The sequence below is a fragment of the Mytilus galloprovincialis genome, chromosome 5, assembly GCF_965363235.1.
Source record: "Mytilus galloprovincialis chromosome 5, xbMytGall1.hap1.1, whole genome shotgun sequence".
Classification (NCBI taxonomy): Eukaryota; Metazoa; Mollusca; class Bivalvia; order Mytilida; family Mytilidae; genus Mytilus; species Mytilus galloprovincialis.
In genome coordinates, this window is record NC_134842.1 from 36598695 (window position 1) to 36660166 (window position 61472).

General features: G+C 32.7%; 2 protein-coding genes and 1 pseudogene across 2 annotated transcripts; all 3 read left to right on the forward strand.

Moving 5' to 3' along the window:
- The first annotated feature begins 16972 nt into the window (after positions 1–16972).
- Positions 16973–20259, forward strand: LOC143075725 (uncharacterized). The gene has a single exon (XM_076251281.1). The coding sequence runs from the start codon at positions 17012–17014 to the stop codon at positions 19268–19270; it is 2259 nt and encodes a 752-aa protein (XP_076107396.1). The 5' UTR covers positions 16973–17011; the 3' UTR covers positions 19271–20259.
- An 11529-nt stretch (positions 20260–31788) lies between these two features.
- LOC143074470 (uncharacterized) lies at positions 31789–33502 on the forward strand. The gene has a single exon (XM_076249915.1). The coding sequence runs from the start codon at positions 31806–31808 to the stop codon at positions 33153–33155; it is 1350 nt and encodes a 449-aa protein (XP_076106030.1). The 5' UTR covers positions 31789–31805; the 3' UTR covers positions 33156–33502.
- A 10982-nt stretch (positions 33503–44484) lies between these two features.
- On the forward strand, positions 44485–45836 carry LOC143077059 (prolactin-releasing peptide receptor-like; annotated as a pseudogene).
- The last annotated feature ends 15636 nt before the right edge of the window (positions 45837–61472 follow it).

Consider the following 61472-nt stretch of genomic DNA (forward strand, 5'->3'; position numbering starts at 1 on the left):
CAAGTGGTGGTGCCTAAAGTTTATAGGCAAGAAATTATTGGTCTTGCCCATGACACCCCCTTGGCTGGACACTTAGGTATAAGGAAGACTTGCCTTAAGATCTTGCAGCATTTCTACTGGCCCAGACTTCGAAATGATGTCGCAGAATACTGCAAATCATGCCATATATGCCAGGTTGTTGGTAAGCCTAACCAGAAAATACCACCAGCACCACTTCTGCCTATTCCAGCATTTGACGAACCTTTCAGCAGAGTTCTAATTGACTGCGTTGGACCTTTACCAAAGACCAAAACTGGAAATGCGTATTTATTGACAATCATGTGTACATCCACACGCTTTCCTGAGGCTATTCCGCTAAGAAATATCAAGACACCTACTATTGTCAAAGCTCTTATCAAATTTTTCACGTTAGTAGGACTTCCTAAGTCTATACAGTCCGACCAGGGATCAAATTTCATGTCAGGTCTATTTCAGCAAGTCGTGTACCAGTTAGGGATTGCTCAGTATAGATCAAGTGCGTACCATCCAGAATCTCAAGGTGCCTTAGAACGTTTTCATCAAACATTGAAGAACATGATTAGAACTTTTTGTCTTCAATTTGACAGAGACTGGGATGATGGAGTTCACTTTCTACTTTTTGCAGTTCGAGAGGCTGTTCAAGAATCCCTTGGATTTAGTCCCTTTGAGTTGGTATTTGGCCATACTGTAAGGGGACCGTTAAAATTGATTAAGGAAAAGTGGCTAACTGAACATACTGACCTGAATCTTTTAGACTATGTATCTAGATTTAAAGAAAAATTGTATACTGCTTGTCAAATTGCTCAGAAAAACTTAAAAAATGTACAGAACAAGATGAAAATATGGTATGATAAAGATGCCAGGAACAGAGTTTTTGAGCCTGGTGATAGGGTACTTGTATTTTTGCCAGTTCCTGGACATCCTTTACAGGCTAAATATTGTGGTCCTTATACAATACAGAGTAAAATCAATGATTTGAATTATATTGTAAAAACTCCAGGTCGGCGTAAACAAAACAGAGTGTGTCATATTAATATGTTAAAGCCATATTTTGAGCGTACTAATGAATGTGAGAGTAAACCAGTTGCCACTTTAGGCATGGTTAAATTTGAGAACAATCATGACAAACCAGATGTAATTGAACCACCTTTTAGTTCTAAAACTGTGGAAGAGACAGTTAGATTGAAAAATTCAGAAATTTTGTCAAATTTAGATTCAAAACTTGCACATCTGTCTTTTGATCGTAGAGAAGAAATAAAAGCTTTGGTATTTTCCTTTAAAAATCTTTTTCCAGATGTGCCAAACAAAACCACTGCTGTTTGTCATGATGTTGATGTAGGAGATGCTTCTCCAATTAAGCAACATCCTTACCGGCTTAATCCACTCAAACTTGATGCTATGAGAAAAGAAATTAAATATATGCTTGACAATGATATTATTGAGCCGAGTAACAGTGAATGGAGCTCTCCTTGTCTCCTTGTGCCAAAACCAGATAAAACCTTTCGTTTCGTGACTGATTTCAGAAAAGCAAATTCAGTCTCAAAATCTGATTCCTATCCGATTCCAAGGATAGACGATTGTATTGACAACATTGGTCAAGCAAAATTTGTGAGCAAATTTGATTTGTTGAAAGGTTATTAGCAAGTTCCATTGACACAAAGAGCTCGTGAAATATCAGCTTTTGTTACACCAGATGGCTTATTTCAATATACTGTAATGCCGTTTGGCATGAAAAGTGCACCAGCTACATTTCAAAGAATGATCAATAATGTTATAAAAGATTTAAACTGTTGTTATGCTTATATTGATGATCTAATTGTATGTAGTGATAGCTGGGAACAGCATTTAACACATTTGTATGATACTTTTGATAGATTGTCACAATCAAATTTGACTGTTAATCTTGGTAAAAGTGAATTTTGTCAGGCCACTGTTGATTATTTAGGGCATACAGTTGGCCAAGGTCAAGTGAAACCTATTATGGCTAAAGTGGAAGCTATTTCCAAATTTCCTCCTCCTATAAATAGAAAACAACTTATGAGATATTTAGGCATGATTGGATTTTACAGAAAATTTTGTTCAAATTTTGCTACTGTGGTTCAACCATTGACTCATCTTTTACGAAAAGATTCTAAATTTATCTGTAGTGAAAATTGTCAAAACGCTTTTGAAAATAGCAAATCACTTTTAATTAATAGTCCAGTTCTGATTACTCCAGACTTTGAAAAACAATTTAAACTTGCCGTTGATGCAAGCGATGTAGGAATTGGAGCTGTTTTATATCAAGAGACAGATGATAATGTTGAGAAACCTATATCATATTTTTCTAAGAAATTAAATAAACATCAGAAAAATTATTCAACTATTGAAAAAGAGTGTTTTGCAATGTTGTCAGCACTTCAACATTTTGATGTATATTTGAATCCCACTGTATATCCTATTCTTGTTTGTACTGATCATAATCCTCTCACCTTCATACATAAAATGAGAAACAAGAATCAGAGGTTGACTAGGTGGAGTTTATTGTTACAGGAATATAATGTAATTGTAAAACATATTAAGGGTAAAGATAATGTAATAGCAGATGCTTTATCTAGAGCTTATTAAAACACTTTGTATATACTATGTATTTTTGTTCATATTATTCATGATAAGTTTTTGTTACACTAAAACTTCTTTTAAGGGGGGAGGTGTTATGATATTGTAATTATTGTATTTATTTATGTTGGCCTAATTTGTGTTGTATGGCCTGATAGTTGTTTACAGAATAATTTTAGAATTGTGCAGTTTAGAAATCTCTGGAACAATTACAGAATGATTGGAACTTTCCAGAATGATCCTTATAAAAGATGCATTATATAAACTTCTACATTTTACTAGAAACTTCTGTTGTAACTTTCTAGGATGTTCCATTATAGACTGTTCTAGAATCTTCCATGACAAATATATATATATATATATATACAGACACTAAAGTAAAACTCTCTCTTGCTCTTACTCTTGGACTTACACTTGGACTTAGACATCGATAGACATTAATATTCATAGCATTTGGATTGACACTTTTATTCTACAAACAACATCATACTGGATTGTGACCGTAGTAGTGAACATAATATTCAGATTGGATTCCAAAAGATATCCGGATACAGATAAAGATAAAAGATTGGACTCATATTTTGACAGTTAAGTTAACAATAATATTTGTGTAATACTTCTTGTAAACTTTTGTATAATAAATATTGTTAAATTTTACTATTGATTTGTGTCTTTTGTTGGCTACAATTTAAAGGCGATTTCTGGCCGTAACACAGTGTTTGTTTGTTACCTCGAATTTTACCGAGTTATAAAATCTGGGCAGCGGAAAAGTGCTGTAGTCTTCATAAAGTATAAGCATATAATTACTAATTAAAAAGAATTTAAATGAACATCCCCTGTTCCAGGATTAAAAACGTCGTCAAGAAACGCAATTGTGCAAAAATGTACTGATACATAACTTAAGTGTTTTATTGGTTTCCAAAAACGTTTCAAAGACATTTTTACTCTATTATGTAATAATATGGGGACGAAGTCCCCAAAAACAGTAGAAAATTCAATAAATATAAAAAAAAAACGCATAACAATACGCACATCAAAATTCAGTTCAAGAGAAGTCCGAGTCTGATGTCAGAAGATGTAACCAAAAAAAAAAAAAAAAATAAACAAAAAGACAATAATATATAAATAACATAAGACTACTAGCAGTTATAACAGACATGCCAGCTCCGGACCTCAATTAAACTGATTGAAAAATTATGTCTTCATCATATGAATATCAGGCACAATCCTCCCCGTGAGGGATTTAGTATCATACCATCATTACATATATGAGAGGAACATAACCCGTGTCATGCCAGCAACTGGTTTATTAATAATAAATGTGTTTAGTTCCGATGCAAAGACCCTATAAGTGATTTAATATTATCGCCAAGATATGCAATCTTCAATTACCTGACAACAGTATCGTAACTATATCCCTTCTTAATATGTCTATTTAAAGGTTTTGTTAGATTCTGAGGTGAATACTGACATTTTTGTGCTTTATAAAGAATATTTCCATAAACTATTGGATGTGAAATACCTGAACGTATAAGAAGTCTGCATGTTGAGCTATATTTACGAATGATGTCCTTATACCGATGATAAAATTAAGTAAATTAAGTAAATGTTTTGACTAGTTTGTGATATTGAAAACCCTGGTGTAATAATTTTTCAGTAATACATAAATTTCTCTCGTTAAAATCTAAAACATTGTTACATACACGAGCGAATCGTACAAGTTGATATATATAAACACCGTAAGATGGTGACAAGGGAACGTCACCATCTTAAAATGGATAATTAACGATAGGAAATGAGAAATCATCTCTTTTATCATAAATTTTAGTATTAAGCTTTCCGTTAATGATATATATATCAAGATCAAGGAAAGGGCAGTGGTCATTGTTAGTATTAGCTTTATTTAAGCTATTTATGGTAACAAACATTGACCATGATTATTAATAGTCAAATGTTTCCATTTGTTATTTTTATATTATTGCTGACAATAACCTTACTCACCTTGACTGATGTGTATTTTAGTAATACAATTATCGGACATTTAAACAAATATATACAAAATTTCTGATATACGTTAAAATTGAAAATAATACGATACACATTTAATCTGTCCTAAGCGCTTTTCTGAATTTATTTTGCATCGATGTATCATTTTTTTTTTAATAATTTCAATATTTATAAAAGGATAATTTTAGAAATGTTTGTTATAAGTTTTTCAGTACCGAAGTACTAACTACTAAGCTGATGATATCCTCGGAGACTAATGGTTCACCAGCAGAGATATCGACCAAAAGAAAACAAAACGTTATAAATTGAATGCATCCTGGTGTACAGGCATTATTTATACTGCATCCTATATTGTCCACCACAGTACAAGTTATCGATGTTCGTGTCATTACTGCATGTTATATCAAAATCCTTATGATCAGAGTTTATTTTTAGCTCACCTTGCCCGAAGGGCCAAGTGAGATTTTCTCATCACTTGGCGTCCGTCGTCGACGTCGTCCGTCGTCCGTCGTTCTTAACTTTTACAAAAATCTTCTCCTCTAAAACTACTGGCCCAAATTTAACCAAACTTAGCCACAATCATCATTGGGGTATCTAGTTTTAAAAAAGTGTCCAATGACTCGGTCAATCAACCAAGATGGCAGCTATAGCTAAAAATAGAACATAGGGGTAAAATGTAGTTTTTGGCTTATAACTCAAAAACCAAAGCATTTAGAGCAAATCTGACAGGAAGTGAAATTGTTTATCAGGTAAAGATCTATCTGCCCTAGAATTTTCACATGAATCGGATAATCAAATGTTAGGTTGCTGCCCCTGAATTGGTAATTTTAAGGAAATTTTGCTGTTTTTGGTTATTACCTTGAATACTATGATAGATAGAGATAAACTGTAAACAGCAATAATGTACAACAAAGCAAGACCTAAAAATAAGTCAGCATAACCAAAATGGTCAATTGACCCCCTAAGGAGTTATTGCCCTTCATAGTCAATTTTTAACAATTTATATAACATTTATAGATTTTCACTAACATTTTCCACTGAAACTACTGGGCCAAGTTCATTATAGATATTTTATTATTTTATTTATTTATTACTATTGTAACCTTTTGAAAAATTGATGGAATGCACATGTAGGAAAAGTTGGTAAGCTAGAGTCACACCTTCCCTTTCATGAATGTGACCTACCGAATTAGACTATTTACCGGATTTTTTATCACATAAGCAACACGACGGGTGCCGCATGTGGAGCAGGATCTGCTTACCCTTCCGGAGCACCTGAGATCACCCCTAGTTTTTTGGTGGGTTCGTGTTGTTTATTCTTTAGTTTTCTATGTTGTGTCGTGTGTGCTGCTGTTTGTTTGTCTTTTCCATTTTTAGCCATGGCGTTGTCAGTTTGTTTTAGATTTATGAGTTTGACTGTCCCTTTGGTATCTTTCGTCCCTCTTTTATAACCACTGGGTCGATGTCTCTGCTGGTGGACATTTTGTCCCCGAGGACATCATCCGCCCAGTAGCAAAACTAAAATTGCATGAATTTACGAAGATCTAACAGGAAACTGGCTCGGACGTCGCCCAGTATAAAAAGGTCCGAAACAGACGTCACCATAGACACGGTGTCGTCTGATACGGCAGGTGTCCCCTCATCATCAGACATGACAAATATCACAAACATGACTCATTCAGATCATGGTCCTAGTGACAACAGCAATATTACACATATACAGCCATGTTCAGTTCTTAAAGACATTTTGGTTTTTGATGACACAGTACAACACTGTCGCATTTCGAAATGTGAGACCAAAGGCTGCAAAACTTGTGCAATTTTAATTACAGATGCTGAATTCACTAGCAATTTGACCAAGAAGTCATATTTTACCAGAAGTCACGATGATCTGAATTGTAAATCGATAAATGTCGTCAGCTCTACGAATTAGAGTGCAACCTTTGCGGATTGGTATACGTCGGTGAAACGAAAGGAAGGCTAAACAAACGTATGTGCGGTCATAGATCAGACATTACCCTCAATGCTAACGACATTCTATACCAGCATTTCAATCAGCCCGACCATTCCATCGTTTCCCTGACAGTTTGCATTATCGAAAAGATATACCATAGCTCTAACAATCCTAATCTTTCAACAACTCTCCGTAGACAAAAAAAAAGGACTACTGGATTAGACAATTGGGAACTGAGACACCTTATGGTTGCAATGACAAAATTGATAGTATAGCTATTCTATCTAGTCCTTCATGTAACTCGGTGAATGTGATGAATATTTTCATCTCGACTCCTCGACGTAGACGCAGTCATGGTCATCGCCATTATACATCACTTTCTCTGCATGATGTATCTATTAAGAGGCAATGCCAGAGATTAGAAATTTTGTTCAACAACCTTTTTGGGATAAATGTGTTTTTGTATTGTATGCACCTTGTTTTGTTGGGAAATGACATTTTTAAAAGTCATATTGGGTTATTATGTATAAAAAAATGAATTTGATTTTACAGTAAATTTGACTGCTTATATAGGGAAATACGGGTATTAATTTCTCAACAAAAACAGCCTAAAATATAACAATCGATATATATTCAAAAAGATGACCATGAATACAGCAGGAAATGATAATAACATTTCTGGTATCTGTTTATATGTAAATGTTCTAATGCAGTAAACTGTCCGGAAACAGCAGTTTATTTTCGACTTTTTGGTGTTTAGACATACCAAAATTGATGCTCTTCAATTTAAAAACCGATAAAGGTTGTAATCAGCTGGTAATGTTTTTGGTGGTAAAATGAACTTCTGTTGTATATTTTTATACATAATTGAACATTTTGATACGATTTAACAAAAGTATATAACTTTGTGGTGTTGGGAAACTTATTTCCCTCATCAGGAGATTGTTGTATACATGTAAGGGTGATCAATTTCTACATAGACACATTGTTAGAGGCAGTTACAAATTCTATTGTACGGGAATGAGGATTATTTATAAGACTGAAATTATTGTATTATTTGCTTGAAATGTGGAATATGAGAAAATTAAAGCCATCCGTGAGTAGTTTTTGATGATTCAGTTGAAAATCATACAGTTTGCTCCCATCTTAAAACAGTATATGGTATATCATGGACACCAAAGGCAAAGAAAGATCTAAATGCCATAATTTTTGGCATCTTGAAAACTGGAAAGACAGATCACTTCGAAGCAGATGATAGTAATAGTGTATAAAAGAATTCTTTTCGACAGTTATACCAGTTGGAACAGGTAATAGTTTAAATTATGGAAGTTTGAAATTACTTCTGGGATAAATTGATACAAAAAAGGCATCAATCAAAGTTGGGACTATTATACTAGTATAATAAGTCTCAAATCAAAGCATTCCGAAGATTAAATGAATTTTACTAAACATACTTTTCAAAATGTCTTTTAAATGGAATTAAAATCAAATTATTGTGTGAATTTTCCAGACACATTGATGTTTGATGCTGCTTTATTTTTAAAACTAGAAGTCATTTACCAATTACAATGTTTTCCCAACTGACAATCATGAGGCCTATTCAATAATTTCAATAGATCCCCCCCTTTCCCCCATTTTTGAGTTACAATGTGAAATTATTATCTGCAAATGTATGATCTGTGCTGAATGCAATTTTATTCATCATGCCCAAACATTAAATCAAATCAAACCAAATCAAATAATTTTATTGGTGTAAATTCCTATACAGAAATGATACCAGCCGACATTTACAAAAAAAAAATATTAAATTAAATGGACAAGACTATGGTCATGATGGTCATGCCAGTTGGCAGTTCAGAATATATTAGGTGAAGAAATGAGGATCTAATCAGTTTTTATACGACCCACAAACAATTTTTAGGATCATATAATGGTATGATGTCGTCATCGTTGTTGTCTGAAGACACATTGGTCTGGACAATAACTTTAGTTTAAATGAATGGATTTCTATGAAATTTAGTAAGAAGGTTCAATACCACAAAAGGAAGGTTTGGATAAATTTGGGGATGATGGTCCATGGAACACAACACATTGTCTTGAGGTGTTGCACACATGTGCCAAATATCAAAAGATTTTGTCACAGGGCAAACAAATCATGCTCCCGACACAAAAGTGTAAACAAAAATCATCTTTTTAATTTGAGGTCAAAGGTCAAAGTACAGCAAAAATTGTATTGTAGGTATATATGACATTGACTTATGATCTACATGCCAATTCAATGAGAATTTTCTTGCATCTTCCAACTAAGTACATGTACTTTCATGGTGAAAATTTGTACAAAAAAGGCCAACATGAAATGTATAGTGTACATTTTATGGTTGCTATAGCAACCAAATGAACAAAGTGGCGTAACTGCATTTTTTTTCTTTTATTTTTTTTTAACAAAAACTATCACTTAAACATGATAAATACAATAAAGATGCTAAAGTTTATGGTAGTTTGTAACTTTATCCATATACTGGTAATACCATTTTGGTTTTCCAAATCATAATTTTCTCTTTTTTTTTGCATTTTTTTACTGAATTGTTTGAAAAAGAGTAAAAAAGATACCAAAATTGTATTTTCATTATTTTTTAAACCAACATAGTACTAGACTTCCATATCAGTAGTTTAGTCATAAGAGTTGTATTCCTCTGGTGTTGGATAATTGAAAACTGTTAGAAACTGGCTTTTCTCAAATTTTACAATTTTCTTTATTTTTGCATTTTTTTACCTTATTTTGTTTTTAAATAAAAAAAGATACCAAAAGTTTTATTTCCATTATGTTTTACACCAACATAGTACTAGACTGCCATATAGTTAGTTTAGTCATAAGTGTTGTTTTCCTCTGTTGATGGATCATTGAAAACGGTTAGAAACTGGCTTTTCTCAAATTTCCTTATTTTAGCATTTTTTTACCTTATTTTTTGAAAAAAATCAAAAAGATACAAAAATTTTATTTTCCTTATTTTTTACACCAATATAGTACTAGACTTCCATATAGGTAGTTTAGTCATAAGTGCTGTTTTTCTCCGATGATGGATCATTGAAAACGGTTAGAAACTGGCTTTTCCCCCATACATTTCAAAGAAAATTCGCAGTTTGAGCGCTTAAATTGAATTTCATTAAAAAAGATGTCAAATTCACCAAAAAAAATAAAAAAATTATATATTCCCAGTCAGTATGTTATACTTAAAGGGTAAAATATATGTTTGACCAAATTAATTTTTTTTTAGTTGAACAGTCCTGCCTGGTGCTCTCTAACATTGCCTCTTAATGACTTACTGCCATTTATACAAAAGCCGTTAGGTATTCATCACATTCGCACGAAACTTTATTCATTACCCCTTTCAAAACTTCATTCTCTGTTCAATTTTTGTTTGGAATCCACTGTTACAAACCCTCATTCAAACCAATACAAAATTACAGCTATAATTTCGGATATTGCTAGTCCCAGACTTTTCAAGCCAGTCCGCATTGGCAAAGATGAAAAAGAGAAAAGATCTTTCCTTAATCTTTCCTTTGCCAACAAAGGTATCGATGGCGTCAACTTATGCAATATCCGTCATCATAAATTAGTTCAATCGAAAATACCTTCTTATTTCAAAGACCAGTCTGTACCAATCATTTCTTATACCTATACCAAATCTATTGCAACTAAAATTTTCAATTACAAACACGTTTTGCAGGATCTCGATATTGACGACTTCAAGTCTAAACCTCCTGATTGAACTTGTGCTAGTTCCCAATTCACATATAATCCTGATGGCCACGTTATTACCGGTGACCTCAGCATTGTTAATAACACTCCTCTACGAAATGTGTTATCGAAAGGTCCGAAATATCGTGTGCCTTAATCCATCAATTGGAAATACAACTTTAAAATTTTGATGGATTCAGTTGAGGATTATGCCAGGCAATGGGCTAAGCGCAAGAAGGAAGACGTAGACACTCTTTCCGAATGGATCAAGGCAGTGAGGTCGTTGATACAAATCAGAATTAAGAAACTGAATGGGTCTATCAATGCCCATGCTACGTCAATCTTTAAAGACCCAAATGTTGCAAAACACCTATCCTACCTCCAAGACAAATATGATTGTTGTCCCCGCAGATAAAGCCCAAAACAACATCGTTTTTGCATGTAAAACTCATTAACTGCTTGATAAACGAATTAGGTATTGACAATTCACTTGGAAACTCAACATATACCCTCACGACACTTACCAAAAAGAGGAAATCCTGGATAATCATAGGTCTGTTCTGTGTTCCTTTGGAATTTCAACCAAAGATGAAGAACTGGATCTGCCATCACTGTATTGGATACCTAAACTACATAAGTGTCCTTACAAAGAACGGTATATTGATGGGTCTCCCAGGTGCACCACGAAACCTCTTTCTAAATTATTAACATCTATTTTATCAGCAATCAAAGATGGGCTTCAAAGTTATTGTGAAACTGCCTATTCTAGAGGGGGCGTGAATCAGATGTGGATACTTAAAAATTCCAAAGATCTTTTAGAGTACATACAATCTAACTCTCTTTCATCTTGTAACAGTATTAAAACATTTGACTTTTCTACTCTGTACACTAGTATTCCACATTCCAAACTAAAAGACAAATTGACAGAGTTGGTATTGCTTTGCTTCGTAAAAAAGAATGGCCAACGTAGATACAAGTATCTTGTCTTGGGGAGGGATAAATCCTACTTTGTAAAGGATCACTCTGATTCGAACAAAAAATTCTCTGAAACTGATATTATCAAGATGCTTGATTTCTTGATTGACAACATATTTGTTACGTTTGGAAGACGTGTTTTTCAACAGACTGTCGGCATTCCAATGGGAACAAACTGTGCCCCTCTACTTGCCGACTTGTTTCGTTATTATTATGAGGCTGACTTCATGCAGGAACTTCTTAGGAAGAAAGAGAAGAAGTAAGCAATATCCTTTAACTCTACGTTTCGCTATATAGATGATGTTCTTTCACTAAATATTCAAAATTTGGTGACTATGTGGAACGCATCTATCCAATCGAGCTAGAGATAAAGGATACTACAGATACAGTTAAGTCGACCTTACATCTAGAAATTGACAATGAGGGTCGGTTGAAAACAAAACTTTACGACAAAAGAGATGATTTCAGCTTTCCAATTGTGAACTTTCCATTTCTAAGTAGCAACATTCAAGCAGCACCTGCATACGGGGTATATATCTCCCAATTGATACGATATTCCCGTGCTTGCATTACCTATCATGATTTTCTTGATAGAGGGTTGCTGCTCTCAAGGAAGCTATTAAACCAAGAGTTCCAAATGGTGAAGTTGAAATCATCCCTTCGTAAATTTTACGAACGCCATCACGAGTTGGTTGACCGTTATGGAATAACCGTTTCACAAATGATATCGGATATGTTCCTTAAGTCGTAACTACAATCCCCTTCCCTTTCATGAATGTGACTTACCGAATTAGACTATTTACCGGATGTTTTATCACATAAGCAACACGACGGGTGCCGCATGTGGAGCAGGATCTGCTTACCCTTCCGGAGCACCTGAGATCACCCCTAGTTTTTTGGTGGGGTTCGTGTTGTTTATTCTTTAGTTTTCTATGTTGTGTCGTGTGTGCTGTTGTTTGTTTGTCTTTTTCATTTTTAGCCATGGCGTTGTAAGTTTGTTTTAGATTTATGAGTTTGACTGTCCCTTTGGTATCTTTCGTCCCTCTTTTGTTATCTACCAAAGTCAATGTACGTGCTAAGGGTTGTCTTAAATTAGCAGTGATGTTTTCTCCATGTTTTTGGGAAGTAAAAACAAATAGGCAAACAAAAATTACTTTGAGTGTTTAATCTATTTTTGGTGGTATTAATTTGACGTGGCTCTGTACTTATACATTCCGTCATTATGTTAGTGGCTCTGTACTTATACATTCCGTCATTATGTTATTGTTCTATGATAATTTATGTATTGTTGTCTTTCGTGTTTGCTAAATATGCTTTGTCTATTTGCCTTTTTGTGTTTCTTTTTGTGTTTCCATTTTCTTTTTACATATGACTGTTTTACATAATCCTTTCGGGGCCTTTTATACCTGACTATGCGATATGGGCTTTGTTCATTATTGAAGGCCGTACGGTGACCTATAGTTATTTTGGTCTCTTGTGGAGAGTTGTCTCATTTGCAATCATATCACATCTTCTTTTTATATATGGTTTGGACTTATACATCTCGTCATTGTTTTATTGTTCTATGATAAGTTTTGTATTGTAATATTTCATTTGTTCTAATATTATGCTTTGCTTATATGCCTTTTGCGGATTCTTTAACACATATAACGTGGATCTGTACTTATACATCCCGTTATTGTGTTTATGCCAATGTTTGTTTACATATTTGTATGTAGTGATTAAGATAATAACACAATGTCGACTGCTGTGTCCCTATTTTGACATTTATACCTTCTATGTCTGTTTTGTTTTGTTCACACATCGTTGTCAATATCATATGTTATGCATGGATAAGTATATTCTCATTTCTATCCAACATTTGCCCATTTACAACAAAAGCAATTGAAACTGATAGTTTGCATGTTCTGAATCGTAGTAAATGTGTTCATAGGTGATTTGTGTTGTTGAAAAAAAAAATGATACTCTACAATGGGTTCAAAGACACATAAGAAACGTTAATGACGTTTGTCAAAGAGTACCAGAGGAAAACATATAACTTTTATTCAAATGACGCAGGACAATGGATCATAGGTGTAGAGAATTACCCACTTTCGTTCATGTCTGTTTAGATAAGTATGTTGAAATGAAAAACCGTCAGCTGCCCTTAACTTCGAATGGTAAAAAATATATGTGGCACATCGTTTACAAAGATGCATTCAAGCATTATGAATCTGAAACAATAAATTGCAATGGCAATCCGGGGTCAGAGGGTGTATTACCAACAGTTCTACAATCTAACACTCTGATATGTAGGATACATGCATTGTTTTCAAATAAATCGGTTTATTCAACAATGGTTGTGCTTTATAGTATGTATTTTAAATATTTAAAAACTATTTCTGCATACAGTACCAAACAATCTGTCTCAAAGGACATGTGGTTCCAAAAGGGATATTAAAGCTCAGAAGATTAAAACAAACTAAAATGTCCTTGACACAAAAAAGTAAAAAAAAAAACCAAACAAAAGTATACATAACATAACATAGAAACTAAGAAGTTAAAACTACTAGCCCCATTAAAAACCGGGGATAATCGTATGTGCTCCGGTCGGGTAAATAATCCTTTGCCACGTCTGGTACCCGAGGTGATGCTCTTGTAAATGCAAACCGGTGATAAGTCTAATTCGTTAAGTCGTTGTTGAAGAAAGAGACAATTGGAAAATATTTGTCGTCATGTGTGAAAAAACGTTCACCATTGTGTCCTCATATTATTGAAAGGCGATTTCAACTTCCCAAAGTGGACATCTTCGTATAATACGTTTCTCATAAGCAACAACCGTACATCAAGGTAATAGCAAAACAGCAACAATACCGAACTCCAAATAAAACTTTAAACGAAAAGTCTACGATCAATTGACGAAATCAAAAGCTAAAACACATTAAACGAAAGGGAAAAAAACTGTCATAGAAATCATGATACTAACTGCAAGCTTTGGTATATAGAAACAGCTGAAAGTATACAGGCACTGCAGAAATAATGAAACAAAGAAAAGAAAAGTCACTATTGGGAGATGAAATCATATCTTTTGCCTTGAAGTTTGTTCTGGTCAATTTCTAGATGTAAGTCAATATTTTAGCCAGACGTAACTGTAACTGCTGTATTCATTATAAAAAAATCGTGGGATAGACATGATAGAGGCAATCAATGTTATTAATTAACTAACAATTGTTCAGTGAAAGGAATCTGAAGTTAAACAATAATGATAACTTCTTTTCATTCTTCATAAGAAGCTCATTGCGAAATCAGTCAAATGAATAAATGCATAAAGTGCACATTTGGTTACCATTGAAATGCAAAACGCTTGTTGAAAATCACGACCTCTACATATTATTTGTAATTGGATGTTGATAATTTAGGTCTCCTATAAAGTAGAGGTATACCCAGTTCTTTATATCTGATTGACATTCAGTAGGAACATAGAATAGATAAATGATAATTTAAGATTTTCTCCTCGGTAGGAGTTTCCATGTTAATTTTCAATACCTGATTTCTTTATCTAACAGTGTATGTCATTTGCTTTACATATACAAACATTATGGGGATTTATCTGCAGTTAGATATTAAATGATCGATGTAGTCTGTACTTTTATAAAACCAAATCTTCCGTTCTAATTTGTTTAACGACCTTACAGACTAAACCCATTCGATTAGAGTATCCTTCCTCTGTGCATTTAGCCATGGCCTGGCATAATCGTAAACTAAATGCATTGGTGATTTGAAGTTATGTTTTCAATTGATTGATAAAGGCTGGTTACATATTTTTACTGAAATTAGCAAAGTTAATCATACAACCCGGTATATACATTAACTTCATTCAAGTAATTTGCATTTAATTAATTTTGAGTCAGCATTTCGTTTAAGTATAACAAAAATTTGGGAGACGGAGGTGATATATACGCATGTTGGTCTTCGCAGTTTAAAATAAGAATTCTAATAGGACGTGCTTCTTTCGCTTTGTGAACGAACCCATGCTCTAAATCCAATAAAATTTGTTTGCACATGCGTATATTGACTACCACAGAATAATGAATTTATCAAATTGGCATGCACTTAACTTTAAACACTTCCAAACTGTTAAATGATGCACATGTTGGTTCTAATTTATTTAATATGACAGTAATGTGTTGCATTCCGAAATTGACATATTTGACCTAGATACAACAACAATAATTATTCATGTTGGCTGTTCAAACTCCTCCCTCTGAAAATCACAGTGTCAGACGTTTGATTCTTCACAATAAAAAAAGGGATGTTCATTGAAAAGCCTACATAAACAGTCTACACTTGTACACATCGGACATAGAAATTACCTTAATTGTCCTAATCAGAGTCGAAATAATTGATGCAAGCTTTACATTATTGTAGTTTTAATATGGGTAGGAATTATATTAGTGTTATTTTAGCCCTCACTATTGGTCGGGCAAAAATGATCACGAATATAATGCCTACCCATGTTAAAACTACAATAAAGTTTAGCTTGCATCAATTATTTCTTAAATAAAGAATGAATTAATTGTAATTAGGTGAGTCGTAAAATAGATTTATGCTAATTATGTTTACTGAAGATCTTGTCCCTAGCTGATTAGCAGATAATCTTTGTGATAATTAATTGGGCGGATTAATTTTGTAGATTTGGATTGCTTTCAAGTTTTTCAAGAGCGCACAATATATTAAACAATTGAACAGACAAACTAGTTACCACGACGATCACTTCAAAATTTAGAATATTTATCAATAACTTCAATACACATTCATAAAAATTGATAACAGGTACTACATAAAAGAATTTGAATCCTCTATTTTAATATTAGACTTTCAGAAGAACGAATAGGTTTTCATAGTACTTGTTATGTGCAAAATAGTGCTTTCTCTGAAAATGAATTATTTACTATAATATGCTTTTAAAATAAACGAAAAAAATGATGTGTGATCTCTGACTGCACACATCCGAATCAATACTCTTGCTTTACCCAAATTTTATTTTGTTAGTAGCGGTCAACAGAGCTTGATCTGCACTCTAGTAGTTAAGTTAGACTTTAAGAATACCAGCACATCACTTGGGAAGACTTTTTTCCCACCCACCCACTCCCTTGATTCTTTAACAGATTTATATTCATAGGTGTTTTTTCTTTAAATTAAAAATTTAGAATTTTATATGCTGATGAAATCAAACTGTTATTGTACTCTATTTTTTTTTTTTTACATTTTGTAAATTTTTCATTGAGGGTGGCGGTATTTATTCTCCACCTTTGCAAATTATTGTTATTTATTCAGTTTTGATTTATTACATAATTGTTTATGAAATTCAGTTGTACTATGTTTTTATAATTCCTGAATAAACGACCTTCATCGCAAACATTGTGTAAGAAATTTTGAATCCTTGGAGTATTTCCTTCTCATGTCATCAGTTTAAAAGAAAAAGTCAGCTGAAAAAAAATACAACTTCATTATTTATTTTGCCTTTTACATTTTTTTAATAGAGCGTCATTGACCTATAAGTGAAGTGCGTGTATCTTTTAAAGTAGATATTTTATGATGTATAATCTTTCATCATTTTAAGTGTAAAGAAGTCACGTGAAATATAAATATTTAACATCATTAAAACAGTGTAGCAATCTATTATTTGAAAAGGAAGCAATATTAAAATATGTGGAACATGTGGAAGTGAGTCTGCAAGGATGACTTTTAAAACTTTACGTACAACATTCATCTTTCTACATTACCTTATGATTCAAGGGTTGCCGTATAACCATGTGGAAGAAGACATGAAGTCATTGTTTAACAGAACTGATTTGACATGTCCAATGACATGTAATAAGCAAAGGTTTACATTTCATCAGATGTCTTGTTGTATTTGCAAATCCAAATCGAAAATTGAAAACCTGACAAATTTATCAGTTTTATACAACGAAGGTCAGTATAATTCTACAATTGTGGATCCTGAAGGACATCATGACCTTTATTCGCTGTATCATCGAAATGGCAATCTTACATTTCTACCCAATAACATTTGTAAATTTAATGGATTGTTCATTATTGATTTATCCTTCAACAAGATTAAAAGTATAGATGAAATTTCGTGTTTGACAAACTTGGATACTTTTTTGCTTCGCGGGAACAATGTTCAATTTTTACAAAATAACACATTTTTGCAAATGAAGTTCATTCGTATCATTGATTTGTCATTTAATAAAATCAATGTAATGGATCCTGGATTTCTCTTGAACATGAATGGAAGTTTGTTTTATCTACGCTTAGCCTTCAACAATATGTCAACTCTGGATATCACTAATGCATTGGCTTCTAAACAGCAGTATTTTTGTTTGGTAGATTACTCCCACAATGCAATTAAATCAATAACAAATGAGTTAGCATGGAAATTTAGACCCAATATATCCCTTGGAAATGGAGGGATGGTGGTAGTGTCAAATAATTCACTTTCATCGTTTTTTAATGCCAAATCATTGCGTTTCCTCGGCTTTGAAAACCCCCTATTTATCGGAAGATTATTTTCCTATGGATTTGACGGTAGAGATAATCCATGGACTTGTGATTGTAATATTTATCCATTTGCAATTGCAGCAGAACACATTGCATCTACAATGAAACGAGATTACTTCGACGTCAGATGTTTTAACCCGAATAGTTTAAAGGGTATATCAATATTAACAATTATCAAAGAACGCCGATATGATGGGTTAATTTGCAATTTGTCTTTAGCAGAAAAATGTCCACCTAAATGCCGCTGTATATATCAACCAGCTGTTAGAAATAGGACTTTGATTGAGTGTTCTGCGTCCAATTTTACAAAGTTTCCAAGCGTACTCCCTGATAAAAAAGTGTTAGAGGTTGATTTATCAAATAACTACTTAAAACATCTGAAAATTCAGTTCAAACATGAACATTTCTATGACAGAATACGTTTATTAAATGTTTCAAACAACAAAATTCATGCATTACCACGTCTACATTGGTTTCGTTTAAGGTCAGCCGACATAGATTTAAGAGGAAACATTATCAACTCATTACACAGATCTATTGGGGAACTTAACCCTTGCAACATATATCTTGACACTATAATAATGCAATGCAAATGTGAAGATATTTGGTTGCAACAATGGCTTCCGAAGAGTGATTCTGAATGTAACAAAAATGTACAAGTGTTTTGCCGTTTCAAAGGACAAATAATTCCCATAGAGAATATGACAAAGGCAAACGTTGGATGTAGAATACCAGATACTAATGTTACGTGGATCAGTACAGTTATTGTTGCGGCGTTCCTTACTGTCGTCTTACTATCGGCAAGTATATTTTCGTTTCGATTCGAGATATTTATAATTGGACGGAAATTCATAAAATATTTCAAGGGAACTTCTTATCATATGACATTATTTTACGACGTATATATTGCCTGCAATGAAGATGAAAAGATTCGTTTGTGGGTGACTACGCATTTACTGCCTACTCTAGAGGAGAACAACATGCTTAGGGTGTTTTGGCCCTGCAGAGATAGTGAAATAGGAGTACCCCGAGAAGAGGAAATGATAAACGTGATGTCCCATACTCAAACCTTTGTCATCATTTTGAGTGAAGAGTACAAGGGACTTATTCGTTGGAATGAGAAAGAATGGAAACATGCCTGGCACAATTATACAAATGATCTGAACAGGGAAATTATTATTATCAATTACGATCTACTAGAGGCAAATGAAATCGCAAAGCGATATCTCGGAGCTTTTCTACGAATTGGACAATTTATTGACTTTTCTAATCAAAAGAAGTCGATAGAGAATGAAATAGCCTCCTTACTAACAAAACAAAATAAAATTTTAAAGAAATACGAAAGAAAAAACTTTTCTCATTCTCAAATAGATGATGAAAAATTACCATTTCTGAAACAATATTCTTTATATTCAGAGTTTCGATGCAAAAAATAACAGATATAAATGAAATATTGTATTATTTTTCCTTAACGTAGTATTTGCTATATATAAACACATTGTTATAAAACAATATCTAAAAGTTTTTCTCCTATTATGTATCAGCAGAAATAGATTTTGTTTATGGATATTACAATTTTTCAAGTGATACGTTGGTTAAGTGTACAAGGAAGACTTCCTAGTATATTTAAAAACAAAAATACTGCACATAAGTTATAGTGAAGTATTTTATAACATACCATCTCGAATATAAACATTTGTAATATCGACATTCATTGCAATTTATGAGTAGTTTAAAATAAACAGTTAAGGTTAATGACCCCTTCTGTGGCCATTTTTGTACGAACTTTTCAAACTTCAATTGTATCAAAACTACAGATATAATGAATAATAGAGATATGCCATTTTGTACGTATACCAAGCCTGAAGGGGAAACTTGACGCAAAGCATTATTATTTATTGTTACATTGCATTTAATAGAAAAAGAGTACTTTGTGGCAAAGTGTACTTTATAGAAAATCCACAGCCTTTAATACAGAGATTTTTGTTATAAAATTTCAAACATAGATTACTCACCTGCTTTTCTAAGATGTGCCAGTGTTTATTTTTTACAAAAAGTTCTTACCAACCTGTAAATTCTAAAATACCTCGACCTGAGTCACAAAAGTCGAGCGCACACTAAAAAGAGTACTTGATTTGGTTTGGTCCATATTTTTTTTCAGCCAAAAAGTACATTAATAAACTTGTTTTAAGGAAATCAATGCTAGCACTGCATGCAATAATCCTATAGCTATCAGTTATCAAATTGCCAAATATAAGAGTACAAGGATAAAGGCTGTTGATTTTCTATAAAATTTCCATATGTTTAGCATTGAATCAACACAAGGGTACATAATCCTTAATTGACATCTTATGGGTGACCATGTTTATCATAGTTTCACACATTTTTGTAATGTTGACATTTGTGAATAAACTCATCATATACACCAGGAATTGAAATTGTGTACACCTGACACGTGTTGCATCTACAGAAGACTCATCATGTTCATCTACAGAAGACTCATCATTGAAGCTTGTCTAATAATGAATAGAAAATGATTAAAAAGGTATCAAAAAAGATAAACGAAGATGTAACGTGATTGCTAATGAGACAACACTCCATCCAAGTCACAATTTGTAAACGTAAACCATTATAGTTTAAGGTGGCACGGTAGTATATCCTGGCCCATAAGGGATAATGATAGCCTTTTTAAAATTTTCACCACTTTCTAACACTGCAAAAAATTCTACATACACAGTTAACTGAAGTACTTTCATTTTACTATTTAGAAATGAATTTGAATATGTATTATGACCGTTTACTTATTTTGCTTTTTTTAAAAACCTAAGGCCACTAGTACTTTTAGGTCTTTTATGGTGCAGTGAATACAAAAATTTAAAAAAAAATCTCAAAAATTCATTTTTATCTGTTTTTAAAATTATTTTATATTTTTCTACACCTGATTCATCACTCAGTTTGGAAAAGTATGTTCAGTTTATACTGTATTTTTTGTCCAATCACACTGTTTAGATACATTTACCTAAGTAGGGTACACAAAAGAGCAACCTAAATTCTGGAATGCAAATACTACCGTGCCACCAGTACGGACTTCAACATGGAACCTTCCAAACAACAATCTACAAAAGGCCCGTAAATTACTAGTGTAAAAAGAAAAGGATGTCAGCATTCAAAGATAAAAAAATAAATATGGAAGCCATCCGTTGTACCCAATTCGTTGAAAACTAACGGCCTAATTTATGTAAAAATAATGAACGAAAAACAAATATGTAACACATAAACAAACGACAACTTCTGAATTCTGAAATACATGTAAACAAATATGATGTTGCACTATTATTTCAGGTAAGGGTAGGGTTTAAAACCGATGCATTTGTTTGCACTTATCCTAAGGCAGGAACCTGGTGTTCATTGGTTGTCGTTTGTTGATTTTGTTCATAAGTGATTCTCGTTTCTCGTTTTTTATACAGATATGGTTTTACACTAGTCATTTGTGTGGCCTTTTCTGGCTTGCTGTTTGGTGTGAGCCAAGGCTCTTGTTGAAGTCCGTACTTTGACCAATGATGCAAGAAAGACAAGAATACAAAAACATTTACCAGAGCACAATAATACAATGCATATGACGGGATATATAAGTGCGGAGCCATATCAACTAGATATTAGGATTATTGTAGGATTAATAGCAGATGCTCCATCTGACGATAAATGCAGGAAGTTTGCAGATTACATATTTAAATTTTTAATAGATGGCAATTCCAGATTTCCAACCAATCATTTGTGCATCACCTCCTTATCCCGAGAAAAGGAGAATAACCAGAGAACAACGAATTTTGCCGAGTCTTTTCGTGACCACTAGAACGAGTTGTTTCATGCTAGTCATCCTAACATTTTTCTCTTTGTCGGTGTGTATGTGTGCTATTAACACTGCAAACATAGATAAAGATGAGAACTTTGTCTATTAAAAAGCACCCGTTTGAAGATTTTGAACAAAACACAAAACCTGTAAACAATGAATTTAATGCTACGGACTTTGTATCACGTGTTGTATTAGCTACAAATATTCTGCCAGAACTGATTTATTAACTGATGCGTGCTGACTTATAATCATACGTTTAGTATTATTATATTCTAAAAAATAAAATGATGTTTACCTTTTAGCTTAAATCTGAAAGTCAAAACCATTATAAAATTATTAACTTTAATTTAACCGCTATACAAACACATAAATTAGATATTTAATTTATGAATAGAAAGGTATAAGTATCTTAACACTATTAATCAAAGATTCTTCTATAAATCTATATATGTCAATCAGTATATAATAAAGTAAGTTGTATGTTTCGATTTTCTCAATAATAACCGGTTAATTTTATAAACAAATATCAACATATCAAAACAGTGGGTGGTTATGGTTCGATGAAATCTGTCAGTTTTATCAATACGGGTATAACAGGTCAGTTTTAATACACTTAATCAAGAAACGTAAGTACTTTATTAGTATTTATTGATGAATTAGTTTTCTATTTGATTAAACAATGCTCGCAATGGCTTTTTGTGTCCGACATTTTTTTTTTTAAATTTTTTAACACCTCGACAATTTTGCTTTATGTAGGCACTAAATGTATTTAATTGTGTTTTTTATTTTATCTTACAGAGAATATAGAATCAAATTTTACAGAAATTGTAAGACTACGATTCGAAATAGAACCCAGTTATTTTGCACACAAAAATGCACATTGAAATAGTTACATCTGCTCTATCCTAAAAATATTCTTATAGTGTATTGTATTACTTATGGGGACAAATTATATCAAAATTATAGAAATATATACCAGCTTTAATCAAATATGGACAATTTACGGTTAAGGAGATCTAAAGTTCGTTTTGACATATATATAATAATAATTACCGTAAGAAAAGTGACTTTAGGAACTTTTACATTAACTCGCAAAGGGCTTTATATAACTCTCGTTTTAAAGTGAATATTTATATGAACTCTCGTTTTAAATTGAATATTTCTCCTTTTAGTTTTAGGTTGAATATATTTATTGTTGTAAATGTTTCTTTATTCTTAAATATTATGTTTCTTTATTTCAAATATCCCTGAACGAGATTATAGATTTACTATTTTACAACATAATCCGATGACTGTCAAGAGTGCGAAACTTACACTCAACCTCAAAAGAATCAATTATCGCTATTTTGCTCAGTTTAGTCGGAGGACAATAATCCGTTTATGATTACATATTAGACAATGCTAGAGAAATTTTATGAAAACCTTTTATAATGTTTTCAGATCCTTAACTTGGGATTAATGAATTTTTGTATCTTTTGTAAACTGTTGCTTGGGTAGTCAGTCTTCCCCCAGCTTTCATACTGTGCACTTATGAATAAATTCATAATTATTATATACGGTCTTGCGTTTAAAGCATCCACAGTGTCAAAATTTTTGACCTATAGACTTTCTGTAACCCGTACCGAAAGTTACGGAGCTATACTGAAATTCAAGGGGTTATATACATACTAAATTTTGTCATTTTTTACATTGACCTTATCACTGCTTTAAAATTTCCTAAAAAAATCCTGCCCCAATTTTTTTTTTACATCTAATTTCATCATGTGTTTTATGCATACAATATAAAGAAATAATTTAGAAGGTGTATGCAAGATATTTACTGTCCACTTAAGGGACTATATTTGCAGGGCTCTACAATAACTTTTTTTCAACTTGTCCAGTAGGACAAGTACATACCAAAACTTACTTGTCCGAATTAAATTGTTACTTGTCCAAAAAAAATCTTAATAATAAACTTTTTACATTTTCAATTGATTAAAGGAACAAAATGAATTAAAACAATAGAACAGAATTTGATATTTATCTTTTGAAATACTTTTCAAAAATATGAGTACAACTGAATCTAGTCATGTCACAGGACTTAGTTTTTAGTTTTCATCAATGCCAAAGTCTCATCAGACTATGCACATACATGACACAAGGCACGATCTGATATACCTGTCATTGTATACTAATTGGATTTGTATCCTGGTTTTTTTTAAGTTGAAAAAAGTTTATTAAAATGCAATCAATAAAAAAAAAGAAGGTGAGGTATAATTGCCAATGAGACAACTCTCTGCAAGAGACCAAATGATTCAGATGAAATTAAGAACTATACGTCACCATATTGCAAGTATTATTTTTTCTACTTATAAACAAATGTGATTTTGTGAACTTTATGGTAAATAATTTCTTCATTTTTATCTCAAAAATATGTTTGTTAAAAAAAATACCGGTATGGTATTTATTATAAGGAACAGAATAAGGTAGAGAAAGAAGGTACTGAGTTGTCTTGGTCCTGGAATGTGTTCTGTGTTGCCAAACTGTCTATCATTAATCAAGTCTACTAAATATGTCTGGCCTAAGATGCCAAACTTTGTCTCATTCAAAAAAAATTAAAAATGAAAATATCAGTATAAAAACGTTAAAAATAAAATAAGAATGCGAAGTCATATGTTATAGGACTAATTCGGATCAGTAAGACTGGTTTTCGATAATAGTAAACTTTTTACCTGTTAAAAAGTTTCTGACAAAGAACCAGTTGAAAATGATCGATTGCTAGTAAACATGTTGAAGAAAAAAGTTTTGCATTTGAATAAACAGAATACAGACACGTGTCAAATTAATACTTGTTTTCATGTTTGTTGTTTATAATTTCTTTGTTCATCAAAGTTGGATTAAATTTATTTTCTGCAGGATAGATTTAATTGTCCCATCGGACAAGCCTGATATAGATATTACTTGTCCGACCTTTTTTACCTCCGGTACCGGACAATCGGACAAGCATTATTGTCGAGGCCTGATTTGTACAATGTATAGAAGACAACAATAAAAAAGGGACAATAACTGTGTACTCATGCCATTTTCGAAAAATTTCACGATACTCAATTTTATGCATTGTTTTAGTTTAAAAGCTAATTACGATTGATTTTTATTAAAATTGAGTCGTAGTGTTTCTGTTAAATTTACGGTGACTAATTTATATTCAGTAATTATATTTCAATTCGTTTGGCTGGGCGAGATGTATAAATACGCAACCACTCTCCAAATGGATATGGATGTTAAATGAGGACGAGTGCCATGCTCTTTGTAAGTTAAATATAGTTGCATCAATTGTTACTCTCTGACGAGTCCAAAGCTAGTGTGTTGTAATATCTAACGTTTCTATTCTAATCAATATACTACTGACGAAGAAGAACTTAGTAATACATTTGAATCGTTAATTTGTTATTGATATGAATATGAATGAAATATTTGCAACTGGACACAAAGAAAGCGACAGTGACGGCCGACAACAGACTTACATTTCTTCAATTTACTGAATTGAATTTTTCAATCTAAAGACTTATAAGATTTTAAAAAGACAATACTTTTCAAAGATATTTTCAATACTAGAATACGAGATCACAACCAAAACGTTAATGCAAATTGTATCAAATAGTGAACTTTACCAATTTTTACAGTTTGACGCACATATTGCAGTATTTAGAATACCACCCTACATAGAATACCACCATTCAAAGTTGTGAATGTATAAATATTCCCCTTCCGGCCTATAAATACAATGTACTATAAACGTATTGTCTATTGCTGACATCTAAACATCTTGAACAATTAAGCATGATCTTTATTGACTAATCACAAAAAACTCATTGGTCAGTGAAATTAAATTTGACAAGATAAGTTTAACATCATAACTTGAAATCTTTATATGATTAAACAATCATAAATCAAAGAAAATAGTTCATTGAGGACGATAGAGACGAAAGAGACGAAAGAGACGAAATATATTTGTCTTCCTTAATTAGGCGTAAAATTGAACCTTAGGCTAAGCCAGTATTTAAAAGTACAGCTGTAATCTGTGGTACAGCAGTTGTCGTTTGTTGAATAAAGATTAAAAAAAGTTGTCGTTTGTTAATGTAATTTATACGTGTTTCTCGTTTCTCGTTTTTTATATAGATTAGACCGTTTGTGTTCCCGATTGAATGATTTTACACTAGTAATTTTGGGGCCCTTTATAGCTTGTTGTTCGATGTGAGCCAAGGATCCGTGTTGAAAACCGTACAATGACCTATAATGGTTTACTTTTATAGATTGTCTCATTGGCACTCACACCATATCTTCCTATATCTAGCTAAAGCTGGGGTCACACATTCACGATTTTTACTGCCGTCCTTGACAGGACCATTCCCGATTAAAATTTGTCAAAAGTCTGATCAAGATCCTGTGAATCGTGGATGGAAATTCGATTTGTATCTTTCGTCAGGTAAAATTCGACCGAGTCTGTCACAACTGCGTCCCGATTCTACCGAATGTAATCCGACAGAGATCAGATAGTGACAAGACAGTGAACCGACGCTGACGGAAGTTATCCGTTCGAAAACTGTCGGCATAATCGGGGTGATCAGGTACTGTCTGAACGTAATCCTATCACGGTCCGCTCTATCGCATTGCAAACGGCTTTGTCTGGTCTCAGTCGTATTGTATTCTGTTATTGTCGGGACTTCACCAGATCATTCCCGTTCCACAGGACACCGTCCCGAATACACAGAACATTGTTAGGAATTCGATCCGATACAGCAGAATCTGTCACGACATAGGCACGATTGTAATCCGACTAGACAAAATCGGCTGAGTTTCCCCGAATGTTACGGGACGCACCTAACTGTCGGGGTGCTTTGCCGAACTATTCGGACCCTTCCCGACCAGTAGGAATCTGTTACGAACTAAAACGACTGTGTTCAGACAATAATAGGACATTCCAGATAATTGAGGATACTAATCCGACTTTTTCACTTTTCGTGTCGTATCGCTGTCTGATCTCAAACGGGAGCAATAATCGGCAATGTGTGAACCCTGCATTAAGCAGAGTGTGGATAGGTATTGCAGTTTATAGAATGCTGGCATAAAAAAAATATATTTAAAGAAAATAGCAAACATCATATAAAAAGGATAGTGTATACTGTATTAATAAAATAAATTAGGAAATAAACGTTTAAGAGTGTAGCTCTATCTTTAAGTTTAACAAACCTAAGGCTTGCAAAAACTCTTAAAGGGGTCTGGTTTACTTTTATGGATTGTCTCATTGGCACTCACGCCACATCTTCCTATATCTAGCTAAAGCAGAGTGTGGATAGGTATTGCAGTTTATAGAATGCTGGCATAAAAAAATATATTTAAAGAAAAGAGCAAACATCATATAAAAAGGATAGTGTATACTGTATTAATAAAATAAATTAGGAAATAAAAAAAAAAGATAACAGAAATAGAACTTGTACAGAATATAGAAATTAAATAATTACAGGTTAATTCAATAACAAAATATTTTTCATGAGAATTTTAAAAATTAAGCGATATTTGAAAAGAGAAAGAAACATGCCCCATAAATATTCAATAATACATTGTTGAAGTTGGTTTACCATCTTTGTACTCTATCCAGTCAGTTCATCTATGTTCACAAACATAAAAGAATCACGTTCGATTATTGAATTACGATTATTGAATTTTAAAATCATGTTTGGCAATTAACAGTTAATGCATTTTATAGAAAGCTGTCATTTGAGTGTAAAGAGTACCACAATCCTTAGATATAAGAAGATGAGTGCCAATGAGACAACTCTCAATCCAAGTCACAATTTGTAAATGTAAACCATTATAGATCAAAGTGTGGTTTTCAACATGAAGCCCACACCGGACAGCAATCTATATAGGGCCCAAAGCATGACTAATGTTAAACTTTTCATAAAGGAAAACCAACAGTCTATAATCTATATAAAAAAAAGAGAAACAAGAAACACCTATGAACCACATTAATAAACGACAACAACTAAACATCAGGTTCCTGACTTATGCAATTTATAGAACGCTTTCCTTTGTCTGTTTGTTTTCCACCGCTGAACAACCCATCATCTACGGAATATTGACAGGATATGCGGTATAAAATGACCAGGCTCAAGCTAGCAGCCACTCGCCAGCAGCCACTTCGCTAGCAGCCAGTTTTCAGATATGTCTATAAACCCAAAAGTTGCAAAAGATTCAAACGTACTTCAAATGTTTTTATCAATCATATAATCACAAAATAATCTGTTTTTATATATGAGTGAGCAGCCGAAGACACTATTTAATGTTTTTTTTCTTTCAAATTAACATGTAATTTCCTGACCATTACTTTATTCGCTTTTCATATACCAAACAGCGTGTTGCGCGCAATTTTAAATAGTGTATGAAGAATAATAAATAGCTATGCACTTATTTAAATGCTGGCAAAATTGTTGTTACATGACATCGACGTTTCCATAAGAAATCAAATTTGTGATATTGTAAGAAATAGCTTTCCATAGTCTCGGCATCCTGTCAAGTAGTTCCTAAAAAGTATCAATAGTTTTGCATTACAAGAATAGAAAATTGCACTCGTGCTTTGCTGTTTTTTTGTCAGACAAATTTGTTTTGACAAAAGATTCTGCTTCTGAACAAGCGGAATGCGCTCACATTTGATTATACGAAAGGTTTATTTTTTGTACTTAATGTATGGTGTGCACGGAAAATATAAATTAGCAATTTATAAAAGAAACCTACCTTTGGACCTATGGTGAATTTTCCCACCTGGACCTTTTGACCCGTTGGACCTTAGACCCTTACCTATTATTTGCACCTAGTGGGTAAAAAAGTATTGCCATAGGGAATTTTTGACAGACTTTTGAAAATTTGGGGTAGGCATGTTTGACCCTTAAGACCTAAGTTCGGACCTATGGTGAAGACAAACTATGAGTTGTCCCACCTGGACCTTTTGGACCATTGGACCCCAGCCCATTGCCTACCATTTCCACCTAGTGGCTAAAAAAGTATTGCCGTAGGGAATTTTTTACACTCCTTTAAAAATTGGGGTAAGGCATTTTTTTAAAATCTAACTTTGGACCCATGGTCAGGACAAACCATGAGTTGTCCCACCTGGACCTTTTGACCCGTTGGACCTTAGACCCTTACCTATCATTTGCACCTAGTGGGTCTGTCAAAAATTCCCTACGGCAATACTTTTTTACCCACTAGGTGCAAATGATAGGTAATGGTCTAAGGTTCAGTGGGCCAAATGGCCTAGGTGGGACAACTCATGGTTTATCCTCACCATGGGTCCAAAGTAAGATTTTTAAAAATTGCCTAACGCCTATTTTTAAAAAAGTGTAAAAAATTCCCTACGACAATACTTTTTTAGCCACTAGGTGGAAATAGTAGGTAATGGGCTAGGGTCCAATGGACTAAAAGGTCCAGGTGGGACAACTCATTGTTTGTCTTCACCATAGGTCCGAACTTAGGTCATAAGGGTCAAACATGCCTACCCCAAATTTTCAAAAGTCTGTCAAAAATTCCCTACGGCAATACTTTTTTACCCACTAGGTGCAAATGATAGGTAATAGTCTAAGGTCCAGTGGGCTAAATGGCCCAAGTGGGACAACTCATGGTTTATCCTCACCATGGGTCCAAAGTAAGATTTTTAAAAAATGCCTCACGCCAATTTTTAAAAGAGTGTCAAAAATTCCCTACGGCAATTCTTTTTTAGCCACTAGGTGGAACTGGTAGGTAATGGGCTAGGGTCTGATGGGCCAAAAGGTCCAGGTGGGACAACTCATAGTTTGTCTTCACCATAGGTCCGAACTTAGGTCTTAAGGGTCAAATATGCCTACCCCAAATTTTCAAAAGTCTGTCAAAAATTCCCTACGGCAATACTTTTTTACCCACTAGTTGCAAATTATAGGTAATGGTCTAAGGTCCAATGGGCCAAATGGCCCAGGTGGGACAACTCATGGTTTGTCCTCACCATGGGTCCAAAGTTAGATTTAAAAAAAATGGCTTACTCCAATTTTTAAAAGAGTGTAAAAAATTCCCTACGGCAATACTTTTTTAGCAACTAGGTGGAAATGGTAGTTAATGGGCTGGGGTCCAATGGTCCAAAAGGTCCAGGTGGGACAACTCATAGTTTGTCCTCACCATAGGTCCGAACTTAGGTCTTAAGGGTCAAATATGCCTACCCCAAATTTTCAAAAGTCATGTTAAAAATTCCCTACGGCAATACTTTTTTACCCAATAGGTGCAAATGATAGGTAATGGTCTAAGGTCCAATGGGCCAAATAGCCCAGGTGGGACAACTCATGGTTTGTCCTCACCATGGGTCCAAAGTTAGATTTTAAAAAAATGCCTTACCCCAATTTTTAAAAGAGTGTAAAAATTCCCTACGGCAATACTTTTTTAGACACTAGGTGGAAATGGTAGGTAATGGGCTAGGGTCCAATGGACCAAAAGGTCCAGGTGGGACAACTCATTGTTTGTCTTCACCATAGGTCCGAACTTAGGTCATAAGGGTCAAACATGCCTACTCCAAATTTTCAAAAGTCTGTCAAAAATTCCCTACGGCAATACTTTTTTACCCACTAGTTGCAAATTATAGGTAATGCTCTAAGGTCCAGTGGGCCAAATGGCCCAGATGGGACAACTCATGGTTTGTCCTCAATATGGGTCCAAAGTTAAATTTTAAAAAAATGCCTTACCCCAATTTTTAAAAGAGTGTAAAAAATTCCCTACGGCAATACTTTTTTAGCCACTAGGTGGAAATGGTAGGTAATGGGCTAGGGTCCAATGGACCAAAAGGTCCAGGTGGGACAACTCATAGTTTGTCTTCACCATAGGTCCGAACTTAGGTCATAAGGGTCAAACATGCCTACCCCAAATTTTCAAAAGTCTGTCAAAAATTCCCTACGGCAATAATTTTTTACCCACTAGGTGCAAATGATAGGTAATGGTCTATGGTCCAATAGGCCAAATGGTCCAGGTGGGACAACTCATGGTTTGTCCTCACCATGGGTCCAAAGTAAGATTTAAAAAATGGTGTACCCCAATTTTTAAAAGAGTGTAAACAATTACGTACGGCAATCCTTTTTTCGCCACTAGGTGCAATGGGAAGGTGAATACCCAAGGTCTACTTGAGAAAAAAATCCAGGGTGTGGTTCGGCTTAGTTTTTTTTAAAATTTGGTCCAAAGTTGGGGTCGACACCCTAACCTACCCTTACGGAAATGTTAATAAAAAATGATCTACGGCAATACTTTTTCGCCACTAGGTGCAATGGGAAGCTGGGGGTTTACGGTAATACTTTTTCCCATACTAGGTTGACTAAGATTTCACGTCTGTTTAAATAGAAAATAAATAATTTCCTTACCCACCATACTGTGTGTACAAAATATAAACCTTTCGTCTAATCAAAAGTAAGCGATATCCACTGCTTCAGAAATAGAATTTTTTGTTAAAACAGAGTTTACTCATTTTAAAATTTAATGCACGAGTGCATCTTTCTTTTCTTGTCAGGCAGAGCCATCATAACTTTTCAGGACTATTTGACAGGATGCCGAGAATATGGAAAGCTATTTGACAAAATTAATTGATGATTTCAATGCCGATTCCCTGTTACAAGCAATTTTGTAAGCATTTCAATAATTTCATTACATAATTACGATTCTATGTACATTCAAAACTATTGGCTGTTAAAATTAAAAGCGGGGAGCACATCGATTACTTTTGTCTTAAATTGATGAACAGGACTAGTTACTTTTTAAATCATCGAATAGTATTCTCCGACTGCTTTATTATATATTTAAAACTGATAATATGTTGGTTATATATCGATAAAATCATTTTGAGTACGTTTGAATCTTATGCAACTTTTGGGTTCATAGACATATCCTAAAATTGGCTGCTAGCGTATTGGCTGCTAGCGAGTGGCTGCTAGCTTGAGCCTGGTTATAAATTGTGAGGGTCTAATGTATCCTGCTGGCCATACCCTTACTTTAGTTAAGAATAATATTTAGATATAAAAAAAAACATAACAATGCGTATTTGAAAACAATTTTAACATTCATATTTGACTCTTTGTAGGATGACAAACGGAACAAACAGCAAACTATTAGACGTCTTGGTAGAAATTGAGGAAGATGAGAGAATTAACCGAATTCCGGTTGCTGTCTTTATTGGAATTTTAACCATAGTTGGTATCCTTGGAAACGTTAATATACTTGTTATATGTTCTCGAAACTCGAAACATCACAGTACTTACCACGTTTTAGTATCCGCCTTAGCAGTGTCCGACCTTGTAGTGTGTATTACTCATCTTCCTGTAGAAATAATAATGGTGATGAAGCCTTTGTCCTTTGATTTCGACATCGTATGTCGCCTAGTAATGATGAACAGTTATGTGTGGGGATGTTGGACCGTGTTTTTAATTTTATTGATAGCAATAGAACGATACAGACGCATTTGCTATCCTTTTAAAGATCAAGTTTCCTGTGCTCATGCTAGGAAGCTTTGTTTTATACTGTTTGTACTTGCCGCCATTAATGCCACACCTATGGGATACATATCAGGTACTCATACATTTCCTCTATCAAATATAACCAATGGTTTTGAATGTTTCGTTAATGACAGTCTACAGGATTCATATTTTCCAGTTACATACTTCATTATTTTACTAATTGAAGTGGTTTTAATAGGAATCGCCATTTTCTGCTTGTACATTCCAGTTAGAAGTAAAATAATAAAAAGTAATATTATTCGATTACAAATGACGAATAGAAATGTATTCAAAAATGCTCTTAAGGGGGAAGTATCGTGTACTAGCATTAGCAAATGTTCATTTACGGAGCCAGCGGGAAAAGTTCGTCGCGATGAAAGACAAATTATTGAATCATCATCTAATTCCACCCTTAATTCAATGTCTACACATTGCAACACCAAGCAGGAAATTTTAGACAAGCATTCGAATAATAAAGACTTAGATAATACCGAGATCCTGAGTCCTAGCAATCTGTTACCTAATCCAAACGGTTTACACAACTCATTGAGTGTTGCATCATCAGTAGACAGTATGGATACAAGTATTTTACAGAAAACTCGAAGGTCGTCTGCTAAAATGCTTTTCATCAAAAACAGATATGAAATCACAAGCAACGTTACCAGAGTTACAATAAGCCTTGTTGTTATCTCGGTGATATTCTTTGTTACGCTGATCACGTTCATGGTACTGACTTTAATAAGGATAGTTTACCAGGAAGCTCTCAGTAAAATGTCACCAACTGAGTCCTACATATTCCTTTTTGGCTTAGAGCTGGGATATTTGAACCATGTTGTTAATAGTTTTATATATTTTTATAATGACAGACGATTTCGAAAGGAATTGAAGTCTCTTTATTCATTTAAAAGAAGACAAAATGAACCAAGAGGATCGAGTTGAAATAGATAATGATAATTGTAGCGTCTTCTTATATGTGTTTTAACAACAAAAGCATACCTTTCATCTTAGCCAGATGCTAACTCCAATACATTAGATAATATTGCAACCATAATTACCATGCTTGGATATATGGTCACGTATGCTGACAGAGAAACACAATTTATTTAGGACTATACGTCAAAACTCTATAAAAAATAAAAAAGGTGTTTTAAGGATTATAAATCAAATACTACATAATATGAGATTGCAAACTTAAGATATAGTGAGAGGGAGATTTATTGATTTTGAGGTCACCAAACCAAAGGTAAAAAAGTCATTCTAACACCTACCAAAATTTTGTTGAGATAAGCGGGTTCCAGACTCTTAATCATATATATATATTACATGCAGAGTGTACCCTTAATTGGATATATGGTCACATATAGGTCCAAGTCAAAGTTACTTTAATAGATTTTTGTAACATAATGACTATGTTTAAAATCATTATTGAAAAGAATCATACATTAATTTAAACATAATATGTGAGGTTTGTGATATAAAGATGAGATGATGTAGTATGATTGCCAATTAGATAACTTTCCACCAGGGTTTAACTGATGAGGTAGCAAATCAAAATAGGCCCCTGTACGGCCTTCAACGAGGAAAAACCCCACACCGTACTGTCTGTTTTAAAAGGCGCTGACATAATATTGTTAAACAATTTGAACAAGAAAAACTAACGGCCAAATAATAAAAAACAGTCTACGAAAACAAATATTACAGACATGAACCAACGAAAATCATTGTACTATTAAGTTCCTAATTTGGGACAGGCACATGAACAAATTGGCTGGATTAAACATGTTTGCACATATAAAACAACACAAGAACGAACAGTAAAAAACAGTTGCGATTGCTTAACTCAGAATATTGCTACAAGTAACATTAACCACTAACATAAAAACATCAGACTGACCCTAAGCACTTTATTAAGAAAATTCGCAGTTACTGAAAACATTTCTGCCGGTTAAAAGTCCCCGGCATGCTTTTTCGTGTGTTTGTATGTTTTTTTCTTTTCCTTTTTTTTAAGTCCAAAACACCTCACGCACACGACGTGACAAGAGAGTCGCGGCTAACAGGAGCAAAAAAAAAAAAAAACCCAAAAGATATGATTTCGTTGCGCACAAATTGCGTCTCAGGAATGATCTCCATCAGGTGCACTCTTGAGAAAACTTGAAAAAGCTAAAAAAAAAAAAAAAAAAAATAAAACCTTAGAAAGTATAAAGACTGAATTAGAACTCTTACGACTAAACACGTCAAATATTCAATATTGCTTGATGGAGTTGCATCCTCAGTCTTGAGAACTCTATGATTGTATTGACTAGGAATTTGCAAAAAAAAATGTATCATATTAATCAGGTCAAATCAGAACCATAGAACGTGACTGCACTATTGGTACTGTAAATTCAGAAATTATTGCGATTTTGTCATTTTAGACTAAAATGCGATTTAAATTTTTGCGATATCCAGATAACTCCTGTTTGATTCATATAAAAAAATAAAAAATGCGAGTTTTAATTATTGCGATGATAATCCTGTCGCATTTTTCGCAATAACATAAACATCTCAATAATTTCTGAATTAACACCTAATGAGACTGATAGTTTATAGTCTGTGGTACTAAACGAGTGGTAATTGACTAAATCTCTTTGTATGTCCAAACTAGGCGGCAGGCTTATAATTCTTTTAATTAAAATTTTTACAGACGATTTAGAGTTTGGCATATTGTATTGAAAACGATAGTCGTCTATTGTTTAACATTGTGTTTCGGCCTCTATAGATATTTGATTTATGTTTGTCTGGTTTATTTTATCTTTGTCATATTTCCCGCTTCTCCTTTCATTTAAAACTGCTAGAGAAAATAATTGAACATAAGCACTCTTTAGTCAAGTATTTTGTATTCTAGTATCAGACTTTGTTTCAAATTTTATGTTATTCGGTCGCAGATATTTACAATATGCTTTTTTTCACCAACTGAATAAGCATGGAAAAGATAGGTAATGTAGATTAAAGTGTGATTGTACAAAACTTATTACTACACTTATCATGCTTATCATACTTTCTTTTACAAAGCATTTATTTTGTTTGATTCTTTATGACTTTCATTTTATTTCAAACTAGTTTGCGTACATTATTTATCATATACATTTTAAAAAATAAAATGATTTGATATACCAATTTTAATATATTGTCGTTGGAAATTTTTCTTATTCCAGCTTCATATGCAGCCACCAAGTCAAATGAAATTTGGCAAAATAACAGCTTTAACGCCACAAAGAACCGACACATGTCGTTGTTCCTGCCAAGTTTCAGGAAGATCAAAAAATAAGAAATAGGATCACTATACATAAGAGTTAAAACAGTTGTTCATAAATGTAACGTTGGATATCCGTTTTTTTTCACATATAGCTTTGTTATTTTAATCCTCAAATATACTAGATATTACTAAGTATATGATCAAGATCTATGAAAACATAATTTAAAACATATTGAAATTTTTTTAATAGTGGTTCGTGTTTGCTAACATTTTATTTTGTTTTGCGGAGGAAATTTCGAAGATTCTGTTTTAAATCCTAGGAGTTGTAGAAACAGCGTGCGTAACGTTTCTATGAACCATGAAGTATATGATTTATGTAGGGTCAGATATATCAGAAAAACACATGTATATTGTGTTCTACATTTGTTGAACACTGAGAAGCATTACATGTACCTGTACCTGCACCGGGTATAGGTACATTTTGTACATGTACCCCAGAACCAAAGAAGCATTGAAAGCAAACATTTACCTATTATAATCACCGCACAGTAAACAACGTTACAATAGACAACTTTCGAGTTCGATGCATTTCCGTCAAAAACTCTGGTTTTAGTGAACATCATTCGTGCGTTTAGGGGCATCGTCACTTCCATTCCATTGTTGAGCGAGTGGTTGGAAAATGCTAATACTATATTGCACGATTTATTCGGCAAACTAAATTCTCATAAATGACAATTAGCACTGCTGTCATTAAGGAATTGTTATTAAGTACTTACAAAACAAAAATTATGTCTAGTTTATCCTGTACAAAGACGATCACTAAGACGCTTGATGAACGTTGATAGTGCAGGGATACAGGCGACCCCCTCTATCTGGTAAATGACGTCACAAAGGCGCGCCTAATTGACGATTTCTTTCCTGTGACGGATGAACTCGAAAGTGGTCTATTAGGTTCCTATTTGCCGTACAGTTTACATAAATTTCTATGTGTAAAATATAGTTATTTCTAAATGCAATGTTCTTCCAGCTTGAATGTGACACGCCTATGTTAGAACTACAAAAACCGCAAATGGATAAATGTGTTCTTATCATTCAAGTTTGAACTCATCACATGCTTTGTTGATCAGGTACATGTAACAAACAACATCTGATTTTGACATTTTGAAGAGAGAGAGAAAGATAATTAAGAATCATAACCCGCCCTTAAATAGTTACGTAGCTACAGTATTAGGAATGGATATCACCAAACTTAACTTGTCAGCAAATATAGATAATAAAAAAAAAATCCGCCGTTTTGTAGGTACCTACAATGTACATGTACAACAATGTATTTCTGGTCGTGATGCTACATAGCATACATGATAGTTTGAAGTTTTGTCTGTATATACATTGTAAATATCATTTGACCTAAAATTCATATTACCTGTACATGTTGGACTAAAGTGAGTTCCCAGTCAAAAAAAGTCTTATCATTTCAACTAAAATCGATATTTTTCAAAAAATTATTACGAAGTAACTGTATGAGCGAATTTCATAATATAGACACCAAAAGATGTAGAAATGTCTGAAGTTTTATGTACATGTACATGTGAACTGCCTCATCTAAAAACCTTAATATAAAACTGTAAGTCTGAATGTACATGTACCTCATGGTAAACAATAGTATATGTACATGTACATGTTCTTTGACTAAAAGAAAAATGTAAAACCCAATAGGGAAGGTCTAACACAAAGGCCAATCATAAAAATGCCCCTCTTATATTGGAAGTCAGACGGGACTCATTTTTATTAAAGTATACGTTTCTAGAATTTGTATTTATTACTTTGCCGGAAATTTACCTGATATTTGAATTCACAATATTGAAGAAGGCTTTGTAGAATTAATAGCAGATGCTCTATCTGACGATATATGCATGCAGTTTGCAGATAACTTATTGAAATTTTATATAGATAGCATTCGAGATTTCACCAACCATTTGGTCACCTCCTGACCCCGAAGAGAACAAGCAGAGAACAACAAATTGTGCGCCGAGTCTGTTCGTGACCACTAGAACGAGTAGTTTTATGCTAGCCATTCTAACATTTTAACTTTGTCGGGATGCTATTAAAACTGCAAGCAACATCATACATAAAGATGAGAACTTTATATATTAAAGCATCCGTTCGAAAATATGAAAAGGAGAAGATGGACTTCAAATTTGAACAAAACACAAAACCTGTAAGCAGTGAATGTACTGCTACGGACTTTGTACCACGTGTTGGCTACAAATATTCTGCCAGAACTGATTTATGAACTGATTAGTGCTGACTTTTAACCATGCGTTTTAATATTAAAGTATTCTAAAAATTACATGACCCTTTAGCTTAAATCTGAAAGTCAAAACCATTATAAAATTATTAATTAGTCGTTATACAAACACATCAATAGGATTTTTAATTGATGAATAGAAAGATATAAGTATCTTAACACTATTATTCAAAGATTCTTCTTTAAATCTATATATTTCAATCAGTATATAATAAAGTAAGTTGTATGTTTCGATTTTCTCAATAATAGCCGGTTAATTTTATAAACAAATATCAAAACAGTGGGTGGTTATGGTTCGATGAAATCTATCAGTTTTATCTATACGAGTATCACAGTTCAGATTCAGTACACTAAATCAGGAAAAGTAAGTACATTATTTGTTTTATTAATATTTATTGATTAATGTAGGTTTTTTTATATTTGATTAAACAATGCTCGCAAAGGCTTTTTATGTCCGACATATTTTTATTATTTTTTTAACACATCGACAATTTTGCTTTCATTTAGGCACTATAAAATTTTTTAAATATTTTATTTATCTTACAGAGAATATAGAATCAAATTTTACAGCAATTGTATGACTACGATTCCAAAAAGAACCCAGTTATTTTGCACACAGACATGCACATTGAAATAGTTACATCTGCTCTATCCTAAATATATTTTTATAGTGTATTGTATTACTTATGGGGACAAATTATATCAAAATTATAGAAAAGTATATCAGCTTTAATCAAATATGGACGATTGATCTAAAATTCGTTTTGACATACATATACATGTAACCGGAAGAAAAGTGACTTTAGGAACTTACAATAATTCGCAAAGTGCTTTATATGAACACCCGTTTTAAATTGAATATTTATATGAATTCTTGTTTTGAATTGAATATCTATATGAACTTTCGTTCTAAATTGAATATTTCTCATTTTAGTTTTAAGTTGAATATGTCTTGTTTTAAATGTTTCTTTTTTCTTAAATATTGTGTTTTTTTCTTTCAAATACCCACGAAAGAGATTATAGATTAACTATTGTACAACTTAATCCGATGGCTGTCTAAAGTGCAAAACTTACACTCAACTTCAAAAAAAGCAATTATCGGTATTTTAAGTTTTAAAGTCGGAGGACAATAATCTGTTTATGATTGCATAGTAAATGATCGAGGAATTTTATGAGAACCTTTTATAGTGTTTTAAGATCATTAACTTGGGATTAATAAATTATTGTATGTTTTGTAAACTAGCTGTTGCTGGACAGTCTCCTCCCTCCTCCCCCCAGCTTTCATACTGTGCACTTTTGAATAAATTCATATATATTATATACGATCTTGCGTTTAAAGTAGCCACAGTGTCAATTATAGACCAACAGACTTAATGTAACCCGTACCGAAATTTAATTAGTTATACCGAAATTCACGGGGTTATATACATACTAAATTTTGTCGTTTTACACATTGACCTATAATCACTGCTTTTCCTTAAAAATTAGTGCCCCAAATTTTTTCACATATAATTTCATCATGCATTTTATGCATACAATATAAAAAAATAATTTAGAAGGTGTATGCATCGGTATAAGGAAATAATTCGTAAATATAACTCAACATGCAGACATCTTATACGTTCAGGTATTTCACATCCAATCTTTTATGGTAATATTCTTTACAAAACACAAAAATGTCAGTATTAACCTCAAAAGCTTACAAAACCTGTAAACAGACTTATTAAGAAGGGATATAGTTACGATGCTGTTGTCAGGTCATTAAAGATTACATATTTTGGCTTTAATATTGATTCACTTATAGGGTCTTTGCATCGGAACTTAACACATTTATTTAAAAAAAAAAAAACAATTGTTGGCATGACACGGGTTATGTTTTCTCATTTATTTTATGATAGTATGATACAAAACCCCTAACGGGAGGGATTGTGCCTGATATTCATATGATGAAGACATAATCTTTCAATCAGTTTAATTGAGGTCTGGAGCTGGCATGTCAGTTAACTGCTAGTAGTCTGTTGTTATTTATGTGTTATTGTCATTTTATTTATTTTCTTTTGTTACATCTTCTGATATCGGACTCGGACTTCTCTTGAACTGAATTTTAATGTGTGTATTGTTATGTGTTTACTTTTCTACATTGGCTAGAGGTGTAGGGGGAGGGTTGAGATCTCATAAACATGTTTAACCCCGCCGCAATTTTGCACCTGTTCCAAGTGAGGAGCCTCTGGCCTTTGTTAGTCTTGTATGATTTTTAATTTTAGTTTCTTGTGAATAACTATACATACTTTTTAAGGGGCCAGATGAAGGACGCCTCCGGGTGCGGGAGTTTCTCGCTACATTGAAGACCCTTTGGTGGTCTTCGGCTGTTGACACATTCTCCATTTCCTTTCTCAATTTTAAGATATACACTGTCCACGACGGTAAGGGACTATTTTTGTACAATGTGTAGAAGCCAACTATAAAAAAAGGACGATAACTGTGTACCCATACCATTTTCGAAAAAAAAATCATGATTTTCAATTTTATGCATTGTTTTAGTTTAAAGCTAATTACGATAGATTTTTTATTGAAATTGAGTCGTAGTATTTCTGTTTAATTTACGGTGACTTATTTGTATTCAGTAAATATATTTCAACTCGTTTGGCTGGGCGAGATTTATGAATATGTACATTCCAAAGGGATATGGATGTTAAATGACGAAGAGTGTCATGCTCTCTGTAAGTTAAATAATGTTGCAACAATTGTTAATCCCTCACGACTCCATAGCTAGTCTGTTGTCATATGTAACGTTTCTATTCTAATTAATATACTACTGTCGATCTACCTTTCAGAAGAACTAACCTTTGAATCGTTAATTTGTTCTAAATCTAAATATGAATGAAATATTTGCAACTGGACATAAAGAAAGCGCCAACAGGCTTGCATTTCTTCAATTTACTGAATTGAATTTTTCAATATAAATGAGTTAATAGATCTTAATTAGACAATACTTTTAAAGATATTTTAAATACTAGAGTACGGGTTTAAACCTGTTACGGCCAAGACATGATAGAAAATTATGTTATCAAATTTTGATCGTTTGAAGCACACATTGCAGTATATAAAATACCACCCTTATTTAAGAATGAATGTAAAAATATTTCCCTTCCGGGCTATCAATACAATGTACTGTAAACGTATTGTTTACTGGTGACATCTAAACATGTTGATTAATTAAGCATGATCTTTATTGACCAATTTTATCAAAATCATTGGTCAGTGAAATTAAATTAGACAAGATAAGTTTAATATCATAACTTAAAATCTGTATTTGATTAAACAATCATAAATCAAAGAAAATATTTCACTGAAAGCTATGAGGACGAAAGAGACGAGACATATTTGTTTCAGTAAATCAGGCAACAGCCAAAGATGAGTGCGGAAAAGGTTTACAAAATAGTGAATAATGGCCCCTAAAAGTTTAGAAAATAATAAAGAATAACTGTGGTAACTACTTGAATTAGGTTAACAAAATACTAATTATTTAGTTGTAAAATACTGATTACAGAAATAAACTATGTACAGAATAGAGAAAACAAATAAAGATAAATTTTAATTATTTTAGTAATATACTTTCTATTAGAATTTTACAAATTCGGCGTTTTTTGGGGGGAGCGGGTGCTGGGGAGGGGGGGGGGGAGAACGATTTATCATGATCATGCTGAAAAATGTCTAGGTGTACAGAAGTGAATGTCCTCTTATTCCAGACCACAATTAAGTTCAAAAGAATATTTAGAAGTGAAAAAAAAACTTATAAAGCTTATGTGACAGCGATGTGTTCCTCTTTATTCTATTTTTTGTGGAAATTCAACAACTTTAAAATTATCTAAAAGCAAGCTACTATTGTTCTCGAAATTGTTAGCTTAAATGTAAAGATGTTAAATGTAATCCATTTTAATCCTAGCTTTGTCCATTTCTTGTTATCATATATATGTTTTTAATTGTATTATTTGTTTATATCATCAAGTGACAAATTTAATAATTACATGTAGTTATGATTATTAATAAGTAAGATTACGTAATTCATATTAGATCATTTCCACGGGTGTCATTCGGTTTAACAAGAGAAATGATCGTGAAAGAATATTTAACGGTGGTCAAGTATTGCGAGACGATCGTGAAAGATATTTAATGCAAATTATAATTCAAAATCGTTGAAAAAATAGCTTAATTTTCAAAACGCCTTAAAAATTCGAACAAAAAATGTGTCGGTCAAAATGGTTCAACTTCCTCAACATTGCTGTGCAATAAGATAAAGAAAATATGCATAACTTTATGAAAAAAAAAAAACAAAAAAGGCGCAATGCATGTCTATAGAATGAATTGAAAAAACACTCTTTTTGTACCTATAATAATCATATATCAATATATCATGATATATTTGAAATTTTATCTTTGGTGTATATGAAAGTACAGTAAAATAAAAGTATGCTTTTCCCTTAAAAGCGTTAATTTGTTTATCAAACTTAATCGTGAAAGACTAGGCAACGCATTATTTTGATCGTGAAAGATAATGTCTGACCAGACTTTATACTAGTATTCCAAAATCAATATTTCTTTAACCATTTGTAATACCTGCAACTGATTGAAGTCTGTAATTATTTTGATAAGAATGAACATTAAAACTATGTATTGTTTTTTAATTCAACACTTTCACCGAAAGTTAAAAAAACAAAACACTAAAAACGTGTATTTATGAGTGTGAAAAATTCAGCTCTGAAAATCAGTCTAGTACAATTCAGGCAGACCGCCACTATTTACTCAATAATATGGATATGCAACGTTTAAGGTGGTACCTAACACTACAGGGAGATAACTCTGTAAAATCAGCTAAACGTTTAATTACGTTGTGTTGTATAGGGAATTTCAAGCTTTTCAATGATCAAAATAAGTGTTTGTCAAACTGCTATATAACCAGTGTAATTTTTCTGATAAAACGGTTGGTTAAAATGTTTTGAAATTTTTATAGTTTTGTAATAGGGTTAAAGTAAATATACTTTGTCAAAATTTTAAGAAAATTAAACGAGCCAAATTAATTTTAGTTAAAGTGTTGGGTACCACCTTAAACCAAAATGTTAACCATCAACCAAAACCTTATAGCAAAAACAGCATCTTTCATGAACGATTTGAGATTGATCGATAACCAACTTTTTATGCAACAGTACTTTCTTAAGTTCAGTGTAACTTTGTAAACATGGTATACAATGTAGCAGATGTGGAACGATTTCCAATGAGATAACTACATTATATACTACAGACTAAAGAATACCAGAGCGCAAATGCTGAAATGTCTCGTCTGCTTTACTTGCGATAATCATAGTGTATTTGTTGAACGTCTGTAATATTAAAAGGGTTTTACTAGAAGTGTCAAATACGCTTAAGATTGTCCATGGTTCAGAAAAAGAGGTGAAGGTCAGATGAACCATGCCATACCGATCTCTACAAAATCCCATACACCAAATATAGGTGTTCCGAACCTTATAGTACCTTAGAAAATGTAAAAGTTATGTCTGGGCAATTAATTCGGAAAATAAGGTCGAAAGTATATGAACCCTGACCAACAGCCAGACATAGACATCTTACTATCATTCAATATATCAAATACAATAGACGTCATATATGAAACATGCAGAAAGACATGTACACCATACACCGAATACCGTATCGCTAGAGCATACATGTATATAATATTAATACTTTGAAATGCTTTAATTCATTCGGAATCTTAGCCAATCAAGTTCTCAATATCAACACCAATATCAAATATTAATTATCATATAATTGAAGAATAATTTGAACGTCTTCGTGTCATCAGATCTTTCATGATCCTTTTCACGATCTTCAAAAAGTGGAACGTGTTCTTTCACGATCCGAAAAATCACTTTTGTGCAAATATTTCTATTTTTACCAAGTTTCAGATTACGTTCATACAAAATAACTATAAGAACCATTTGATTCATTAAAATAGAATGCCTTTATTCAGATAAAAGTAGTTTATTTCATTCGAATTTGTGAAAAAAATCATGTTTGTTTACATTTTTTATGTCATTGAAATGTCGAGAAGCAATCTGCCTTTTGTTATTTTGTAAAAAACTATGTACTTTTAAAACTGGATTTTCTCACACACTGATCATAATGTTGAACCATTTTGACAGACTGTTTTTATTTTGTTGTAAATTTGTCTGTGCAATTAACTAAATGAGATTATTTACTGACCTTTCATATGTCTTCTCGATTAAATTTCTCTCACGATCCGGTACCAGAGCTTTCACGATCGTCTCGCAATACTTGACCAGCGTTAGATATGTTAGATATTCTTTCACGATCATTTCTCTTGTTCAGTAAACCGAATGACACCCGTGGTTTCTATGTAACTGGGAAGTTGGATACCAGCGGTCAAGATACCGTGCATTTACAGTGATATTCATTGTGTTTAGTATAAAACATTTATTGGAATTAGCATTTGTTCTATCTTTTGGAAATATTTACCGTTGAACTCATATTTGTATACTTTCTTTGCACATTTGAAGAAATTATATATACACCATCGTGAAGCTTAACTTAATTTTGTTGACCATAGCCAGTGATTTTCCGCCCGAATTCTTAATATAATAGGCACGACGAATACCCCTGTTATACTTATATGAAAACAATTGTAACATTCATATTCGATCCTTTGTAGAATGATAAACGGAACAAGCAGCAAACTATTAGACGTCTTTGTAGACATCGAGGAGGATGAGAGAATTAAACGTATTACGGTTGCCGTCTTTATTGGAATTTTAACCATTGTCGGTATCCTTGGCAACTTTAACATATTTGTTATATTTTCCCGAAACTCGAAACATCACAGTACGTACCACATTCTAGTATCCGCCTTAACAATATCCGACCTTGTAGTGTGTATTACTCATCTTCCTGTTGAAATAATAATGGTGATGAAGCCTATATCTTTTGATTTCGACTTAGTTTGTCGTCTAGTTATGATGAATAGTTACGTGTGGGGATGTTGGACCGTGTTTTTAATTGTATTAATAGCAATTGAACGATACAGACGCATTTGCTACCCTTTTAAAGATCAAGTTTCATGTGCGCATGCTAGGAAGCTTTGTTATACTGTTTGTACTTGCCGCAATTAATGCAACACCAATGGGATACATATCCGGTACTCATACATTTCCGCTATCAAATTTAACCAATGGTTTTGAATGTTTCGTTAATGACAGTCTACAGGATTCATATTTTCCAGTTACATACTTTATTATTTTACTAATTGAAGTTGTTTTAATGGGACTTGCAATTTTCTGCTTATACATTCCCGTTAGAAGTAAAATAATAAAAAGTAATATTATTAGAAATCAAATGACGAATAGACATGTATTCAAAAATGCTCTTAAGGGGGAAGTATCGTGTACTAGCATTAGTAAATGTTCATTCACGAAGCCAGCGGGTAAAGTTCGTCAAGATGAAAGACAAATTTTCGAATCATCATCTAATTCCACCCTTAATTCAATGTCGACACATTGCAACACCTAGCAGGAAATTTTAGACAAGTATTCGAATAATAAAGACTTAGATAATACCGAGATCCTGAGTCCTAGCAATCTGTTACCTAATCCATGCGGTTTACACAGCATATTTAGTCTTGCATCATCAGTAGACAGTATGAATACAAGTATTTTACAGCAAACTCTAAGATCTTCTGCTAAAATGCTTTTCATTAAGAACAAATATGAAATCACCAGCAACGTAACAAGAGTTACAATAGGCCTGGTTGTCATCTCGGTGATATTCTTTGTTACGCTGATCACGTTCATGGTACTGACTTTAATTAGGATAGTTGACCAAGAAGCTCTCAATAAAATGTCACCAACTGAGGCATACATATTCCTTTTTGGCTTTGAGCTGGGATATTTGAACCATGTTGTCAATAGTTTTATACATTTTTATAACGACAGACGATTTGGAAAGGAATTGAAGTCTCTTTATTCATTTAAAAGAAGACAAAATGAACACAGAATAGATTTGAAATAGATTATAATCAGTGTTGCGTCTACTTACATGTGTTGAAACAACACAATCATACTGTCTATCTCAGCCAGATGCTACATTGTAACTACAACAAATAAGTTCATATTGCAAACACCACTACCATACTTGGATATATGGTCACGTATGATGACAGAGAAAAAAAATAATATGACAACCTACGTCAAAAGTCTAGATAAAAAATACCAAAAATAGAAATAAAAAACCAAGGCAAACGTAATTATGAAAACTATGGCAGTGTTGCTTCATTTCTTTTAAAGATTTGAAAGAGCAAACACTAAACATTCGTATATTGTATATTTATGTTTATCAAATGAATGGATTATCAAGGCAACTTAATAAATCTTTATTCAAGATTTTAAAAAGCAATGCATATATATCAATGTATATTTGTAATGATGAGTTTGCAGTGGTATACATAAGTTCGCAATGGTTGCAGTTGTTCTAGTTGGTAATTAACGTTAATACCAGTTGACTTTTAGTGGTAGAAGTTGACGTAGTATGAGTTTGTTTTAGTATGAATGGACTTGCTTCCCTGGCAGGAACATTGTGTTTTGGTTCTACAGTACAAACGTTATGAGACACAAATCACCCAAAGGTTTACTACTACAGGGATCAAAGGTGAGGTCTGATTGACCTACCCATAGTAAATGTAAATGACTCTTACCTTAACCAAGTCCATGATGTCAATCCATCCCAAGTTTGGAATAAAATGACAGGTCAAACAGTGTGTCGAACATTCTTGGACTTTACACTGCTTGAAAGATTTATATGTTTTCTATAAAATCAGCCATAAATGAAAATTTTATAGATCAAAACATAATTCATAAAAAAAGTTAAAAGTAAATTCAATTAACCTAGACGTATTTTTGCATCAATTAAATTTTATGATAAACAAGAAATAATTGTATCAGGATGCTGTTACGAAGTCTTCTAAGCAGAGCTCCAATAATTCGTGATTCTCAGGTTCGCCTGACATTTGGCAAAATCCAGTACAAATTGATAAGGTTTAGTAAAGTGATATGCAAATGTGAAGCCTAAGACATTGAATCTGTATGTCAGTCAAATATTCTTTATATTTTTTTAGTTTCCTTATCCACGGACAGATGTTCTACAATGGCGGACCAGTCATTACATATCTGGCCAATGGTTTTAAAGTGGCATTTGGCCCGAGAACTGTAGTTATTTCGTAATGCATTTCTTTTAGTAGTGTACTACCAGTGAGACAAATAATATCAAAATTATAGAAACTTCTACCAGCTCTAACTCAAAATATTGACAATTCTGTGTTAAGGGGGTGTAAAATTCAGTTTGACAGCTTCAGACGTGATAAAATTTGACCTTTTTGAACTGGGCCAAATCACTACTTAACATAAAGATTCAGCACCAAGTTTTTTTTAACATGTAATAACATCCCCCTACTTAATATTTCATGCATTTAATATCAAAAAATAAATTCGGAAAGTGTATCAAATAAAACATGCAAATTATACACTGTTTACATTAGGGACTATAACCAAAGGACGATAACTGTGTCCTTGAACCTAATATAAAAAGTCGAAATTTAAAGACTTAGCGAAAAAGCTAATTTTAAATCAATGCCTGTTTACGAAAAACGAATTAGAAGTAAGACTATGAAAAAAAGCCACACCCATTTGTGAAATGAACACAGATTTTATGGTTGAAATCAGGAACCCTGGAAGAATACTAGTAAGCATTTGACCGATGACGGTTTGAGTCCTGTATTGAACAATGACTTGCCTCAAACACGTGGCTTTCTTGGAAAAATCATAATTTCTCTAAAAGTACAGTTATTCGACAAACATATAGTAGAAAATAACCTATGCTATATTTTTGTTCTGTTTCCAAATCTCAAGAAAGATTATTTTCTATAATAGTACAGGTAGTCACTGATCAATAGCTTACACAATGCTTTTCGTTTTGTCACATCTAAAATTTGAAAGTGACATTAGAGATAAGAAAACACGAACATGAAAACAGCAAAAGGCAAACTAAATATTACACAGTAAATACTCGTACAATTAAGGGTGAGGGCATCAAAAGGAACAGGAGAAGAAGTATACAAGGAGCGGAAAGAAACACAATTATGAAAATGAATTAATAAATGGATTAGGATCTATTTTCTTTTTTTTCTTTTTCCTTCTACTAGAATATACTTAGATAGATATGCATATATCCTGTCATCGTAAGTTGCAGCCTCAACGTTGCATGAGGTTATTTTTGAAATGTGAAGGAAAGTAACGTTGTATCCAAATCTGCCATATATTTCGATAAAAAAAAAAACTGCCAGATATTTGTGATTTGTTCAGTGTTAGTGAAGTTATTTTTACCATAGATTATGAATTTGCCATATATCTGAAACCCACCATAGAATTGAGTCCTTCATCATTCAATGTCCTATACATAAAGTCTGAAATTTAGATAAACAAGAACCCGGTCGTGTCCACTGTCCTAGATGTACTTGTAATTGTATCCATTTGATGAGTAAATCTTTTTCAACTAATTACTATAGTTTGTTCTTTTGTTGTACTGTTGCACCGCTGTCCCAGATTATGGGGTAGGTTTGGATCCGTTAACATTTTTAACCCCGCCACATTCTGTATGTAGGGGCCTGTCCAAAGTCAGGAGCCTGTGATTCAGTGGTTGCGTGTGTTGCTTTGTTACATTTTTTTCCCTTTTTTGCACATTAATTAGGCCGTTAGTTTTCTCGTTTTAATTATTTTACATTTGTTATTTCGGTGCCTTTTAGAGTTTAAAATGTGGTATGGACTTAGCTCACTATTGATGGCCGTACTTGGCATTTGGTCTCTTATGAAGTCGAGAATTGTCTAATTGGCAATCACACCACATATTTTTTATATGACGCTCTTTTTCTAAAAAAAATTATTATGAAATGGAAATTTGATTTCCGAAGCTGATTTGTTCATAGTATAAAATGTTGTGAATTTATTTCTTATTGCTGCTGTACATTTTTTGCAAATACTTTGATCAAAATTTAAAATTCAAAGATGCAGCTGGTTTTCTTTATTATCCAAAATCGGGGATGTGGTTGGGGTGGATGGGAATGTGGTGGGGTTTTGGGAAGGGGGAACAGCATTCTGTAACATTTTGCGATATTTCGCAGGAATTATAGACCATTTCATTATTACCCACTTTTTTATTCCGGGTTTTACAAGTTTTTAACAGGTTGTATACTCTGTGGTAGGACATCCTGGTACTCGGTCAATGACGAGCTACCAAAAAGAAGTAAAATCAAATATATAATCGATGCAATTTAGGGGGTACGTTGACTGTTTCCCGATAATTTAGTCATGTATAAAACGCAATAAACAGTTAAATTTTCCTCAAAATTGCACCGCCTAAATATCTTGAATTTACTTATTAAAGTTTTTCTTGCCTGACTGCGCACCATGATGTTCAACCAAAAAGGAAGGTAATTTGTTAAAAAATTTGAATGCCGGAGTCAAAAGTCGGAATTTGGAAATGGACTATCGGCCAAATCAATATTATCAATGCCTATACCATGTATACTGACTAAAACTAATTGGTTCAATCATTTATAGGAATATGTGGTGATATAATTGAATAGTTACTGCACATACAAAGTAAACGTGCTGAATCAGTTTATTCTAACCAAATCCATATTCAGGGGTTGTTCCAGGATTCGTTGAAAAGGTGTAAAACAAAACAAAAATAACAAAAATAATTATATTCTGATTAGAATGGGGTGTCGGGCGTCCTCTTTGCCCCCTCCCAATCTGTCATTCAACTTGTCTCTTGTTTCCCAAACTTTGAATTTTTGAAAAAAACTAAGGATGTTCTTATCCCAGGCATAGATTACCTTAGCCGTATTTGGCACAACTTTTTGGAATTTTGGATCCTCAATGCTCTTCAACTTTGTACTTGTTTGGTTTTATAAATATTTTGATATGAGCGTCACTGATGAGTCTTATGTAGACGAAACGAGCGTCTTGCGTACAAAATTATAATCCTGGTACCTTTGATAACTATTTACACCACTGGGTCGATGCCACTGCTGGTGGACGTTTCGTCCCCGAGGGTATCACCAGCCCAGTAGTCAACACTTCGGTGTTGACATGAATATCAATAATGTGGTCATTTTTATAAATTTCCTGTTTCCCAAACTTTGAACTTTTTAAAAAACTAAGGATTTTCTTATCCCAGGCATAGATTACCTTAGCCGTATTAGGCACAACTTTTTGGAATTTTGGATCCTCAATGCTCTTCAACTTTGTACTTTTTGGCTTTATAAATATTTTGATATGAGCGTCACTGATGAGTCTTATGTAGACGAAACGCGCATCTGGCGTACAAAATTATAATCCTGGTACCTTTGATAACTATTGACAAAGTCTGTGATGAACAAGGCAAATGATTGCTCCCCATTTTTTCAACTAAATTTTGATTTACCTTTTCTAAATGACTTTTCATATTAATGATTGCTTCAAAATTATAAAAAAAAAGAGTTTCGAATGCCAGTATATTTAACTGTTTATAAAAGAAGACAAAAATAACGGAAGGTTTGTGGAAATAAAGGAGAGAAAAAAATGGTTCCTTCGCACGTTTCACCAAAGGTACATTTTATGTGTAATAAAGAACTCTCCAACTAAAAAATGTGTATTTTAATAGCAATGCAGTCATATGACAATATTATACATTACATATTTTACACAGTTGGGCAAAATTTGTTTCATGTAACAAATATAACGAAACACATATGTGTTATCGGGCGTATACTAGAAATATAAAAGAATTCGTGCTTCATTCACATACACGGATTTTACTGCACATTAAACGTGTGATCCAACATTACAGGTAGATACTGTGCATTTATGTTTTATACAAGTGGGTTTTTTTTAAATATAAGACTTGCAAATAAAAACCACTCATTTAAATTATTCATAGATATATTTTCCCGCTATTTGTTTCCACTGTCTGTTTTCTTGGTTCTAACAATTTTTATCGAAATATGTTTTTGGATTCATTTAATATGTTATTGATTCACTTTTTTACTGTTTTTTTCATTTTTTAATTTACATTTTTACCATGAACAGATTTTCAATGTTGTTTTGTTTTACTATTTGTGTTCAGACATTTTGTTCTGCTCTTAATAAATATTGTGAAATGCAACAATCTTTTATATTTAAAGTGACCTCTTCGCTGGACCAGTATTAATGTTTTGGCTATTTGCGACGGAAGATGTCGTAAAATGACAATTTCTCACAACATAACCAAAAGCATTTACAGCGGCCATGAGGTTGCTCAAAAGGTCTCTTGACAGTTGCCTGTACAGTGGACAGCAGAAAACATAACACCATCACACTCGTAATAATAATTATTTTACACAATCGGCTCTATTGAGTTCACAAAATAATTAGTGGTTTCGGGATATCATCTCTCTAAAGCATACCAGACATACCATGTGACCATTTGATATAATTTTACTTATTAGGGTATTTATTTAACGACTCGGATGGGAATATCGACAATAATTCTTGTTTATAGTATCGCGAAATTTGAATATTTGAAAATTCAAGTCATGAAATAAACTTAGTATTGCTATACTTCACTTGATTTTAAAAGGTTTCCATATTCATGAAACAGCAAATTTCGATGTATAACTATCATTCACACGAGCGAAAAAAAATTATAACAGGACAACGTGAAAGATTTGGTTTTTATCGGGTGAAATACATATAATAAAATCATTAATAAAATGCTGGTCTACATTGATTTATGACACTGATACTGATTAATGCTTTTCTTTCTTTCTTTCTTTCTTTTTTTTTTTTTTTTTTTTTTTTTGTAAAAAACTGGAGTTCACATAAATAAGTGTAATATAACTATTATTATTAAAGCAACGTTGTTTAACATATTCTTCTTATCAAGATTGTTCAACATTTTTTAAAAAAGAATTAAAAAATGAAAACAACTCTATAAAACTGAATTGTACTAAACTGCATATAATGATTTCGTTTAGTGCAAAACAGTTTTGTGATCAGGAGTTTTCCGAGCATCCCTATTCAAAAGCGTTAAATGTTCAATTTTATGCCAGATTTGTGTTTTCATTTATTTCACAATAAATAATAACTAACTTTCTTTTCCTGCAACAAAGGTTTTCATAAAATAACTGGTAATCCACAGAAAGTGAAAAAATAACAATAAAGACTAAGTTATGATACATGTACACACCTCAACAGCTCCAGATATCAATCTGTTTCGGCCATGCTCTTATTGCTCTGTTTTTTACCCGGTTTGTAGTGTAAAGGACAGTTTTTCAAGTCTCTTAAAAACCTTGGACCTTTTGTCTTCGATTTTCTTTATTGTCCTTTCAGTATAGTCAATTTTAATTTGACCATGTGAATGTAAGATTTTTATTTTGACATTGTTGTTGTTACATGTAGTCAAATCAAAACATGTAACCAATGTTCTTTTGGAAGAATTAAACAGAAATTTGAATGGTATTTTTTTAGTACTGTTTTATAACAATTTGTACTACATAAGACCAGATCATTGTCTTCACAGTTAATTCTCTCACAATAATCTCGAACAATCACTATTGTATTTGCTCGACAAACTATTCGTTTGCAACCATAATCTACAATCACTATAGGTTTATCCTTGCAAATAATATTTCTAGAGTATTTTGGAATTACAATAATGTCTTGTGAATAATCACTTTTACAATGTTCAACAAGAAGTTCATGTATAATTTTAGAGACACCTTGAAGGGATGATTGGAAAAGTCTCCGATATATTCTTGGAGATGCATTGCAAATTTCACGATTGTAAGGCACAGTATTTTTGATTTGACATTCGCGGTCGCGAAATGCCAAAACAAAAATACCAACCTAGTGAACAAGCATCTGGCACGGCACCGCACAAACAACTGTCCTTACTTGTATTCTCTTCTTAGTTGTAATTTTGAAGAAATACTTCATGGGCGGACAATAAGGTCCATAAAATAACAAATGAAATACAGTAGTGGGTAAATTTCGTTGTTTCTTATCTGATGTTATGCCATCAATCAAAGAAGCTGAAATTATAAAGCAATACTTCGTTTGCGAACAGGTATGTCCATTTGATATCAAATGATAAATAAAACTGTGTATGTTTTCAAATTGGTGATTCTCGTCTGCTGTTATGGCGTCGGAGAAAGAAACTGAAAGATAAAACAATTATCGTTTAACTTAGAATATATTATGATGCTGCAATGGTTCGTTGTCAATGATAAAAAAAAAACAAAAAAAAAAACACGTATACTGAATAAACAAAATTTACCAAAACACATTCAATTTTCTAGAAATGATAAACACAATATATCAAAAATTTATAAAATAACCACAACTGAGGGAACCATTTTCATAATAAATTGATTCGAGAAATACATTACGGTGCCTGTTCAATTTCTACATCTTTGTACTGTTCAATTAAGTAATTGTTTTGTATGACAAGCCGTTTTACTATTTATTCTTACTTCAAAATATCTCATTAACTTTATAAGATATCTTATATCATTGACAAGATATCTTATATTATTGACAATATAGTTTATAAAATATCTCATATATATTTCTTAACAAGATATCTCATATATATGTCTTAACAAGATATCTCATATATATGTCTTAACAAGATATCATATAAATTATAAGAGATTTCTTGTAAACTATATGAAATATCTTATAAACTATAGGAGATATCTTATATAATTTTGAAACACGCGCCTGACGTACTAAATTATAATCCTGGTACCTTTGATAAATATTATAAGATATATCATAAAATTAATAAGATATCTTATAAAGAGTATAAGATGTCTTATATACCTTATATGATATCTGAGATATCTTATAAACTATATATTTTCAATACTATAAAATATCTTGTCAATAATATAAGATATCTTATAAAGTTTATGAAATATCTCATGAAGTTTTTGAGATATCTTAGATAGTTGATAAGATATGTTATAAACTAGCTCATATAAAATGATTAATAAGATATCTTATATCCTATATCTCATATCTTATATATAACATATATATAATATATAAGATATCTTATATAATCTTATAAGATATCTTATATAATCTTGTTTTTCTAATTGTTGTGCTATTTTCACATTTCCTAACAGGTGTGAGAAAAATATTTCTCCTAACTAGTGAAAAATATGTTCTCGGCAAATGGTTGGTTAAAATTTAATTGTGACGTTAAATCTTCTTGTTTTCTTATGAATTTTCTTATTGTGACGTCATGACAAACGGCGACCATGCCTGATGACGTCACATCAAAAGTACACAACTTTCCTTAAATCTTTGAAAAGGAAGGATACAAATCATTAGAGAAACAGATTCCACCTCTATAACTCGTGTATTACAATATTTATCCACTCTCAACAGTTGACTTTTTATTATTTGAAAAGCTCGGCAAGCCTCGCGCTTTGAATATAAAATTCAACTGTATCGAGTGGAGAAATATCGTAAAACACTTGTTACAGTTGTGAACATATAGATTCCTATACTGCAACAAGTGTATTACGATATATCTCCACTCGAGACAGTTTTATTTTATATTCAAAGAGCGAGGCTTGCCGAGCTTTTTAAATAATAAAAATTTAACTGTTGAGAGTGGAGAAATATCGAAGTACATGAGTTATAGTGTTTCTTTGACGATTTTTATCCTTCTTTTTCAAAGATTTTCAGAAACTTTTGTTCTTTATATGCACCGTCATCAGACATGGTCGCCTTTTTTCATGTCGCCACAATAGAAAAATTCAGAAGAAAACAAAACATTTTGACGTCATAATCAAATTACGAATAATCATTTGCCGAGAACAGGTATTTCACTAGTGAGGAGAAATATTTTTCTCACACCATTTAAGAAATGGGAAAATAGCACAAAAGTTAGAAAATCTATATATAATATATATATTAGATATCATGTATATGATATTAGATCTCGTATATATAATATAAGATATTTTATATATTATATGAAATATCTTGAAATTCGAATAAATAGTAAAATGGTTTGCCCTATTTTTGTGTATTTTGTCATTTGTTAAAGGGAAAACGGTACTTTTTATTCTGCCATAGGCGACAATACTAACATTTTCTAAATTTACCAGTTTTTATAATGAAAACCTGGATGAAACTGTTATGTGTGGTGTTAGTACTTTATTACGGTATTCTAAAAATGGAGCCAAATAGTATCATGACCAATTTCCAACGGAGCTTGTTTATGTTATTCATGCCCACCGTCATTTTGCACCTTATTTTTTGAAGCCTTTTCGAATAAATCTCTAGAAAATATTTCAATAGGTTTTGAAATTTATATTGTAAATTTACACACTGCAGTTATTCATAAATATATAAAAATGTATATTGTACCCTTAAATCCAATCACAGCGCTCCTTAGTTGACTTCCTTCACCGGTCTTGGGTACACAAAAGGTCAATCTAATGCTGGGAAAATGTAATACTACCGTTTTCCCTATATCTAATATCGCTGGAAGGTGGGTTGTCTAGTTAGATAATTTCGCATGTCTAGTATTGAGATAATTTTGTATTATGCACAACTTTCGAAATTGTTGTTTTTCATTTCTTTCCAACTTCGTACATTATGTGGTCTTTTAAAAATAAGTTTTTGATTCTGACGTCACTAACGAAGCCTTCATTGTGTCAGGCATACAAAACTGGACGCCTGGTATTATCAATCGTTTTCTTATAAACTGTGCATATCGACGGCGTCATCCTGGTTTGCCCACATTTAAAAACAGATATATCAAGCAAGGGGTATTTTTTTTTCTCTTTTATAACAATTATAGTTTATTTCTGAATAATAGTCATAATTTTCATCTTTACTTTATCCGTAAAATTAAAATAAAATGATACACAATTCTACTATAAAATCGAGGAAAATATGCAAAAGTATTTTATGAAATTACCAGGAAAATGTATTGAATTTGACAAAATAATAAAAACAATGTACACAAAATTATGCTTATCATTTTGACATATTATCGACAATTTTCATCGACAATGTACCCAAATTGACCACACTCGTCAACATTTGTTTCACTTTGGGAGCTGGATACACTATCAGAACTTTCACTCTCTGAACTAGACATTTTTGCGTATAGTATATATTTATTTAAAGGGCTTATATATAAAACTTTTTTTCTTTTTACAAAAACAACCACGCTCCAATCAATTCATAAGAAAACAGGTAATTGAGAAAAAAGTTAATTGATTAAGTTAATTTGACGTCTTTTGATCTTGTTTAAAAATTAGGTAGAAGTTATTCCTTAAAGTTTGATTAGCTTGTGTATTTATAACAATGGTGATTCCATTATTGAAATTCCAGGTTAACCAAACAAATCTCTGGGTATTCATGTTAGATTTTGAAGGCCTCGGGGTTGAAACAATACACTGATTGAAATAAAATAGACAACACGTTGCAAGATTTAATCACAAAGAATAAAAAAAATGTTCGTTCTTTTTCAAATTCCTTTCCAGTAAGACAAAGTTGACCTTTAAATTTTCTGTCAACATTTTTGATATTTTCGTTCAAATAGCTGAAGAATTGGTACGTGGTGAGAATTAAATTATTTTGATAAGGACATTACTTCCTGAGTATTTAAAAAAAAAAAAAAAAAGAAGATCGCTTTGAACGACCCACTTCTATAACTGCAATTGGTAATTACTATCTATTTAAAAAATTCAAAGTCACCGATTCTTATTTAGAATTCTTAATTCATTTACTCGTGTTTATAAGGACATCATTATTCATAAATTTATTCAATTGAATTAATTCAGTATTTCTTTTTTTTTTTTTTTTTTTTTTAAATATTCAGCGTCAATAATACAATTGTCATTTAATTAAACTGAGCTCATGGAAAATATTAAGATTCCCCCGTTTATCATTCATACGAAATGTTGTTCACACCTAGAAAAGTGAACCGTGACGGCTTAAATTCACTGAGTAAAGATCAAAAGATACAAAATGCTAATCTTTTAATTAACTTGAATTTAACCACGCATTCAACAGGTAGTCACTATGTGTCAAAGTACAATACACATTGTATTTGCGGGGCCGTATTTGCTCACTACAAATGTACTAGCAGCACATATTTACTAGCCTGACGTAAAAGGTAAAAGTACAAATATGCATTTTTAAAACACTATCAGTTATACATGTTAGTTCAAAATATCCGTCGGAAAAAAAAATAATAAAAAAATATTTTATATGATTTATTTGTATCACTATATTCATTTCGGAAAATATCAAAATATAAATCTATAGATTATTGGTATTATTAAATGTAGGCAAACCAGGAGTAAACCATATTGACTGGTTTGATATTGAAGACTGTATATTGACCTCAACATAATGTTTTGTCTGTTTTTGTTTTGGTTAAAAGTTGATATTTTCTACGCATACTTCACATCTGTTGTAATGTTTTGCTCTTTCCCCTTGTGATTTTTTTTTATTTGTTTAAGACTTCAATAGTTGTTATGTACGAATTTGATATCTTGATATAAACAAAAGGTTTACACTTTTTCTCCTGTAGTATTGTTATTGTTGTCATTTGCACTAATCTTTTTTATTTATTCATAAAATACATACAGTGCGGGTGCTTTATGACATCGGTCTGGAGGTTCAAATTGAATCTTCGTCTTTCCTGAAAAAGATGAAAATTCGTGCTTGCATCATAGTTAATGAAGTGAGTTGTCCATTTTGTTTCAGATATAATACTTAATATAAAGTTTTTGATTGGAGTATATAATGCTATCCTGATCTTCATATACAATTGACATGTTATTAACACATGACATAGGTCTTCTGTTTTGGTTTTACAGTTTGAACAAATCGGGTTTACTTCGGCCTGGTTACATTTGTGTCAATGAGCTTGTAATAAATAGGTTCCTATTAACATGCGGCTTTTTTTTAATTACGTTTCAGATGTCCGAGACTGATGAGGAAACTGTAGCCAAAACAGGGATTGTGACACCTATTCCTCAGTTCTAAATTTCTAAATTTTGTAGAGTTGATTTTTCTTCACATTCTAATCGTAGTTTGTTGTCCAAAGTTCGTTTATTGCTGATTTTGTCAATATTTTTCTATTCTATTTGTGTATACATCTTGTCGAATAATTCGTTTATTAGCGAGCTGTTTTCTGGTCAGTTTTTCCCCTGTTAACTTGAGACGGATTGAAACTATTACTGAAGAATAAAAAATGTCATGTGGCCCTTATATTATCCATAACAAGATGCTAATTCTTAATTGATATCAAATAAATATCAATATTATACATGTAAAATATATATGTCATGATAATGGACCTGAATGTGCGTATAGCTAGGCTTTTTCAATCTGAGTACAATGTAGAACTAACTTTTATAACGGAAAAATATATCATTGCTTATTAACAGCCAACATTATCTAGACACTATCCATCTGTAACATCTTCGGAATGAATATTTGTTCAGGCTTACTCTACTAGGCTTTCATATGAATGACGACTTTTAAAACATTAACTATATCTAGTTGATTCAACAGCCAACGTAGTTCATTGATTTTATCAAGCTAGACATTGCTTTTATCATCGAACCTACATACTGGCGAACGTATTGGTTATCTGGGTATATAATATCTACATTTCTGTAAATACATTTTGTGCATGTCGTTCCGGTAGAGGATTTTTTTTCGATATTTTAAATTTGAAATAACTTTTGAATATGTTAACGTTTAAAAAACTAATCCGTTAAGAAAACACATCGTAGGATGTAATTTGATACTTCATGGTGTTAATTTATCAATATCAGTCTACAGATATAAACAAAGATATCGTATAACACTCTTAAAAAAATCTGTGCAAACCGGTATCAAGTAGCACATTGAAGTCTCCACGTTTGGAGGAGAATATGAAGTCTTGTTCGACTTCAAATCAAATGTTGATTTCAATATCATTATTAAGATGCAGTAGAATAAAACAAAAGGTTAAAAATGAGCGTTTTATTGAAGAACTTCAAGGTAAACGCTGTTCCCTAATTAATCAACCCTGTAAACAGTATTATATGTTCCTGATAAACCTTAATCATGACAAATGTTTGATATGGCAACCGAGACGCTCTTGACAGTCATTGGCTTATTAAATACACTAGACAACAAGATTAGTTTAAATCATTTCAATTCTGCTATATACTATTATCGCTATTTTGTGCATTTTTCCTTTGATCTTTAATTTGTGATAATTTTTCATATCATGCTTCTCGCTTGAGATGGAAAATTATCGCTAAAATCTAAGAAGGCACGTGGCGTTGCTAATGAAATTGACATGAAATTGACAAACGTCGTCATAGGTAAAATAGCGATCAGCAGATTATCATTGGTCATCTCAACTCGATTGCTTTTCTGGCTTTCGCCATACCGGATCAATTGAGAAAATCAATCTCATTGAGATGATCAACGATAATCTATAAGTACCACAAGGTTACAGAGGTTCATCTTAACATGAATTTTATATAATGATACGATATGAGTGTTCTTAATGTCCGTGTCACACTGTCCCGATTTTTACGCCGATGGCAACACGATTATGGAAATTTTCAAAATCGGGACTCATCGTATCCAGATCGGGCTATTCGTAGTGCCATCTTTAATCATCGTAGAACCATCAGCCACTTTTTCTAGCCTTCGGGGATAACTTCGGAAAGGGTTCTTAATTTTTTAACATGTTAAAAAATCCCCGAAGGTCCGTCCGATGTTGAGGGTTCGTATTGAGTTCATATCACCATCCTCACCATCGTAATGTCACCGGGAATGCATCTTTGAACATCGTATTGCATTCGTGTTTCTATCGTTTCCATCGGACAGTTTTGACATTACGATGTCTACACGAATGAATCACGAAGCTACCCGAAGGTCTTGCGATGGCAATACGACTTCGTGAAGACCTCATAATCCCGTCGTGTTGCCATCGAATAAAAGTACGAAGGCGACAAGATGGAACTACGACGGCAATATTTCCAGCTAAATGTAAGTTAATTTTCGCGCTAAAATACATTTAAAGTGCCATGCGCGATATGCACTGGTCAGTCTAATACGACAGTTCAGAAAGACGTTCACAAAACATGGAGCTCATATCATATGATTCTATGAGAACAAGAAAGGCGACAGCGTTGTTTCAATTAATTCAAATGGAACAAGAAGAGCAGCTATTACAGGGTCAGGATTTACTTTTACAAGTAAAATATTATTTTTTGTCAATTTTTCATATGAAGTAACATAATGAAAATCATAAACGCGCCTCGTACACCAACACTGCAGATACACGTATATAGGGAAACCATCTTTTTCTTCATTATTCTGATTTTTTATGTATCGTCTGAGTTGTTGTCACACGAATGGTTACTCCATAACCATTTTGTTTTCTATATGTCATATTTTGCCGCATTTGTTGCTTTCCCCACATCCTTCCTTTTGTCTATATTATTATGATATTCTCCTGGAAAGAGCTCTTTTTGAATAAATGGACACCCATTACCTTACCTTTAAGATAGATCAGTAAACATGGGATGATGGGCATAATTATGGGTGATTATTCAGACTAGTGCACACATTTTACAGAACAGTTCAAACAAGGCAATGCCGAGCGTGGCATCCCCTCGTATGTAACACATTGGGGACAAATATGGACACTATATTTGTATATGACACATGCAGAAAATGGTAAATTGAATATGCATATTTGATACATAAACTATTTTTTTAGAAATCAACCAAAACATTCAGCAACTGGTAATACCTTTAATATTGTCATTAGAACCAACGTCTTTTAGACATCGCATGGCCATCGCGCCATCATCGTAATCCATCGTGTAGCCTTCGTAATCCATCGTGTAGCCTTCGTGATCCACCGTGTAGGCTGAGATATGAAGCTTAAATACCCGTCTTCGGTTAACCCTCGTATTTCCATCTTTTACTATCGTATATAATTTCGGCACCATCGTATAAACTTCGTTATTCATCGTACTTGCTTCGATCACTTTTTGGTATTTTAACGAGATCGGGACCAACTTCGTACCAACTTACAATTTTCGCATTCGGTTGTCCATCGTATATAAAAATCGGGACAGTGTGACGCGGGCATAATAAAGGTCAATCCAGACAAGCACCTAGGTCCGCACAACACTTATGGAATGTTTTATTTCATTTTGACATAGAAATAGAAGAATAAAATGTGTTTCAGAGGCAACGATTGAAAACTGTAAATGTCGACATGGCATGATACTATAGTATTATAAATGTTTAGTTTATATCAATTACATTCCTTTTCTAGCAATGCTGTCATAACCGAATGTCACACTCACTGCAAAATCTTAAATACTAGTACCTTATAAGTATAAATTTGTTGTGAATTTTGGCGTTGACCACATTCACCCTCTTCGGAGTTACATCCAGCATGTATTGGGATGCGATGAAAAAAATTAATGGTAGGTAATTGCCCTGTAAATAAACATAAAATAATTTTTAAAAATGAAAAAAAAGACCTCTTAACTAATTAACACTTTTTA

What these genes read in the sequence shown, in the direction of transcription:
- LOC143075725 (XM_076251281.1), top strand. Translation starts at nt 17,012, where the DNA reads ATGACTTTTAAAACTTTACGTACAACATTCATCTTTCTACATTACCTT.
- LOC143074470 (XM_076249915.1), top strand. Translation starts at nt 31,806, where the DNA reads ATGACAAACGGAACAAACAGCAAACTATTAGACGTCTTGGTAGAAATT.